This window comes from Rattus rattus, chromosome 4 (genome assembly GCF_011064425.1).
Source record: "Rattus rattus isolate New Zealand chromosome 4, Rrattus_CSIRO_v1, whole genome shotgun sequence".
Taxonomy (NCBI): Eukaryota; Metazoa; Chordata; class Mammalia; order Rodentia; family Muridae; genus Rattus; species Rattus rattus.
In genome coordinates, this window is record NC_046157.1 from 127,419,570 (window position 1) to 127,491,658 (window position 72,089).

General features: G+C 38.9%; 1 pseudogene; it reads left to right on the forward strand.

Annotated features, from left to right (window-relative positions):
• The first annotated feature begins 29,812 nt into the window (after window positions 1-29,812).
• LOC116898175 lies at window positions 29,813-30,200 on the forward strand (annotated as a pseudogene).
• The last annotated feature ends 41,889 nt before the right edge of the window (window positions 30,201-72,089 follow it).

A 72,089-nucleotide genomic window follows, 5' to 3' on the forward strand; every position in this document is an offset into this window, starting at 1 on the left:
TCTCCCAACCAAAAAGAGCCCAGGTCCAGACGGGTTTAGTGCAGAATTCTATCAGACCTTCATAGAAGACCTCGTACCAATATTATCCAAACTATTCCACAAAATTGAAACAGATGGAGCACTACCGAATTCCTTCTATGAAGCCACAATTACTCTTATACCTAAACCACACAAAGACCCAACAAAGAAAGAGAACTTCAGACCAATTTCCCTTATGAATATCGACGCAAAAATACTCAATAAAATCCTGGCAAACCGAATCCAAGAGCACATCAAAACAATCATCCACCATGATCAAGTAGGCTTCATCCCAGGCATGCAGGGATGGTTTAATATACGGAAAACCATCAACGTGATCCATTATATAAACAAACTGAAAGAACAAAACCACATGATCATTTCATTAGATGCTGAGAAAGCATTTGACAAAATTCAACACCCCTTCATGATAAAAGTCCTGGAAAGAATAGGAATTCAAGGCCCATACCTAAACATAGTAAAAGCCATATACAGCAAACCAGTTGCTAACATTAAACTAAATGGAGAGAAACTTGAAGCAATCCCACTAAAATCAGGGACTAGACAAGGCTGCCCACTCTCTCCCTACTTATTCAATATAGTTCTTGAAGTTCTAGCCAGAGCAATCAGACAACAAAAAGGAGGTCAAGGGATACAGATCGGAAAAGAAGAAGTCAAAATATCACTATTTGCAGATGATATGATAGTATATTTAAGTGATCCCAAAAGTTCCACCAGAGAACTACTAAAGCTGATAGACAACTTCAGCAAAGTGGCTGGGTATAAAATTAACTCAAATAAATCAGTAGCCTTCCTCTACACAAAAGAGAAACAGGCCGAGAAAGAAATTAGGGAAATGACACCCTTCATAATAGACCCAAATAATATAAAGTACCTCGGTGTGACTTTAACCAAGCAAGGGAAAGATCTGTACAATAAGAACTTCAAGACTCTGAAGAAAGAAATAGAAGAAGATCTCAGAAGATGGAAAGATCTCCCATGCTCATGGATTGGCAGGATTAATATAGTAAAAATGGCCATTCTACCAAAAGTGATCTACAGATTCAATGCAATCCCCATCAAAATACCAATCCAATTCTTCAAAGAGTTAGACAGAACAATTTGCAAATTCATCTGGAATAACAAAAAACCCAGGATAGCTAAAACTATCCTCAACAATAAAAGGACTTCAGGGGGAATCACTATCCCAGAACTCAAGCAGTATTATAGAGCAATAGTGATAAAAACTGCATGGTATTGGTATAGAGACAGACAGATAGACCAATGGAACAGAATTGAAGACCCAGAAATGAACCCACACACCTATGGGCACTTGATTTTTGACAAAGGAGCCAAAACCATCCAATGGAAAAAAGATAGCATTTTCAGCAAATGGTGCTGGTTCAACTGGAGGTCAACATGTAGAAGAATGCAGATCGATCCATGCTTATCACCCTGTACAAAGCTTAAGTCCAAGTGGATAAAGGACCTCCACATCAAACCAGATACACTCAAACTAATAGAAGAAAAACTAGGGAAGCATTTGGAACACATGGGCACTGGAAAAAATTTCCTGAACAAAACACCAATGGCTTATGCTTTAAGATCAAGAATGGACAAATGGGATCTCATAAAACTGCAAAGCTTCTGTAAGGCAAAGGACACTGTGGTTAGGACAAAACGACAACCAACAGATTGGGAAAAGATCTTTACCAATCCTACAACAGATAGAGGGCTTATATCCAAAATATACAAAGAACTCAAGAAGTTAGACCGCAGGGAGACAAATAACCCTATTAAAAAACGGGGTTCAGAGCTAAACAAAGAATTCACAGCTGAGGAATACCGAATGGCCGAGAAACACCTAAAGAAATGTTCAACATCGTTAGTCATAAGGGAAATGCAAATCAAAACAACCCTGAGATTTCACCTCACACCAGTGAGAATGGCTAAGATCAAAAACTCAGGCGACAGCAAATGCTGGCGAGGATGTGGAGAAAGGGGAACACTCCTCCATTGTTGGTGGGGTTGCAGACTGCTACAACCATTCTGGAAATCAGTCTGGAGGTTCCTCAGAAAATTGGACATTGAACTGCCTGAGGATCCAGCTATTCCTCTCCTGGGCATATACCCAAAAGATGCCCCAACATATAAAAAAGACACGTGCTCCACTATGTTCATCGGCCTTATTTATAATAGCCAGAAGCTGGAAAGAACCCAGATGCCCTTCAACAGAGGAATGGATACAGAAAATGTGGTACATCTACACAATGGAATATTACTCAGCTATCAAAAACAATGACTTTATGAAATTAAGTAGGCAAATGGTTGGAACTGGAAAATATCATCCTGAGTGAGCTAACCCAATCACAGAAAGACATACATGGTATGTACTCATTGATAAGTGGCTATTAGCCCAAATGCTCGAATTACCCTAGATGCCTAGAACAAATGAAACTCAAGACGGATGATCAAACTGTGAATGCATATCTCTCCTGAGAGACACAGCCAGAATACAGCAAATACGGAGGCGTATGCCAGCAGGAAACCACTGAACTGAGAACAGGACCCCCGTTGAAGGAATCAGAGAAAGAACTGGAAGAGCTTGAAGGAGCTCGAGACCCCATATGTACAGCAATGCCAACCAAACAGAGCTTCCAGGGACTAAGCCACTACCCAAAGACTATACATGGACTGACCCTGGACTCTGACCTCATAGGTAGCAATGAATATCCTAGTAAGAGCACCAGTGGAAGGGGAAGCCCTGGGTCCTGCTAAGACTGAACCCCCAGTGAACTAGACTGTTGGGGAGAGGGAAGCAAGGGGGGAGGGTTGGGAGGGGAACACCCATAAGGAAGGGGAGGGGGAGGGGATGTTTGCCGGAAACCGGAAAGGAATAACACTCGAAATGTATATAAGAAATACTCAAGTTAATAAAAAAAAAAAAAAAAAAGTTAAAAAAAAAAAAAGATTCAAACAGTAAAAAAAAAATAAATAAATAAATAAATAAATAAATAAATAAATAAATAAATAAGGCTGCGATGAACATAGTGGAGCACGTGTCTTTTTTATATGTTGGGGCATCTTTTGGGTATATGTCCAAGAGAGGTATAGCTGGATCCTCAGGCAGTTCAATGTCCAATTTTCTGAGGAACCATTCCATTTTTGTTCATTTGCTTTCTGACTTTAAGAACAACAGTTCAGACTGCTGTGGACTTACAAATCTGACCAGGCCTTGAGAAAGTAAAGTAGGAGCATGGGAAAATCCAAACATTAAGTGGTTGTCTTAATGTTTCCTAGTGTAACTACCAGGCCACAAGCTTTGCTCCGGTATTCAAATATCCCCCAGAGTTCTCAAGTAAGTTCTCCAAATGTTTTCTAGCATAAGTTCAACATTAGATTTTATGTTCTTCTATCAATTTTAGTAAGGATCTACATCCTCCAGCTAATATGCTAAACAAATTAATGTAAATTTACTCTCCAGAGGTTCTAAACAGTGTTTAGTTTTAGTCTATATCCAAATCACTTGGAGTAAGCTGTAATGTTATATTTCAGTTAATTTGAGTGATTGCAAATTGTGTGGAGATGGTCTTATAGCTGTCTGTGAAATACAAGGCAATCTAACAACACAATTTGAGTAATGAAAATTGATCTAAAGAACCTACGAGATAGAATTCACTAAAATTGCAAAGTAAGCCTGACTTGATCCCATTTCCAGAGCTGTTTTGAAAAAAATAAATTTGAACAGAAAAGTTCCAGGAGCCTGTCTCCTTAAATGCCCTGCTCTCCCAACTCTAGAAAAGTAAAAGTTACTTCAAGTTACCTACTTATGGTCCCTCCTTACTGCCTCTGTTAGAAACATCACCCCAGATCACATGTGTGTTAGTTTTAGTCCTATAAAACTTCTTTTGTAACTGCCCTTTCCAAACCTTCTTGCTTTTTCTTTTGTAAGGACTGTTAATAAAACCCATTTAATTTTGCTGAGTTTCCCTAGTGATCTTTGTGGGAGAGCCAGTTGTGACCTATCCACAATCCTTACTTTCATGAACCAACACTTTATATTTGAACTATCTCTAGTACTTCAAAACCATTTTTTTTGACCCACTACTATCTGAAGCTTTTCCTAGGGTCTGTGCTGAAAAGCTTTCCAGCAAGAAAGATATGAGCTACAATTTTATGTAGTAATGCTTGTGCCTCCATTCATCTAGCATCCCACACATTGATTCTTCGAGAATATTCTAGGATTTAATTGAAAGTCGATTTGCTTTCTTTGTTGAATTCCACCTACTATGGTCATTTCCCCCTAGCCATTCATGCCTAACAAATACCATTTTTAGTTTCATAGAAATAGAAAAATCAAGGGCTACTGTGGTGGTTTGAATATGCTTGGTCCACGTATGAGGAGGTTTGACCTTGTTGGAATAGGCATGGCCTTGCTGAAAAGTGTGTCACTGTATAGGTGGACTTTGGGAGTTCCTAGTGCTTAAGATGCACCCTGTTTGAAAGAGAGCAAGCCTTCCCTTCCTGGCTGCCTTTGGAGCAAGATGTACAACTCTCAGATCCTTCTCAAGCACCATAACTGCCTGAACAATGCCATGCTTCCCACCATGAGGATAATGGACTCTGAAACTATAAGCAAGCCACAATTAAATGTTGTCCCTTATAAAACTTGTCATGGTCATGGAGTCTTACCTACTAATTGTAAAAATCGGAACTACTAGTGGGCTGATTTATTAACAGAAATATTGAAAGTCCTTAAAAATGTTTTAAAATGTTGAGGAAGAAATTAAAACAAAAATGCACTTTCAATCTATGGCCTAAACATGAACACACACACACACACACACACACACACACGAATGCATGCACCACAAACTAATTCTGTTACCAAACAAGTGGAGAAAGGAATTTTACCATAGTATTGATAATGCAACTGGATATAATGAAGGATAATATAAAATGAACAATGCCTAAAAGAAGAGATCTATATCAAAATTAAAATATAATCACAGAACAACAAATGAAAGAAAACTATAAAAAAACATGTCCACTTAAAAGTAACTTAGAGGATCATATAAACTCTCAAAGACCGAAGCAATAAGAAGAGCTGACACAGTTCTGTACCAAGCCCTCTGCTTGTATATTACAATTTTGTGCTTAGTATTTCTATCGGACTTCTTGGTGTGTGAACGAGTGGGTCTCCAATTCTTGTGCCTATGCTGGGCTCTTTTCCTTCTGTTGCTTTGCCTTGTCCACCTTCAGTGTGATGGTCTTGTTTTATTATCTTTAATTTGTCATGTTTAGTTGTTATCTCCTAGAAGCCTATTCCTTACTAATAAGAGATAGAAAAGAGGTGGTTCTCTGTGGGACAGGAGACAGGGACAGAGAAATTGTAATCAAAATATATTCTATGAGAAAAGGATATATTTTCAATAAACAAAAGAATAAAAATAAAAGTAACTGGAATCCACCATAATCATGAGTACACAAAATGATTCTTCAATCTAACACAGTAGTACAAATAGTGAACAAAAATATCAATACTCTATACTTTATCAAAGTCAAAACTTTAATTTACTATAAAACACTAATAAGGTAAAAGAAAAAGTAAGCTATAGAGTAGGTGAACTACTTTTAAATGTATCTCAGGTAAAACATTTGTTCCAGAAAATCCTTTTTAAAAATATAAGAACATCTCCCATCTCCACACCACTCTCAAATCAATCAATGCCTGGTCATGGTGGCACATGACTGTAATCTCAGCATTGGTCATAGTGGCAACAGAGAATCAACAGTTTAAGGGTATCTCTGGCCACATAGGAAATCTGAGACAGAATGTGGTACATGAGAATCTATCTCAAAGCATAAAACAAAAATACAATAAGATAATAATCATGCAGTATTAAAGATCAAAAGAATTAAATAACAACTTCAAAAAGTTTTATGAATGAGAAACACTTAGAAATATGTCATATCATGAGGTTTTAAGGATGTGCTAGTTAAAACCACCGTTCCATTCCACTATAATAATAAAAATATGAAGAAAATTTTAATTTCTGCATTGAAGCAGAAATTAAATTATTTGGAATTACTGCTATTCATCTACTGTAACACTGATAATAAACATGTAATGTCCTGCCATTTGAGAAAACAATTTTAGCAATTTCTTATTTTAAAAATGTATTTATACTATGAACATACAGTTTCACTCTAGGCTATTTTTTCAGAACATATAAAATCATGAATACAACACTTTATAACAGTGGTTATAGACACAATAACAAAAATTCCTAACTGAACACTTCAGTAAAAATAAAACAATACTGAGCAATTATTTTAATTTTTTTTCTCTTAAAATTCTAAAACTCTGGGCTGGAGAAATGGCTCACCAGTTAAGAGTAATGACTGCTCTTCCAAAGATCCTAAGTTCAATTCCCAGCAGTCACATGGTGGCTCGCAACCATCTCTAATGGGATCTGACACCCTCTTCTGGTATATCTGAAAACAGTGACACTGTACACACACACACACACACACACACACACACACACATGTTTACCCACACAATGCAATTCCTTTCAGAGTAGCCAAATGTATGATTAGTGACTACTGTATGAGACACCAAGTTTCCTAGAAATACCTTGGATAATAGTTATTACAAACCAGCACCTCTCACATAGGTAAATACAAATCTGTCACTCACATTCTCTTCGAGAATCTATTATAAAAGCTTACAATTCAGCTTCATTCTAAGCAATTCATTGCAAATGGTCTTATTCTATAAGCTCTATGCTTAATGATGCTCAAATACTTAAGAATTGACATATGTAAGATACAACAAACATATAACTTTATTCCTCAAAATTCCAACCAGGAAAGGAAAATGCTATTAACATGAAAAAATTCTAGAAATCTGTGAATCAAACATGAGTAACCTAATATATCATGCCCTTGAAACCTCTTCATACCTACTTGTGCAATAGTATAAAAAGCTAATTTATCATATAATGTGTGGCTTTCCCTGCCCTCATGAATTGTCAGCAAATTACCAGATAATTTTGGGCAAATGGAGCAGAGATGACAACCTGGGGTTTCAGAAACCCTGTAAGAAGACACACTAGGGCCAGCTGCAAGGAGATAGATCAACTTTACTTGGAGTGATTCAAGGCTTATATAATTTCAGGGGACATGGGGTAGAAACATCCAGGATGGGCAAAGGTCATTGGCTGAAGCCTTAGGGTACTGACAATGCCTCATTAGCATGGGAAAGAATTTCAGGAATCTCAGGTGCTAGTTGAGTGGGTTTTTATCTGGAGAAAGGAAGTTGAACTTGTAATCTATTGCTAAGTGATAATTGTGCAGGTGGACATATGTGGAAGAGGATTGAATTCCCCAGAGAAGGAAAAGCCTGCCAATGAATGAACTCCTACATATAGCACCAAGTCCCAGAAAGCTATCTGAAAAATTATAGACTTTGACTTTAATTAGCAGAATTTTCCCACATCAATGTTTTTCCTAAGTTAAAGCTATGATCTCACAAACTTTATTGTATAGATACTATCTAATCTTCAACCTTGATGTTTATTGGTTTTGACCATTAACATCGACTTCATGAAAGATCTTTTCAAATGCTGGAAAGTCAATATACAGTCATCAAACCAACAAATTTTACTTTAGCCCAGTCTTTACAATCCCAGCAGAGTCCTTCAAGCAGTCTGTAGATGAGTTCAAAATAAAGATCACTAGTCATTCCCCAGAAGAAAACCACATCCTATGTCAGATAATTTACTCCACATTTTTTTACATTCAAATTACTGTAACAGAGAGTGGAAATAACACTGAGTCCTCTTGAGCCTGGCACTGCCACCTGACATTCATATTTGGAGCCAAGTTGCTGGGTGACTTCTGTATTGGACTGAATAACCATCTTCATCATTCATTTTAAATGAACAATGACACATCATTAATTAGCATTAATCAGAAAATTACCACACGAGCACAGAGAGAATGGTAGCCTATACATGACTCATTAGACTGATGTAGCTTCAGACATGAACTGGAAATTTAGATTCACAATTTTGAGAATTTTACAAAAATGCTCCTCATTAAAAGATATTCCTAATATAATTTGAAGAAAAAATAAATTTTGAAATAAATTCTCTTAAGATAAATGAAATATTAACTTTGCCATAACCTTGAATATTTTTAAAGCTAAGGTATCACATATAAAAAAGATCAGTAACTCAATATCTCATGTACTGTTTTGTTAAGTATGTATGTAGCAAAAGAAAGAAAATACTGGTACATAGTGTTACTTAACATGACAATTTACCCATTAATTTTCTCTTGTAAAAAGATAATGAAAGATAATCTAAATAAATAGAAATAAGCGAAACATGTGACCTCTCCAATATTTTTTTACAACTTACCCTCTTGGCAGACATTATACATTCCCCGAAAAAAGTAAACTTTTGAAAATGTTATTCTACCTACCACTATTTACACAAAAAAGAGAAGTCTGTTACTTAACATCTCTTCAAATGATACCCATGGTAAAATGAAGAAGTGTTTATGCTGTATGAAGAAATACTTGAATATTGGGAATATTTACATAACTTAAAAATGTCTATTCCAAGAACAGGAATGTATTATTTTCAGTGTAAAATTTGTCCCATCATTTATTTATATGTATTTTGGTTAAATATTGCTATTAATTTTTAAGAATTATTAAGTTGAAGTAATCATTTTAACATTAAGAAATTATGTTGAAAAGAATTCTGTTTTCTTCAAATATTCAACATTTCATGTACTTCAATTAAAGTAAGTCAACGATCTAAATAAGATAACTCTTATATAATCTACAGTTTTTTCAGACAATAAAGAAATTTGATAAACTCTAAATTAATAACAATCTTTTGTGGTATACCAGTTTCTCACATGGCTCCTAAGAGCATCAGCATACATAGCTTATTTCCTAGAGTGAAGTTTAGACCAATTAATAGGACAGAATCACACACTTCCTTAGGTTCTTTGGTCTAACAAAGTTGGTAAGATATTCACTGGATTGGCACAGTTACACATGTGGTTCAGTCATGGCAAATTAAAGCCAGCTTTAGATGTGATGCTCCGTGTTTGTAATGGCAGGATGTTCTGACTATTTGATTTCCCTTCTATAAGCTACAGAGTAGTAAAGATAATCTATGCTGTTAGAAATCAAAATAATATCTACCCATAGTCATGACATGGTGGCTCTATTGTCCCTAGGGAAGCATCTGGAAAGTTATAACTCATCTTTGGACTACTCATTATATAAACCTTTAAATTCATAAAGCTTAAACTATCCATAAAATTTTATATTTGTCCTTTGGTGTACAGGTGTCTTATTCTTTTCTTTAAACTCTATATGTTATGCACACCCTGTGTAGTAACTCTACATTGCTGTGCAAAAAGTATTCTACAACTTTGGGTACTTAAAATAACACATTTTTTTTCATTTTTAAGAACTATATATTTTTCTGCCAATCACAAATAGAAAAAGAAATTAGTCCTAAATTCCCTGAGTTTACAAAAATATAAATGATTTTAAATCCTTGCGGATGTTGATTTTATTTTCTGTCACAGGATGGCAGTGGATCATGAGTCTGGGCACAGTTGCACAATATCTACTTGCTACATTACAGGGTAGTGTGGAAAGTTTTGGCTCGGATATCTTATTCTTTGGGGGTCAGTCTCCAAATTCATTAAGTTATTGTTATGATTATTTTTTGTTGTTCTTGAGGACTATGATAACTGCTTCTCCTAAAACCACCTTCAAAACCTGCACCTGGCTATAGTGGTTGGAATAAGAATGACTCCAATAGGCTCATTTATTTGAAGGCTTGTTCTTCACGAAGTGGTAATACAGAGAAAGATTAGAAGGTACAAACTTGTTGGAGAAAGTATGTCACTGGGGGTGGACGTTGAGGCTTCAGAAGCTCAAGGTAGGCCCAATAGCTCTCTCTTCCTCTGCCTGCAGATCGAGGTTTAAAACTCTGAGCTACTTCTACAGCATCATTTCTTCTTTGCAGGTTGTCATGCTTCCCACCATAATGAAAATGAAGTGAACCTCTGAAACAGTAAGCAATTTCAAATTAAATGTTTTTTATGATCATAGTGTCTCTTCAGAGTAATAGAACTAAGAAGTTTGGTATCAGGAGTGAGGTACTGCTGTCACAGGTCTTACCATGTTGCTTATTGGCAAAATATAAAATTTGGGGTTTTAGATTAGAAAAGCAGCTGAATGCATTAAGCTGAGTTTAATGGGCCATCCTAGTAATAGCATGGAAAACAGTGCTAAGGGCTATTAGAATTGTGGGATTCTAGCTCAAGAAGTTTCAGAGGGGAAGAATATCAGGAAGTGGCCTAGAAACCATTTTTCTGATACTTTGCTGAAGAGCAATTGCTTTTGACCATGTCTAAAGTATCTGCCTGAAGCTAGTGTAAAGAGGTTTTGATGAATGGAATTGGCAGAGGAGATTTCGAGACAGTCTAGTATTGACTGAATTGTGTGGATTTAGTAGACACTCTTATGCAGATATATAATGAAAAGGAGCAAGTTGAGCAAGGCAAAAAAGAAAGTGTGTAGTTTGAGATGAAAAGGAACACCATAAAGTGTAATGGAGTTAGGACCAATGCTCAAAGAGATAAAAAGTTTAGAGAAAAGCATGATGCTAAAGGGAATGGTGACATCAGGGCAAGATTCTACCCAGGTAAGCTTGCAAGTTTTGTAATGTAATTTTTAAAAAGTTTAATAAGTGAAGGAAACTATCAGCAACAGAAAGTTGATGCAATCTTTCTGCTGGCCCTCAAGGCTTTAGTCCTGTCTCCCGCCAATACCTTATCATGTTTCCCTCTTCCCCTCCCTGTCCCCTTTCCCAACCAAGTCCCTCCATTCCTCTACTACTCACCTCACCACTTGTGTTTGCAGTCTTCTCTCTCCGAAGTGGGATTTAGGCATCCTCACTTGGGCCCTTCAGCTTGTTAACCTTCCTGAGTTCTGTGGATTGTATCCTGGGTATTCTGTACTTTTTGGCTAATATCCACTTGCTAATGAGTACATGTAATGCATGTCCTTTGGAGTCTGAGTCACTCTAGATGATATTTTCAACTTCCATCTATTTGCCTGCAAAACTCATGATGTCCTCATTCCAGGCAACCTCAGGAGGTAGGAGGTGGGGAGATCCTCTAGAATGTACCACAGACTTGGGAGGTAAAAGACTCTCAGGACCCAAAGGGACTGACCTTAGATGACATGCCCAAGAGTAGGGAGAGAGAACTGGTTGGGTCTACCTCTAGTAGAAAGACAAGGTATCAAATGGAGGGATAGGTTTGCCATCCCACACCAAAAAACTCTGACCCAGAATTGTTCCTTTCTGCAAGAACTACAGGGAAAAATATAGAATGAGCTTGATGGAAAGGAGGTCCAGAGACAGGCCCAAATTGGCATCCAGCTCAAGAGGAGGTCCCAAGGTCTGACATTGTTACTGATACTATGGTGTGCCTACATACAGGAGCCTAGCATGACTGCCCTCCCAGAGGCCCAACAAGCAGCTGAAATAATCAGATGCAGATATTTATACCCAACCAGTGGAGAGAAGCTGATCGCCCCTATAATTGAAGTAGGGAAAAGCTGCAAGAAACTGAGAAGGAGGATGACCCTATAGGAATACCAGCAGTCTCAACTAACCTGGACCCCTGAGATCTCTCAGACACTAAGCCACCAGCCAGGCAACATATACCAGCTGATATGAGGCTCCCAACACATGTACAGCAGAGGACTGCCAGGTTTTGACTCAGTGAGAAGAGGTGCACCTAAACCTCAAGAGATGTAAAATCCCAGGGAAGTCTGGTGGGGTAGGGGTAGGGAGTGGGCATATCCTCTTAGAGACAGAGAGAGGAGGTATGAGACATGGAACAGTCAGAGGGTGGACTGGGATGCGGATAAAGACTAGACTGTAAAAAAGATTGAAAGAAAGAAAGAAAGAAAGAAAGAAAGAAAGGAAGGAAGGAAGGAAGGAAGGAAGGAAGGAAGGAAGGAAGGAAGGAAGGAAGGAAGGAAGGAAAGGAAGCAAGCAAGCAAGCAACCTGAGGCAAATTTAATTGAGTGATGGGGTCTTCTTCCTCACAGCAAACTGAACTTGACAGCTTAAACTCTGTGGTAGAGTCAAGGATAAAAGAAAGGGGTTGTAGAATCTCCCATCACAGCTAAAGAAAGTTTTAGAGGCAAGGCATGTGTCAGGGATGTCCCTGCATGGAGGTCAACGGAGGCCACTTTATGACTCTGTAATGTTGAAACATGGATTGCTTTGGATACAGGAAGATGTTGGAGATACAAGGGTAATGAGATATTTTCCAGTGAAAGATGCATACTGAGTGTAGACTCAACCCAAGAAAGAGAAGTGTGTTGTAGTCAAGAAAGCTTCAAGGAGCTGGAGATCTGTGGTGCACTTTCACACCAGACATGGGACTGTATAGTTTTAAGTTTGCGCAGCTGGCTGATGGTCTTGTTTTGGTCCAGTGTTTCCTCCCTTTCCTCCTTTTCGTCCATTTGTAATGTTAATGTATATTCTTTGCCACTGTATGTTGGAAGTAGGAGGTTTACTTTTTTATTTCGATTACAGGGTTTAAGGTTAAGAGATCACCATGAGACTCAGAAGACTTTGAATTTTGCACTTTTAAACACTGTAGAAAATACTTTGAGCTTTTATTAAACATTCTTGAGATTGAAAAGAGTATGCAAAACTTTTAGATCTCTAAGAATAGTAGAAATATAACATGGTAAATGAAAAGTCTTTCAGAAAAATATTCTTGAAGACAAAATATCTAGTAGTAATACCTTCAAAATTAAGATGCTTAATTATCAGAGTGGCACTACTTAGGATTAGAAAAAAGAATAGCATTGTTAAAGGAAGTGTATCACTGGCGTTGGCTTCAAGGTTTCCAGTCAGGCCTAATGTCCCTCTCTCTTCCTGCTGCTTGTAGACCACATATAAAATTCTGAGCTTCTTCTTCAGCTCCATATCTGTCTGTATACCCCCATGCTTCCTGCCACAAGAATAGACTAAACCTATGAACTGTAAGCAAGCCCAGACTGAATGCTCTTTTTGATAAGAGTTTCTGTGGCCACAGTGCCTTTTAACATATCAATAGAACACTAAGACAGTGGCAGTTCCCCAGGAACTTTGTACATGACCACCAACAGAGAATCCCTCTCCATCCTTCCATGGTAACAACCGACATCCTATAATGACACTGAGTCACAATATGACACATAACACAAAACAACATGGCACAGTGCAATGTAGTAAAACATATCACAACAGCATATGTGTCACAAAACAACAAAGCAAGTCATCTCCCCACTTTGCCCATTCTGTTGAGAAGAAACAAACCACAAGATTTGTCTGTACTCAAGGAAAGTTGACTGTCTTTTCACCATTAAAAAGAATAAATGACTGCTACAGGAGAGAACAAAATAAAAACAATCTGGTATTTTTCATGCGACATTTTTCCAAGATGAGGAAATTCTCCTTTAGAGATTCTTTTACACTCAATTCTGTCTTCAGAAACTCCCCTGGAAAATGTTGCTATAGCTGGGTAAGAGTCACACAATGACTAGTTTTTGCAATAATAAATATTAAAATCAGCATGCCCCTGCTGTGGTAATCAGAGTCTTCTGGATTGTTAAATTAGCATTCATTATGAGAGTAAGTACATTTCCACTCATTCTGATTCTCCACCTCAGGGATCCCATAAGTCATTCTGTAGCAAGAATTAACTGTATGACAGAGTATGACAGGTAAACTTCATATCATAGAAAAGATAATAGCAGCAAGAGTGAAGGATTTCTCAATAGCTTCCATTGTTAGGAAAGTTCTCTCAAAATAAATACCTTTTAATTTCTGATCAGTTAATTGAATGATGAAATCAGTCTGATTTCAAATGTTAAGCATATTTAAGGGATCACATTTGGAAATAAATTAATATTAAATCCACATTTGCCTGTTTTTGCTCAGCTTCTGAAACGTAAGGCAGGCATTCTGACCAGATGCTCCACCTTCAAAGTCTGAAGACTGACAGTGAGGAGTGAAAAGTCCACTGGTTTTGCACAGACCAGCTGCCATTTAAACTGTTCCTTATCTTTTCTCAGAAATCACTCAAAAAAATGTAAAGGTTCAACCTCATTCCTCAAAAGTTGAGTCCCAAACAGGTAATTGGTAGGTGTTGATCTCAAAGACTATTTACTATAGATTGCTTATCCTAAAACACATGATTCAAAATCTGATAATAAATTGTAAGAATGAAACATAAGGAGTCATCCATATCTCCAGATGGTGCTATTTTGTGGTTACTAGAAGCTCCGTCTTCAAATTTGCACGTTCATAGAAAGCACAATTGCTTTAGCATTAATTAAATGTCTTTTTCTTCAATCAATACTTCTTTTTTGGTATGTAATTGAGTGATGGGTATGTGGATTGAAATATTCATTTTTCAGAATGTTTCACATTTTTAATCAGCATTTTATTTAGGACATATTTCCTGTGATTATTTCTTTTGTTTCAACTACATAATCTGCATGGATATGAGATCAGAGGGATGTTTATAAAGGAAAATGTCCCCTCTTGATTTAACATTATAAGTAATGGCTAAAACTAGAATGCAAGAAAGACAAAATGGATCACCAATTAAAGGTAATTTTCACACAAGCATGATGATTGGAGTTTGAACCCTGGAATCCATGTATGAGAGAATCAATCACACAAAGTTGTCCTCCCGTCTGGTCTTCTCAAATATGACAATGACATGCATAGACTCACACATATAATAGTAATAACAATGATGGGTTTTCTTTTGAATGAGAATCAGTAGTAAGGAAACAAGACAAAAAAATCAGTGCTGAAAGAAAGGAAAATGTCATTAATATCACTGCTTTGACAGTTTTTGGACTATAATTCCAGAGACAAGGTGATCATGGTCCCTGGCACACAAAACTGCCTAACTCTGCCTACTGGGTCCTATCTGCTCAAAGGTGCACAACAATACCCCCAAATGACCCCAAATGACCCAACTGAACCTCCAGGCTACTGACCTGCATGCAAATTTGGCAAACAGATTTTTGTGTTGACTTTTGTTTGTATTCATAAGCGATTTTGAGAAACAGAGCTTTGACCTAATGATGCTGCCATGTATCGTAAGCATTCATTAGAGCAATGTTTGTTGAGCACTCGGTGGGAACAGGAAACACAAATTTTGAATTGACAGCCCCTGAAATTTCTCAGCAGCTGAAAATAAAATAATCAGTATTTGAAGCAAAATCACATGGATTGTTAAAACACACACACACACAGACACACACACACACACAGAGACAGAGACAGAGAGACAGACAGAGACAGGGGGTGTTGAATAAAAATATTAAAGAACAGAGAGAAAGTTCCTTAGTCTTATTGTGTGAGGTGGCAGTAGGAAAAACTGAAAGTATCTGGACAGGAAAACATTAAAAGCTCAAGTCCTTGATGCCTTGTAGGAATAAAGGAGTCCTGCTTGTATGTGTATAGTGTGGCACTTTTCACATGACCATGAAATGAAATTAGCCTAACTACCCATCATCAGATGCAGAGCTAAGGAAAATTTGGTGTACACACACGATGGAGCATCATGCAACCAGAAAGAGAAAAATTCAGAACCTTTTCAAGAAATGTGAAGAGTGGAGATCATCATCCTAAGTGAAATAACTTAGAAAATATTATCCCAGATTTGTCTCATATAGAATATAAGAGGAAAAAAGTAAACTGGGAGGCTTAGGAAAGAATGCGGGAATTGGGGCTTATGAATGTGGTCCAAGTACACTATAGGCATCTAATGAAAATGCATACAGGTTCATATGGATGTGTACAATCTCAAAGTAAAACTCACGCCTTGTATAATTTATGTACAGTAATATAAATGTCCATAAAAATAATTAAAGTTTTGCAAAAAACAACCCTAAGAAATATGAGAAGGAATAAATGCAAGCTCTGAATAAATAGTATTTTAATAAGGGGTATAGGAGTAGACAGAAAATTCTAATCTCTCACAAGATGAATTATGGGTAACAATTATTAAGCTATGTTCTTCCTGCTCCTCCAATGGGCTTGCAGAGAATGGATTGGAAATATTTGCATTTGAACAAGACTTAGAAGCAGAGCGTTCTCAGCATGTGTTCACAGGACATTCACAAACACGAACCTCATGGGCCAGGTAACAGGATGACTCTGATGTCATTCCAAATCACTGGGCATGCTCACTCCTTTCTCTTCCAAATGTCTTTGCTAGTCACTGAAATTCACTCCAGCAAGTCAGCCCAGCCTCTGTGTATGAACAGATAGATGAATGGCAGTGTTTGTTGATGAAGACCATGGTGAGAGAAAACATGCAAACCGTTTTGGATTTATATTAGATACATCATAAGTCTCTTAAAAAATTATGTGATTCTCTAAAACACTCTCTTGAAACTATTTAGAGCCAGTCTCCTCTGAGGTTAAAGCAGAAATTTTAATGAATCTACGTTCATTTTCTTTGAGATGCATTACCTCACGCCTTCTTCAAATATTTTGTGACACTGTGCTCAGGCCTTTTCCCTTTCACATATGACATCACCTTTACTCATTCTGTCAGACACTTACAATAAAAACCTGGTGTGCTGTTACCCCTGCTACATTAACCAGATATCTTTTACATCAATCAAAATTGAGACAAACAGTTGTTATCCTAATTTGTCTTCATTTATCCTTTCTCAGACATTTTTCTTTCTATCATGGAGATAAAATTTTGATCTGTGAATTTTTTTCCTCTCTGAAAAATTATTTTACATTCCTTGTAAGGCAAATATGCTGCTGACTAATCCATAACACTTCATGATTTGAGGAAATTTTATATGCAAATATATATCTTGTCATTTTGGTTGCTAAATTCTAGTTGTGGTTCTTGCAATATTTATTTCACTATACCTCATTACCTGTATGGTGTTTGACATGGCTTCCACCGTAATTATTTTTCTTTTTTCTTCTGGAAATTAGGAGACTTTATTCCTCAATAGCTATTATCAAGATTTTTATCTTCTATTTCCTGATTTTTGAATAAGTTATATTCACATCTGTCTCTTACCATATCTCTAGTTCTCTGAACTTTTCTGGATCTGTGACTTACCACCCAGCCGCAGTCGTAGCAAGCTCTCGGCCATTCCTGCTTTAAATATTTCACCTGTGATTTGCCCTCTTTTCCTTCAGACTGTCTAATTATTGTTATGCCCTTCAGATTGTCCTAGAGTTCTTAGATGGTCTGCCTCTCCATGCCTATCTAAACACCTTGAACTACTTCCCCCTGTTCTACAGTGAGAGCTGCCTATGAGACATACCTTCCAATTTACTAGTTCTTTATTTTAAAATGTCCTACAGGTTGGTCCATCAGAATCACCCCACACTCCTCTAATTATTTTTAATTTTTTGTTTTTTCCAGCATTGATTGCCTTCTCTCTCTCTCTCTCTCTCTCTCTCTCTCTCTCTCTCTCTCTCTCTCTCTCTCTCTCTCTCCCATTCATTTATTTAACTCATGGGGAGGGGAGGCCAAGGAACAGCATGCAGATTTCATTAGCTTTTCTAGCAATTATGCTCTAGGAACTGAACAGTGATCTCTCTTACTGGTCTCTGATTCTTTCTGGTTTCCAACTTTTTTAACATTTAAAATCTAGGAGTATCACAGCCAAGAAGCCTTGAACAACTAAAATACCAAGTATTAGCTTCAAAATTAATCCTATGTCCTCCTATGTCCCTTGGGTATGATCTTCTTAAGGATAAATTAGCTCTCTCTGACTTTAAGTAAACCGGGCGGGATCTAAGGCTTCAGATCTCTAAGGAAAACCAGATTTTGGGAAAGTAATTTCTCCTGGATAATGGGCCTTTGTCATTGTTCAGCGTACCTGCTATCAGAAACCAAGACGCACTTTTTTGTCAAATATTCTGGCTTATTGTGGTAGCCCTGATCAAGTACACAGTCACTTACTCCAATATTACTTATTGATGTTCCCTCTAAAGTCAAACACTATACATTACATCATTAGTCTGCATTTATTTATATGTGTATGTTATAAAATAGCTACAAAGGATTGAAATAAATTCATGGTGGTTCAAGGAGCTTCAACTGAAATGCTGACACTGAGGCATGACAAGACTGTAAAAGTCTCAGTACTGATAAGATAATGAACAACACAGGAAAGAAGGTGGAGATTGGCAGTGACCCTAACTGCTGGCCTTAGTTAAAATCAAATGCACAGTGAGCATTGAGCCATTGGAGCAAGATGAAGGAGCTGGGAACAGGTCTAGATGAATAGAAGAAGGATGACGGATCCAGACGGGTAAACAGGAGAATTGACCACCAGCAATGTGAATAGATGATTTCAACCAAGCTGAGTTGAAGCCCTGAGATAGTGAGAAATTTTTTGTCTGTTGGTTCTTGGTGCATCTTTGGTAAGATAATGAGTCAGTGAGAGCTCTTACCATCACAGTGCAAGGTGGTCATCTATGAGATACAACTAGTGAGGGAGCTATACACTGTCCCTTACAAGTGTAAAGGAAAAGTTCCTGGGTTTAGTTTTAGTGATATAACTTTAAAAGCCTTGTGTCCTTACAGTCTCCATTCACCCTAATAAAGTTAGGGTGGTACTCCCTTTTGCTTCAAGGAATAAGTGATTTATTTCTAGGTTATGGGGGCAGATGGTACCCTTCCTTTCACTTAAGTATTAAAAAAATGGAGTCTCTCAGGGCAAAGAACATCATTAAAATATCAGTTTTATATAATATGGCATAACACAACCCAGACTTAAAAGTTAAAAAGAACTCTCATTCTCGGCTGTTCCTTACTCCCGTACCTCACCTAGTGACAAGTATAATTACTTAATATTTACTATGACCATGATAATTAGCAGGTATTGGGAAAGAGAAACTGCAAAGCTGTGGAGAACATTTCTAGCACTTTCAATTAAATGCACACTGCTCCCTGGTTTTGCTCATCCTCCATGTAAGATGCAGAAAACCTTAAAAAAATGTGCTGGCACCAGAGACCGACGTTCGCTGGCTGGCTGATTTTGCCTCCAGACTCCTGAGTTGCTTGTGACATTAGTGCTCTGACATGCTCAAGAAATGTAGTTTTCAGTATGTTCAACTTTTCTCTTATTGTCAGGGATGTAGATGATGACTTCACCCAAAGACTATATAAGACAGCCACATCTGGATGGATTTAAGTTTGGAAAAACACTTGAATATTTAAAAAATCACAAGAAACCTTTAAAATTAATAAAGAATGAATAAAATGAAATTACTTTTCTCCCCTAATGTGGTCAGAAGGTTTCTGACTATTTAAGACATAACAATAGACTACTTTCACAAATCTTCCATCTGCTTCAGAAATCCAAGGAAACAGAACAAAATCACTCGAATATAGCTAGCACCAGCCATGTCTTCTCACTTTCATCAAGTGCACCAAACTAAAGCTAACTGATCTCCAAAACTATCATAGGTAGCTTGTGCTCCCTAATCCATAAATACCTGGGGGATATTTTAACTTTTAGATTCTGTTGACTTGGTCTGACATTCTTCTATCCTTTGATTACATTATACAATAATTGCTCTCACCCTGGCCTTTCAGTTTTAATTTTTTATGTTGCTGTTTGGAACCACTGACAATTAGGAAGACACAGACACATTGACCCTAAATCCTTTAGTGGGATTGGAAATGTGTCTCTTTTTCTAATGATTCTGAGCAATGCAATTGTTCCATATCCACAATTTCCTTGTGGGCCAGCTTGTTTAGTCAATGTACCACAGGATTGACACTCACAGTGAAGTCTGTGAATTTACTGTACTGTGCTGCCTACAGAGGTGACCTTCATTTCCTTGAAAAGCATGAAGGAGAGTGGATTGTGAGGGCATGAGTATGACAAGTCCTTCACAGATTTCTGTTTTTAAGCACCTGATCCACAACTGGTGGTGACATTTTGGAAAACTGTATACTAAGTAGGAGGTGGATCCTTCTTAAAGAAAGTGGGTAACTAGGTCAGGCTTTGAGGTTTTACTTCCTGTCTGCTTCCAACTCCTGAGGAGGTAGGGAATTCCAACTGCACACTCCTACCACTCTGGAATAACCACTTTAATTTCCTCTTGTCATGCCCAGTTCATGGGAAACCCAGGAGACCACAGGAATTGCAAGTCTGCTGTAGAAAAAGTGTCTTTATTATACAAGTCTGATCCAGATCGCAATCCTTCCCTGCTCCACGGGTTAGGCATTCGATGTTCTGGTCCAGGTGACTTGAGATATATATAAGACTATGCATAAGCTGGGATTCTTGAGCTTTGGCATTACATGTCTGGGGAGGGCGTAAAGGAGTGGCATCTTTCAAACCTGATAACGTTTGTTCAGACAGCAGGGCAGAACCACGCAGCTGGAAAAGAACCTTCCTGACCCGGGAAGAAGTAACTCATTCCGTTATCAGAAGCTGGTGTAGTTTACAAACTGGTCACAGCTGTCTGGGAACACTTAATTGCCTCTTTCCTATAGTCGAAGAGTGGGCTTTTTATCCTTCAAGAATATTGGCTCTTGCTTCCCTTCAAGGCAGGAGCCATCTGCACCTAAAATGTTGACTGTTAATCCCAGGGGAGAGAGAACAGATTTCAGCTATGTGAAGGCTAGGGTAGACTGCCTTTCCTCTACTCCCAAGGCCTGCATCTGCCCTGAGGTAGGGGGTGGGGAGAAGGAAGTGCTGGTCCCTTTGGCACAGCACAAGAACAAGGGAATGCGGGCCAAGGATTAATGCAAGATAGGGCAGGATACCTCATGTCTCTTCACTAATAAGTAGATTGTATGTTCTAAAAATTTAAGTTGAAACAATCCTACAGTCTCTTAAGTTTTAGTCCAGTGTTTCAGTATTTGGTGAATGATAACAACCCTGAGATTCCACCTCACACCAGTCAGAATGACTAAGATCAAAAACACAAGTGACAGCAAATGCTGGAGAGGAAGTGGAGGAAAAAAGAACATTCCTCCATTGTTGGTGGGATTACAGGCTGATACAACCACTCTGGAAAGCAGTCTGGCACTTCCTTGGAAAACTGGACATAGTACTACCAGAGGACCCAGATGTACCACTCCTGGGCATATACCCAAAAGATGCCCCAACATATAACAAGGACACATGCTCCACTATGTTCATAGCAGCCATATTTATAATAGCCAGAAGCTGGAAAGAACTCATAAGTCCTTGAACAGAAGAATGGATACAGAAATGTGGTACTTTTACACAATGGAGTAACGGATAGAGCTAGAAATTATCCTGAGTGAGATAACCCAGTCACAAAAGAACACACATGATATGTACCCACTGATAAATGGATATTAGCCCAAAAGCTTGGAATATCCAAGGTACAATTCACAGACCGTATGAAGCTCAAGAAGAAGGAAGACCAAAATGTGGATGCTTGGTCCTTCTTAGAAGAGGGAGCAAAATACTGACGGGAAGAAATACAGGGACAAAGAGTGGAGCAGGGACTAAAGAAAAGATTATCCCAAAACTGCCCCACCTGGGGAATCCATCTCATATGCAGCCACCAAACCCATTCACTATTGCTGATGCCAAAAAGTGCTTGCTGACAGGAGCTAGACATAGATGTCTCCTGAGAGACTCTGCCAGAGCCTTACTGATACAGATGAGGATGCTTGCAGCTAACCATCAGATTGAGCATGGGGTCCCCAATGGAGGAGTTGGAGAAAGGACTGAAGGAGCTGAAGGGGTTTGCAACCCCATAGAAAGAACAACAATATCAACCAACCAGACCCTACTTCCCAGAGCTTCCAGGGATTAAATCACCAAACAAAGAGTTTGCATGGAGTGACCCACGGCTCCAGCTGCATATGTAACAGAGGATGGCCTTGTGGAACATGAATGGGAAGAAAGGTCCTTGGTCCTATGAAGGCTCAATGCCTCAGTGTAGGGTAATGCCAGGGTAAGAAGGCAGGAGTGGGTGAGTGCGTGGGAGGGTGGGTGGGGAGCACCCTCATAGAAGCAGGGGGATGGGGATGGGGTGGGGGATTTTGGAGCAGAAACAGGGAAAGGGGTAACATTTGAAATGTAAATAAAATATCCAATTTTAAAAAAAAAGAAAATTAAATAATGCATGGATTGTGGTTTTTGTTTTCTGTCTTTCTTCTTTTCCTTCCTTGTTTTCTTTCCTCTCTCTCTCTCTCTCTCTCCTCTCTCTCTCTCTCTCTCTCTCTCTCTCTCTCTCTCTCTGTGTGTGTGTGTGTGTGTGTGTGTACAAACACACATGAGTACATTACTTAGAGAGGCCAGAGAGGGAGTTAGATCCTCCATAGCTGGAGTCAGGGCAGTTGTGCTGGAAACTGCACTGGCTTCCTTTGCAGGAGCAGCCAACTGCTGATCCACTGTCCAGGCTCTATCTTCACTATTTTCAATAACCCGTCTTGAATAACCAATGGACCCAATAAACTTGAAATTAATACTTAGTAAGGGGAATCAACATGTGGCTGAATGATATTTTCCCACAGGCCTGAAACTGACTGTTTCTGTTCAGTGGTATAGCTCAGCAGTGGTGGTCTATGATTTATGATTATGACTGTGTTTATCTGCAATTTGTGCAATGCTAGCTTCTTAACGACATACGGAAACAAATTTTTCCAAAATATAACTTGTACATTTTATCTTTGCCAGAGAAAAACAAAAGATGATATCAATTAAGGCTCATTTATTAAGTTTTCCAGATATCCTAAGAAGTAAATTTCAATATTTTCTCACATTTCAAGTTTTTCAGAAAAATTTTAAATTGGGAATATGTGTTCCCCTAAATCTTACATGTCTTTAATGTCTTTAAAGTTTTGAAAGGCTAAATATATCTTTACTTATAATAAAATGGATATACTCTTAACTAAGAATATAAACACAAATAAAGCACACAAGGATAGATGAGTTGGAATTTGCATGTGATTTGATAATTTATGATAATTTTATTAAATTCCAATTTCAACTGTTCATGAATGAGTGAACAATTTACACAATGAGATTAATGTAAAACTCCAATGCACATGGAGAAACGTTAAGAGTGACATAGGTCTGACATGTGATGCTTTAGAACAGTTTATGTAACAATAATAATCCAAGTAAAAGGGGCTATTAATTTGAGGATGCATGGTAGAGTTTGAAAGGAAAGAAGGTGAAAAATTCTATTTTAATTAAAAATAAATTTTAAAATATGTTTAAAACAAAATAAAATAAGGAGCAATAAGAAAAAATAAAAATAATCTAAAATACAATAAATAACATAGTATATAATCTATATTTAAGTCATCTAATTTCGTGTGTGTGTGTGTGTGTGTGTGTGTGTGTGTGTGTGTGTGTGTGAGTGAGTGTTTTAACACTAGGTCTCACTTGTACAGTCTAAGCTGGCCTTGATCTTACCCTTCTGATCATTATTGTTCATCTTCTGGAATGTGAGAATACAGACATACGCCACGTAGTCGGCTTTTTTTTTAACACAGCAATGTATGCATATGCTTTGTGTGTGTGTGTGTGTGTGTGTGTGTGTGTGTGTGTGTGTGTGTGTGTGTGTGTTACTTGAAATTGTTCTCATGGTAAATTTCCTCTGAGCTAAATTGCCAGCTAACTTCGGGTCATTTGTTAGGAAAACCAATTTTGTTTTAACTGTATATTTTTAATTCTATATATACCTAAATGTGTGCCATTCCTTTTTAAGTCGGATGGTATCAGAAGCAGGAACAAAAAGATGTGTCATGTTTTCAATATCGTTTCTTGTTTGCCCACATTACAATTTCACCAGGAGGCTGTGTGTGATGAAATGGTCTCCATGTGAAAGTCATCAAGAAAGCCATGTGTCACTATATCAGTTAAAGAGATGTTTCAAGTAGAACCATTGGCTAAAGAGCTTGTAGGAAAGAAGCCAAATATTATAGAAGATAAGATCGCTGACGTCTTAAACTTTCTTATTTATAACAGAATGATGACTGTTATTTCAGTTAGAAATGAATCCTGTCTTTGCAATTAAAATTAAGTGAAAAATATCTTCAAGATATATTTTAAATTTTTTTGCCATTTTTTTTAAAAAGCAACTAATAAAAGTGATGTAGGAAAAAACATTAATTTCAATGGTTGGTCTATGTCCCTCATTCTATAAATTCATTTTCTATCAAATTACCTGTTGCAGCAATTTTCATATATTTAAAGCAATCTTCCCTCAATTTTTCTGTTTATTCCTGCTAAATGTGTCTTTATACTTATGTCAACATAGTCAAATAAGGGATTTTTTTTGCCCATATCAGTTTCACAGTTTCACTTCTCTACTTCATTCCCATACTGTGCTCAAGGATGCCTCACTACCTTCTGCTGTGCTTAGGAAAATAAAACGTAATTATTCCTTTTAATTTAGAAATGCACAATCAAAATTTTATGGCCCCTACTACCACTTTTGAACCTTGTCCAAATGTAATCAGTCTTTCTCCCAGTAGTTCATCAGGCGATTTGTGGCAAACTGGTTGAGTTAATAACTCTGACTTTTCACACATCCCATATCCAAATTCTCACCATGTGTTAATGACCTGCACATTAATTCTGTATCTGGTTGTTTGATTTGCTTTGACCAATAGGTCAATTGTAAGCTTAATTCCAATTCCAAGTAGAAACTGAGGAAAGTCTTTATTTATGCCTTAGCTGTTTCTGAAGTTGTGATATTTTTTATTTTGGAAAAAAAAAGAATTTAGGGGAAAATGGGTTTATTTGGTTTACAATGCAGGTTCTAATCCATGCTAATCCATGATTGTGGAGGCAGTCACAGCCACAGGAGTCTAATTCGTGTTGTCCATATACTCACTGGAGCATGGTCAAACTCCCAGTGGTCAGTCCCTTAACATTAACTGATTCATTCCCCAGCCACCTATCAGAGACCATCAACTGTGAAGACATTCAAGTCAACATTTTTTATCACAATTTTAAAAAATAGTCTTCAATGGCTTCCTGTCTGGAAGTCATCTTTGTTTAGAGGGAGGGGTTGACACAAAAGGCTTCCTTCTATTTTTAATGTCTGCTGTCTTTACCTACATATGTCTCAGTATAAATACTTTCAATTGGCTGCTAAATTCAGTAGATTTATATTTTTGTAAAAATGAATATGAATTGGGAAATGACAATTTGTGGTTCTCATCCAGTTTTCCACAATATCCTCTCACAATAAATTGATAACATATTTTCAAACACTATCATAACATAGATAACTAATCACAGGCAGTTATTGTAGACATGGAGGCCCATTTCTGTAGTCCTAGCACTCAAGTGTCTGAGGCAAAAGGATTATTAAGAACTTAAGCCTACTATTGGACTATGTAGTCAATTCCAGGCCAGCTACAGATATAGATTAGGCCCTATCTTTAAAGACATAAAGTAAAAATATAGTGACTATATATTAGTTGAATACATTTATAGGGTTCTGTAGAAATCACAGATTTGTCTGCATGAACAGGGTATGCATTTATCAACCTTCATTTTCTCAGTTTTCTTCCCCGACATCCCTCCTGATCCATACTAGTCATGACTCTACTGACATTTTGGCTTTCCTTTAGGTCTAACATGTGGGGGAAATGTGCAGTGCAATTCATTTTTGGTGTGCCTTCCTTATTTCACTTAATACAGTGTCCTCCATTTCCTTCCCAATACCAGTATTTTATTCTTATTGATTATGTTATGAATATGAATATATGTGATATATAGCACATTTTCTTTAACCACTCATATACTGATAATCACTGAAGATGGTTCTGTACAGTAGCTGAACAGTGACAGTAAATGCTGATATGCAAGTACTTGTGGTTTTTTCACACACACACTCAGAAATCATATAGGTGGGTTATATGGTAAATCAATTCTAACTTTGGAAAACACGACCAAGACATCACATAAAACATCTTAAAAGACCCTGTCTGATGACAGACTGTGCCTATGGAATATACACATCTAGGAAGTAGTTGATGAAGCATACCTTTTACTTATAACATCCCTCCTTCTTACTATCCATTTTGCTATCGTAACAGCTTTCCATTCCCAAGAAGCACCATGTCCTTCATTCATGTTGAACATATCAGTCAAGGGCTGAAATACCGCAATCAAGCAACAAATTTTAACCACCTTAAATTTTATTTAAAATAAATGTAAAATTATGAATTAATGCTACCATATTTTATGAGGTTTTAACCTTACGACTGTTCCTCGGTTCTTATGTAAGGTAAGCTGCCATAGAAGAAATCCTAACTGGCGTAAGAACAAGAAGAAGCATGCTATGTCATTATCTCTCATTTGAGGCTAGCTATCCTTCTGTACAGCATTGTAGAAATGAAGCAGGGTGAACGGAGCTCAGTAAATTCATGCTAATGTAGCAAGAGACCAAGAATCCCACAAGTCTTTTCACAAAGTTTTATTTCTCAATGAATTCCATTTGCCATTTTTTCCTACAGAGTGGTAAGAGAGTCCATTTTTATGTTAGGACTAGGGATTAGTGTTTCTCAGTAGGCAAAGTGTATATATAGCAAAGAGAAAATGGAAAACAAAAAACAAAAACAATCTTAGACTCAGCCTGAACAAGAAAAAAATGCCTTATGCTATGAACTCTAAAGACTTTCCTCAAGCGCCCCTCCTCCTACACACAATTTTTCAAGGACCTTTTTTTAAATGTTAACTTACAGATGAGGCAAGAAGACTTCTTTAAAGGCGTAAATGTTCAAGCTACTACCTGAAGCAGCTATTTTTCCTTGGATAAAGTTGTTACTATCTCAGTCCTTTTCAGTGTGAAGTATCTGTCGCCTCTTTAGAATTAGTCTTTAGTCACCACAAAGCTTTTAGCAAGTACAATTTGAAGAACTGAATTTTTTAAAAAAAAAAAAAAAATCAAATTATGTATTCTTTCTACTAAAACCATTGGGAGCAAAAGGGCTCAGAGAACCAAATAAAATGAAACAGTTACAGAAAAATATAAATGATAACAAATAAAGTATTAAAAATTTTTGTATTCTGTTATTGACTAAATTACAAAACATTCCCTAGCTTTTCAGAAAGACACCTGAGCACGTGAGGTTTTGGTTTTGGTTTTTTTTTTTCAATCATTGCTTTGCATCAGGGAGGCAAAGGTGGTCTTTTGACTAAGAGGAAGCTCGCCTGAAAAAGCAAGTTTTATGCAGTTTGGGTTTTCGTTTACCATGTTTATAATTTCTACTGTTCTTCGGGAACTAAAATTTTCACATCCTATCATGTTATAAAACAGTCTCTACTACCTGGGTATTCTGCATTTATATGCTTGAAGAAAAAAAAGAGGAACTTGGATGTTTTGGATAAAAACCATTCATGTGGAGCTGGGTGTTACGGCAATTGCTAGCACTCTGTAGGCAGAGGTAGGCAGATCTGTGAGAGGCTGAGGCCAGTCTGATCTACAGAGCAAATTCATGGAAAGCCAGAACTATAGGGAAACCCTACCTCCAAACAAGAAACCATGTCTTTCTCTTGGTCTAAGGAGAGGATACCTGAAGAAATTCTGCTAGGAAAAGGTATAACTAAATATTAGTTACAAGTTTGCAGAACAACTTATCCAGATAAATGGAATATCATTCTAGAAAACATGTAACAAACTCTGATCTAGTATTAGAAAAGAACATCACCCAAAGAACATCCATGGAAAGTGTCCACTAGAGCATAGCAACCACAAATTCCTTAAACACAACTGCCTTCTTAATTTTGGACGTATTACTACTAGATTTTTTTCTTCATGAATATTTTTCTGAAAGATTTTTCTAATTTGCCACTAAATATGCCCTCCTCATTTTTTTGTAAAATTAGAACAGTATATATTCAGGTTTAAATGTGCTGTATCAGACATGATTATTATACAATTCAGTTTGTAATTTTAATTAGTAATCAGTGAAATATCAAACCACAAGACTATCTGTAAGTTGTATAGGTCATATAGTAATTCAGAAAAGATTGGCAAAATTGAGGAAAAAAAAACAAATCTACATTGGAATCAAGTATTCTGTTTTTTATATATTTAAGCTACAATATGTCACTTCTTGGTTCTGAGAAGTGTTTGTGTTGGAAATGTAAATTCACTCCAACTTGTTAATTGGGCTGAAATGTATCTGAGCTCTCTTCTTTATGTCTCATTCATCTACTTTGAAGTGACTAAATGGGGATTGAAACACTTCCTCTTGATTTCTCTTTCATTATTTTTTTTCTCCTGAATGGCCCTACAAAAGAAGCTTATCTACCATGAAATATATAACCATGTCCTTGTTTCCTTAGCTATAAAATGCTTCAGGCTGACAGACCCCTTGAATGGGCTAGGAACTCCTTTACCCGTTTCTGCCTTGAATCAGAAAGGAGTCACAAATCCTCAAAAAAGACCATTTATGTTGTATCAGACAGGATTGCTACACACGCAACCAGTTTGTATTTCTAATTAGTAAAGGGGGCATTTATTGAACAAATTCCTGCATCCAGGGGCCCAATTCCATCAGGATGGAAAGATCCCAACTGAATTCACAGATTCAGATTTAAAACCAAAAAGAAGAATATTACAGTTGGGTAGGTGATCCATATCCTGATTGGTGGGATCTATCTCTAGGGGTCTGGGTGATGCTATCATTGGTTAGGGTCTTGCTTCAAGCACACTTGACTAACTATTCTTGCTTCATACCAAAGAGGGGTAGCTCTTGACCTCTTGACCGCAAGCTTGGCTAAGTGTTTTACAAGCTGGGGAGGGGTTCCTTTTACATCAGCCTGTGCTTGTTCCTGTAACTGACTTGCCAGTTCTGGGAAGTAGAAACTCAGGCCTGGTCTCCTGAACTGCTACTAGTGTGTGGTCTATCATGGAGTCAGCGTGTCTCGGGCCAATTAACTCCTCTCAATATCAAATCACAGGACTATCTGTGAGTTGCAATAGTCAAATAGTAATTTAAAAAATAAACAAAAATGAGGAATAAACAAATATACATTGAAATTAAGCATTCTTTGTTTCATATATTTAAGTTATATCGCTACTTTGGGTCTGAGGAGTGTTCAGGTTGAAAATGCAAGTTCACTGAAGTTTGTTAATTGGGTTGTGGCCACCTTTTAACCATCTACTCTGTCTCATTTAGAGCTCATTTCTCATGGCTGTTACAAATAACAGTGAAAAGACTGTTGAAGATAATAACTTAATGAACCAAACCATTCTTCTCCATTTGACAGAGTATGGCACGTATATTTCAAATCAGCGCAAAATCATTTCCAGAACTTAGGTCAATTTACAAAGAATGTCAGTTACCCTGTCCAATTCGCCAACGTAAAAATATCTGACTGGGATCTTTAAACTGAGTACAGCTAGCTATATTACCATTCCACATTTGCTTATAGTCCTAAGAAATGCCTAGTACCCTTTGCAAATTCCCTACTTGCAATTCCTCCTTTGAGCTTCTAGTTCCTTCTCAGACGTGATTAACACTTGCTCTTGTATCCAGCAACTTCTCTGACTAAATGCATTTCCACTCTGCTGGTAATGAGCAAGCTCAGGCTAGCTTGATAGACAGTGTGCAAAATTCTAACATAGGGGTTGAGACATAAAATAATTTAGGAGTCTGTCTCAGGTAGGCTGTTGAGTCTCGGTGAGGCCTGCGCTCCGCAGCCATGAAGGAGGCTAATGTGAACCCAAAGGCCTATCACCTCGCAGATGCCCACCTCACTAGGAAGCTGCTGGACCTTGTTCGGCAGACGTATAAACTACAAGCAGCTTTGGAAAAGAGCCAGGGAAGCCACCAAAACCCGCAACAGAAGCATCGCTGAGTTGATTGTGAGGGCAGCAGACGCTGAGTCCTTGGAGATCATCCTGCTCCTCTCTCTGCTGTGTGAAGACAAAAATGACCCCTACGCTTCTGTGTGCTCCAATTAGGCTTTAGGATGGGCCTATGGAGTCTCCAGGCCAGTCGTCGCCTGTTCTGTTACCATCAAGGAAGGCGCTCAACTAAAGCAGCAGATCCAGTCCATTCAGCGCTCTATTGAAAGGCTCTTGGTGTAGGCTGTGGCCTCTGCCCTTCCTTTCTACTCCTACCTCTCCTTGATGAATGGGGATTTCTTGTGGAGCCGTATGACACCCGTGTTGGGAGCCCTTATCCTCTTCCTCCCACAATGTGGGTCAGGTGTATTCTTCACATGAAGAAAGCGATCGCATTTTCACTATTGAGCATCCTAATAAATATGTTCATATTTCGTTTTAAATGGAAAAAAAGGGGATGGTAGTAGTAGTGACTTAAATCGCTCTAAACTCCCTGGAGGATCACACACTTTCTCTACACCTGCCCAAATGTTTTAGATTCACAAATGAAGGACGCCCCCCCTTCTCTCTCTCTCTCTCTCTCTCTCTCTCTCTCTCTCTCTCTCTCTCTCTCTCTCTCTCTCTCTCTCTCTCTCTCTCCTCACACACACACACACACACACACACACACACACTCTTAAACAATGCAACAGCTAAGCATTTTCTCTCCATGGCTAGCACACTCTCTCCAATATTCCTGAATTATTACTCTCTAAAATCCATATTCCACCACTGCTATCCCAGATCCAATTGGGGAAACCCCTATTCTTACATATTATAATGCTTTCTTCCCTGCAACTCTCAAGCTAGATTTTTCTGCTTCCTCATCATGCAGATTCTAAAACCTCCTTTTTCCCCTGGTGCCTTGCCTGGGAAATCTAAAGTCCCACCTCTTTACTAACTCTATTGAGCAATTAAAGCCAACTGTAGCAGAGACCTACAGACTCCCATGTGATTTTCGGAACGTAATTAATACAGAACCAACCCACAATATGGGATTCCTACGTCTTCCCTATAAAGTGTACAAAATTCTGATAATTCCACAATTCAAAACTCTTTAAGAGATCTAGATGGCGTATTCTATTTTTCAGACAAAACTCTTCAGAATGGCTGATCATGGGAACTATTTCAGGCACAAGAGTTCCCAGGAAAAGTAGCTGTCACTTTCTTAAGGGCCTGCTCAGCAGAGGATGTAACAAAAAGTGTCCAATCACAAGCAATGTTCCATTTTTTCTAACAATAATACATATTCACCAAATTGCTAAATGTAACAACTGAAGAACCATAGAAATTTTTAATATTCAGAGGCAAAAATAATGTATTTCCTTTGGTTAAAAGATTATATGTAACTGTGATTAAAAAATCAATAGAAATACCAAGTTAAAAATATATTTGAATTAAAACATGTGAAAGTATAGTATTATATTTAGTCCAACATTTTTTTTTAAAAATGCTCACTATTTTTAAGCAAAAATCCAGACATAAGGTACCAGCAACATACACAGAAAATGAAGCTATATGTTATACACACAAGCACATGCATGTACACATGCACTACATATATATATATATATATGTATACACACACACACACACACACACACACACACACACATGCACGCACGCACACACAGAGTATAAAATCCATGCATCACAATTGCCATGAAGGTTGCCAGGAATATATGATGCAGCCAGAATTTGAGGCTCTTTCGTTGCCTTTTCATGAAGAAAAATAGTGTTTTCAAATTTTCCTAATGAAGTTGCATTTGTCATTCTCCCATTCGGCTTTCTTTCTGTTCTCAGTACACTACTGCCATCTTTGGAGTTGACATCAATGAACTTGATTTTTTTCTTTCGTTAGAGTCCCAACTAAGTGAGATGAATGAAATCAATATTCTTCTCTTCACAGGTGAAATGAGTTCCGTAACATGTGTAGTCTCAGACCTTCCTCTCCTTTCTGCCTTCGTGCCTCAATTCATCAAGGCCTGGCTCTTGACACCTCAATGAACATCTTAATATGAGAGATTTCAAGTGACAATTCTTCCTAAATATAATGAAACATTTCACTCTTTGTTCTTAAAGCCCACACCTAGATTTATGTGTCTTCTTCCTTCATAAGAATTTGCTTCTGTTATCTTTGCAGTCTTTAGCATTTACAAGTGATTAGTCAGGTCCCTGAGTTCATGAAATATTTGATCTCTCTACACAAAAACCTGAATGACATTCAGTTCTGAGAAACTGCTTTGAAAAATGTTCAGATAGGGAATTTTGTATTCAAGGCCACCAGAGTTCAGAGTTCTTCTCTGTGTCACAGAGCCCCCACTTGCCTTTATTCATGAGGCTTCCTCACTGAATTCAAGAATTCCTTGTGCAGTAGTCATTCTCAAAGATAAAGGTGACTTGATCAGATTGGTGGGTAATGAACTTGGACATTAAAATTTTGTGTATTTTTAAATGACTTTCAGTCATATAAATCATTACTAAGCTATTTGGGCAATCATAGTTTATCATGTTAAAAGAATTTAAACAGAAAATAAAATATAGAATCTCACAGAGGAAATACTACTTTATGCTGGCTGGTGAAATGCTATTTCATTTTATTTTCACATATGTCTTTCCCATTTTAAATATTGGTAAAATAAGTTTCATTTAGTATTTATCAAGAGAAATTGAGAGTCATAAGATAGACATTTATACACAGACTAATTAGAGATATTTTCAGGGTTAGGGATCATACCCAGAGTCTTAATCATCTAGGTTGACAAACACTCTATCATTCACAGTATTAATGCAAGTGTTTGGACTATGAATGTGAAAATATTGTGTTAAATTAACAAATGCAAGCAAATGTAAAACATCAAATTCTAGACTATTTCAATTCCTGCTACTAGCACTAAAGGACTGGGGAGGAACACAGATGGTTTTATCCAAGTACAGAAGATCAACCAGTAGAGACAGAACTCAGTTATGATCCTTCCAAGAAACGTAGTCTTCACCCTTGATGTATGCTACTTAGAGAAAGCAAAGGGCTGTTGAAAGAAAGAGTAATTATCATGTAGTTGGCGAAATCCATGGTCAACCTACCTTCGATAAAAATTTCAAATAATTTGAGAAGAGTTTTGAAATGGACACAAGGGCTCAGACATGAAATTGAAGTGGGTTGTTTTGTTTTGTTTTGATTTTGGTTTTTGTTTTTGTTTTGTTTTGTTTTTTGTCCCGTGCTTTTTGGTTTGAAGCATGCTTCAGACTCTAGTATCTGCTGGTAAGGTCAGGATTTGTACACACTGCCTTACCTGTCACTCATTGCAGTCTGGGAAATAAGGGAAATGCAAGATACCAGAGCCCATTTTCAAGATATGGTGTGGAATATATTGTGACATATTTAGAGAAACTAACTTAAAGGATAATTTTTTTGGTCATTGTTGGTCATGGCTTGCTCTCACGATCAACTGATATTATCTATCTTTAAACTGTGGTGACATACAAGATAAACATCATGACAGGGAAAGGGGCAAAAGCGAAGCTGCTCATCTTGCAGCAGCGGGGAAGCAGGAAGGACAGAGAAGATATGCTAGAGTGGGAGGTAGAGGGACGATACAAACTTCAGCTTCCGAGATGTTCTCCAAGGACCTCAACTAGTCTCAACCAATCTAAACTAATCTAAACTAGTCTCAAAACCTGTTATTTCTATCATTTCCCAATCATGCTAGCAGCTTGGGTCTAAGCTTTCAACACATGAATCCTTGGGGCTATTCCAGATCCAAACCATGAGAGATAATCCCAGAAAACTGACCAGGGAAGACAGTGTTGTCTGTTGTGTGTTCTATTCCTCCTGGAACTTTCCATTACTGATCAAGGCAGGATGCACACAGGAAGCAGAACAGGCCAGCAGGGAAATAATATGAGACTGCAACAATTCTCCAGAGATCCTATTTGAAAGGTGCACAATGTAATCAGTGATGATAAAACAGAGAATCCATCACTGCACTTATTTATACAATAAACCAAAAAATTATATCAGAAAGAGAGAAGATATATCACTCACAGAATTAATTTAATTTTAAAACCTGGCTTAGGTCGGCTACTTTAAAAGAGATGTAAAGCATAAATCTTGGCAACCACTTATAAAGATTCGTATACTCATTCGTAACAACAACAACAGAGTGGTGGCTTCTGCCTCTTTTCTGCCTTTTACTCTCTCATAAGTAAGATAGCCTTTTAAAAAAAGTAACTGAAATCAAGAGTTACAGCTAAAATGAAATTCTGAAAAGATAATTCAAGGCTTCCAAATTTCTCTAAGCAAAAAACTAATAGGAGCTAATTAATGTGATCCTAAGAACTCCCGTCTCTCTTCGGAACTGCTTATATTTGTTATTTTTAGTTTTCACTATACAGTTTCAGTTACTTAAATTAGCATCTACATTAATTTTTAAATATGCTAAAGTTTTCAAATAGTATATAATAGATATCTATTAATTTTTTTCATATAATAATGGTAGAAATAGGCATGTAATAAATTTTTTATTGATATGCCTTGATTTTATTTTTATTATACATGAACACTATGCAGGGCCATTTTTCACAAATGTGTATAATGTAGTTTGAAGCATCCAATAAATAATTTCATAATCATTAACTGATAATCATTTGGCTCTCTGAGATATAAGGTAATTTGTCTCAAACTCAGTATATTACGCCTGGTTTTGAACCTGTGATCCCCAGACTGCTACATCTCCAGTACTAAAATTTCAGACATTTGTCACTATTTCAGGCTAAAATGGTTATTTTGTGAAGAAAACAAAGAAAACATTCAGGGCTATTAAAATCTGGAGCTACTAAGAGTTGCTTGAAGATGACAGTGTCTTCACTTTCCCGAGTAGAGGAAGTCTTTGTGTATGCAGAGAAGCACTGGAGAAGCCAGGAACCTTAAACACACAGGCTTGTCTCTTCAAAGGAAGATGTTTGTCTGTCTTCTACCTGGAACAATGTGCAAAAGGATGTAGTTCACAGTCTGGTCATCCTTTGCTGTCTATAGAATCAGGCTTCACCTGAATTCTCTAGAATATTTGTTTATTTCTGATTTTCCCCCAAATACCATTATTTATTATCATCATCGGCATCATCATCGTCATCATCATCGTCATCATCACCACTACCACCACCACCACCATCATCATCATCTTCATCATCATCATTTTACTTATTCACTTTACATCCTGCTCACGGTCCTCGTAGTCACCACCTCCCATAATTCATCCCCTTTCTCCCCTCCTCTTCTCCTCTGAGTGAGTAGAATCTCCATGAGTATCCCCCATGATACATCAATGCTCTGTGAGGCTACACACTTTTTTCCCATTGAAGCCAGAAAAGGCAGCCCAGCTAGAAGAACACATCCTTCTCAGCCCATAAACCCCATCCTTATGAGTACTTTACAACAGCCCAAGTGACTTCCATGTTATCTTAGGGCTAAGACAATTCTAACACCCACAGGCATGAGTTTACCTCAGTCATTCTTCCTGAACCACTATCTCGACTATTGTTTCTAAGTCAACAGAACCCATCTTTATGAAAGAAGCCATATGTACTTTGAAAAGAGTTTTGATGTATACATGTCTTAAGTTTTGTTGTGCACATGGGACTAACTTGTCATCAGTAAACTTTTTTTCCAAAATCATGCTGTGCCTAAATATGTCTAAAATAAACCACAAATGTTAGATTCCAGAAGTTTGAATGGATGGCTAAGGTGGTAATGAAATTTAATTCTTGCCTCTTCTAAAATTGTTCTGCCAGTGCTCTAGCTTGCCAGGAACCCCAAATTGCCACAGTAGAGATGGCAATGTGTTCACTATGCCCTGTATCATGTAAAGTCTGTTTAATAGTCAAACAGTTCATGTAGCAGTATGTGATACTAGAAGATGGTATAATACTAATATCCACTTATTAGTGAGAACATACCATGCATGTCTTTTGGGGTCTGAGTTACATCACACAGGATGATATTTTCTAGTTCCATCAATTTGCCTGAAAAACTCAGGATGTCCTCATTCTTAATAGCTGAGTAGTATTCCATTGTGCAAATGAACCACATTTTCTATATCCATTTTTCTGTTGTGGGAAATCTGGGTTGTTTCCTGCTTCTGGCTAACACACACACACACACACACACACACACACACACACACACACACACACACACACCCCCCTCTATGAACATAGGGAGAACATGTGCCCCTGTGGCATGGTGGAACATCTATTGGATATATGCTCAAGAGTGCTATAGCTGGGTCTTTAGGTAGATCTATTTTCAATTTTCTGAGGAACCTCCAGATTGATTTCCAGAATGATTGTACCAGTTTGCAATCCCACTAGCAATGGAAGAGTGTTCCTCTTTTTCCACATCCTGCCAACATGTGCTATCACCTGAGGTTTTGATCTTACCCATTCTGATTCATGTAAGGTAGAATCTCACAGTCATTTTAATTTGCAGTTCCCTGATCACTAAATATTTGAACATTTTTTAAGTGCTTCTCAGCCATTCAAGATTCCTCTGTTGTAAATTCTCTGTTTAATTCTATACCCCATTTTTTTGATTGGGTTGTTTGGTTTTTTTGGTGGTTAACTTCTTGAGTTCTTTATATATTTTGGATAGTAGTTCTCTTTTGGATGTGGGTTTAGTAAAGACTTTTTCTCAATCTGTTGGTTGCTGATTTTTCCTATTGACTATGTCATTTGCCTTATAGAAGCTTTTCAGTTTCATGTGGTCCCATTTATCAATTCTTGATCTTAGAGCCTGAACCATTGTAGTTCGGTTTATGAATTTTCCCCCTATGCCAATGAATTTGATGCTCTTTCCCACTTTCTCTTCTGTTAGATTCAGTGTATTTGGTTTTAATTTGAGGTCCTTCATCTACTTGGACTTGAGCTTTGTGCAAGGTGACAAATAGGGATCTATAGCCGAAGGGCCCAAGTGAGGATGCCTCAATCCCACTTGGGAGGGAGAAGAAAGCAAACAAGCACTGGGCGGGGTGGGAGGGAGACTTGGTTGGAAAGAGGTCAGGGAGGGGAAAAGGGGGACATGATCAGTTACTTGTGGGGGGAACAGGACTGAAGCCCTTAGGGCCAGCAGAAAGAATGGAAACAGGCAACCATGGAAGGTAGGAGGTAGGGGGACCTCTAGAATGTACCACAGACCTGAGAGGGAAGAGAATCTCAGGAATCAAAGGGAGGGAACTTAGTGGGGTGAGGAAACTTGTAGAGTCCACCTCCAATAGAAAGGCAGGATGGAGGGATGGGGTTGCCATCCCACACTCAAAAACTCTGACCCAAAATTTGTCCCTGTCTGAAAGAACTGCAGGGTCAAAAATGGAAAGAACCTGAGAGAAAAGAGGTCCAGTGACAGGCCTAAATTGGAATCCAGCTCATGGGGAGGCCCAGGTCCTGACACTATTACAGATGTGTGCTTAAAGATAGCAGCCTAGCATTACTGCCGTCTGAGAGGCCAACAAACAGCTGAAAGAGTCAGATGCAGACACTGGACAGAAGCCAGGGACTCCTGTGGTTGAATTAGGAAAAAGCTGAAAGGAGGAGACTGACCCCAATAGAAAGACCAGCAGTCCTAGTTAACCTGGATCCCCAAGATCTCTCAGACACTAAGCCACCAACCAGGCAGCATACCCTAGCTGAAATGGGGCCCCGACACATATACAGCCTTTTCTGGCTTCAGTTCAAGATGATGTACCTAACCCTTGAGAGACTTGAGGTCCCAAGGAGTGGGGATGTTTGGTAGAGTGAGGACATCTTCTTGAAGACAAGGTTGGGGGATGTATGGGATGACGAACAGTCAAAGGGTAAACTAAGAGGGTGATAATGACTGAACCATAAAAAAAGATTAAAGAACAATAATAAAAAAAAGGTGGTGTAACACAAACGCTAAGGAGATGCATGTAGTTATACAATTGCCTAGTGGATCTTCACAGTGCACATTAATGCTATATTACTAGTTACTTTGTACTAGTGGAAGAGAATAGAAACACGTTCTCTTTCATTCATGGCTTAGTTAAATAACCACTAAAAGTACACATTTCGATGTATTTAAACTTCACAGTCCTTATATAATCTTTTTATCATTAATCAGAGCTCAGGAGTACAATAATAAAATTTTAAGATAAAATTACTTTACAAAGTTAAATGATTTATTTATGCCGAGAATGTAGCTGCATTGATCTGTACTACTGTTTTCAGAGGACTCAAAAGCAATACTTTAATTAGAGTATTATAGAAAAATCCAACTAGTACATTAATTTCATGACCAATTTCACTTTTTAACAATTTTACAATGTGTTAATGTATTGTTTTGCCCACCCTAATTTCACTGTTTTGTTGCCTTTCTGCAACTATCCCAGCTTTCTAACCATAACTTGATTCCAGTTCCTGCTATGGACTTTGTAGCCCAGGTATCAATAATGATGGGTGACATCATAGCACTTGCTAAATGCATTTTAGCAACTCTCCTTTAGGCACTTAGCAATCCAATAATTGGGTGTTTGGGGGATGTTGTTATATGTTTGTTTTGGTTGGTTGGTTGGTTTTGTTTTGTTCATCCCTAGCTGCCAGCCTGGAGCAATAGCAACTGATTAAGGATGAGGGGGTGAGAATCTCCGCTGATTTCCTGAAGGAAGCCGTCCAACATTCTTCAGCATGAAAGTGGAAGACAATGAAATGTAGATATTTTTTCCCAACTACTAACTTCCTTCTACTGCTACATGACATTAATGCCTCTATTTGGATGACTGCCAAATTTCATCTAAAGAGCACTCTAGCACTTGGATAACTTGTTCCCCATTTCTGCTGCTACCATATATATATATATATATATATATATATATATATATATTCTCACCTATGGTTACTCATAACTAAAAGTCTCTTCCCTGTAGGAAGAGAGGTGCCACATAAAAGCTATGAATAGTTCCTGCACAGGAGGCCCACACATCACTGCTGTTGCTATATTTCTAGTGATCCCTTAGAAATTCCAGCATATAGCATAAATTATCAAAAGCAAGATTAATATGCAGCAGAAAGTAGCCTTTGTCAGAACCACCAAAAATGTTTTAGGGCAAAGAAAACAAACATTACTCTTATTGGAAATATGGTAAAGACATGATTATCAATATGAAAACCCACATTGGAACAAGGTTACACTATAATTCTTAAACACACAGAAGATTGGAAAGAATGGAAAACACAGGCAAGCACTGCCCAATAGCCTAGTTCCACAAAGGCCTGGAGTAAACAGAAAATAATTGAGAGTCATGGTGAACTATACCACTTACTGGACCTTCGTGTCATTGACCAACACACCGAGACCATGGTTCCAAACAAATAACGTGGGTATAGCCAAAGACAGAAAAGCCCATCAGTATTTTCTATTAATAAACAGCTCACATGCCTTTTAAAATTCATAATGAATAGCAACGAGATTTGGAGTAAGATAGGTATAGAATGGGAAAAAGGTGTTTAATGCTAAAGGGCACATGCATGCTCTCTTTTGTTGTGTGTCTCTGGATGCTAACAGAACAGACTGGAAACTGAAAACTCACTAGAATATCCCAGTAAGCAATTTCCCCACGTAAATGAATGAAGGGAACACTTGTCAGCCTCTGAGTTGCCTTGATTCATTCACCAAATGAGATGTAGGCTGGAAATGTTAGTGTTTGGGGAAGATTAATTACCTTGTGTGATGGGTCATTTATCTTGTAGCACTTATTGACCTTCATATACCAAATAATTGCTAAGAATATTCAATAGTTTCTATAACACCAATCAGACAACACACATTTGTCAATGGAATTTATTCTTATAAGATGACCTCACACATTATTATCTCAGTTTTTAAAAGTCTAACTAAACTGCTATGTATATATATATATATATATATATATGATATATGATATATGTATATATCAACCCAGGTTTGTTAATTCTTTCTTCTCTGGACCATCATTATCCTTTTCAGTCCCAACTGCTCTCTATAGAGTATTTGATATATATTATCCTAGATACCTCTCTCTCTCTTCAACATGCAATAATCCATTTTCTGTTCTCAATTATCCTGTCACTGGTATCTGTAACATTCATTCTACCAGAAAATACAAATTATCATTTTATTTAACTTTTCCACAGCATTTAACACCATTCCTCCCTGCTATATCATTAAAGCCCAATATCTTTATCTATGCCCATAACAACTCATTCTTGATATAGACCATCATATCTCTTGCTATCTAAAGTCAAAATCTATCTGGATCTAAAGTACTTTTATATTCTCTTTCTAACCATTTTGTCTGGGCAAGCTAACCTTCCCTCTTTGTTAATATCACTACTCAAATTGTCATGTTACATAAATCAGTTAAATGGAAAAGCCTTTTCATATATTGGGCTCACTAAATAATACTTACTTTTTCAATTATTCCTATATCCCTTATAATAGTTGTATACCTTGTTTAGAAAAAAGCCTATATCGACCAAAACATGAAGAAATACAAATGCAAAACAATTTTTCCACTTGGAGTAGAAAAATGAAGATATTTTCAACTACATGTTTTCATATTGAACTAAAACTCCTGTGTCACTCCTCAGTTTAGATCCATCTGTAGTTTTGGAGACAGGGTCTCTCACTGCCCTAGACCTAACCAAGCTAGCCCTGGGGATTCACTGTTTTCTCCTTTCCCAGTGCTGGGTTTGCAATAGCATGCCAACACACCCAGCTTCTGTTCATGAGTTCTGGGGGTTGAAAACAGGTCCTCATGCCTACATGGCAAGCATTTTACCCATTAAGCTACCACCCACGAGTAAAAACAACAGCAGGAAAAGGATAATGATTGGAAAGGAAAAAACACAATTGGTATAATTCAGTAGTAATATGTGGTAAGATATGAACATGGAAAACTGTATCTAGAGTTGAGCCTCAAAGTTTTTATTCAGTATTCTTACTTTACAAAGCGAAATTTGGCTGCTTTAATCTCTGTGAGCTTATACGTGACCTGCTTAGTTGATTTAGGATGCTGTGTTCTCCTAGTGCCCTCCATCCCCTCTGACTCCTTTCTGAATTTCTGAATCTTTCTGAGGATTCCTCATCTGTGGAATTCCCAAAGCTCTGAGGGATTTCCTTGAAACAGCAAGCATAGGAGTACATGGGTCTTTACCGGGTCCTCTGCATATATATTATAGTTTTAGCTTAGTATTTTCATGGGACTCCAGACTGTGAAAACAAATAGGTCCCTACTTCTTGAGCACGGGATTCTTGGGACTTTTTTCCTCCTGTTGGGTTGCCATGTCTAACTTCAATATAAAAGTTTTTGCTTTGTCTTATTATATTTAATTTGTCATATTTGACTGTTATCTTCTAGCAGCCTGTTCTTTTCTAATAAGATTTAGAAAAGGTGTGAATTTGGAGTGGAAGAGAGGCAGTGAAGAACTGGGATGAGTGGAGGACAGGGAAAATATAATCAGGATACATTGTATATGAAAACAATCTATTTCAATTTTAAGAAAAAAAATGTCATGGCTATACTTTAAATTATTTTCTTAACCTGTAAAAAAAAACCTCAGAACTCATGACAAAATCACTACAACAGTTTTAAAGTACTATCGTAAACTCACTACTACAGGTTTTAAAAATAACCCCCAAAAGAGTATCACTTGGTATTATAAGGCATACCAAAGAACATGCAGAGAACATGGCATCAGTGGAATGGCTCCAGAAATAGCGAGTACAGTCAATATGAGACGGGCAAATTGGTCAGGATTAGTAAGGAAAATATGTGTTTATTAATATGGATATTAAATGGAAAAACTCAGATAGAGGGAAGTAATGTCTGACTTACTCTAGGAATGAAGAAAAGTGAATAATAACTTAAGAAAACAATGCTTCCACCTGAGTAGACTATAATGAAAAGCATTTAGGTATAGTAACTATGTTTCGATACTGTGATCATAGGTCCTTTTTCTTTTCATTTCTTTTATATTTTCTGTCTTAAATGTGTTTTGTCTGGTCTCAGGGGAAAAGAATGTACCTAGTTGGGCAGTGACTTGAGGTATTCAGGAGGGACCCTTCCCTTCTCCAAGATGAAGGGGAGGGAGAATGGTGGAGGGGCCATGTAAAGGGCCTACTGGGAGAAGGGAGAGGGGCTGTGAAGAGGATGTAAAGTGAATAAATAAATAAATAAATAAGAAGTGTAAACAATGGAATCATATAACAAAACACAAAATAAAGTCTTCCTCAGTGTAAAAAAATTATCATTTTACTCAATATGTAATTTAATATAAAACTTGTAAACAAGAATTTTGAATTTCAGATTAAAATTTGATTTAAATTCTCTAACATCAAATATTTATTTCTCCATTATGCGATGTGAGTGTTCTACTTTCATGCCAACAGCACTAAAACATTTTTTCAATTAAGCTAAAAAACAAAAGTCTTATGATAATGTTCACACTTACTCACCTTGCTTTTTTTCTGAAAATAGAGATTATTAGCCCACAGTGTTCAATTTTAGAATGAACAGATGGGGCTGAACTGTGTGGAATTTTTTCTCAAAATAACCTCCCCACATTATGAGAAACATATTGTACATTCTTTTAAGGATTACTTTTTAACTAGCAAGAATTATAATATTGAATGAGAATCATATCTGTGTAATGACTGTCACAAAAAGGCAGAAAAAGAATAGGGGGCGATCCATGTTTCTCTTTCAGAGTAGATCATCTTTTTAAAAGAAACACCTTTTTGCATGTGTAGTGGAATTTAGCAAATGATCAACATTTGTTTTTAGAGTTAAAACATATTATGAAATACATAATGTATAATCAAAATCATGTAATAACCACATGCTCTGTTAATATGGGTAGAGAGGGAATAACTATTCTCTTGTTAAATATTAGAATGACATAAAAAGTTGAAAAATATTTAAAAGTGTATTACAGTTTTACAAAATTTAAGTATGCCTTGAAAATGATATACAGTTAAATTCATCACTATTCAGCAATGTTTGTGAATTATCATTGATAAATATTCATAGTATATAACCTGGAGAACAGTAAAGTGAATGCATATGTAAAAGTTCCTGGAAACCAGAAGGAATGCCAAAGTGTTCATCTCCGAAGTATTTATCATAATAATCTGTGCTTTTGGAAAAATGTCCCTTCATTTCCCAGTGCAGTGATGATCCTGAATCTTCTGAGGCTCCTTCTCCACAACCCATAAACAAATGGACTCATTAAAAAAAAAAAAATCAGTTCCCATTGTTTCAGTATCAGGGGCAGAAGACTAAGCAAGTGTCAGAATGCTTCGACACTAACAAATCCTACTCAGAAAATAAACAAACAAATAAATGTGAGAGTACAGAGGTGGAGAGAGAAGTTTTGGGTTGAACAGAAAGTTCACATACAGAATTGAGAATTTACATATTGGTTAACATCTCAGCATAGATAATTCAATACAGCACAGCAGAAATTCATATAAGAAAAGAATTTCCTTGTGAAGATTTTGTGGGAAGAAAGGACTAACAAGATTTTAGAAAACACAGATGTGATAATGAAGATTTTCCTTAGAGATTTCTGAAAGAATAGTAGGGTCCACTATGAAAGCGAACTCTAGAATATGACAGAGAACATCCTATTTTATTTGACAAATTAAGACGGTGTCTTAGTCACTGTTCTATTGCTGGGATGAGACACCATGGCCATGGCAACCCTTATAAAAGGAAAGCACTTTATTGGGGCTGGCTTATAGTTTCATTCCATTATCCTCATAGCAGCCAGCATGGCAGAGCACAGGCAGACTCCTGGTAGCAAGGAGTTCTATATCCAGATCTGCAGGTAGCAGGAAGAGAGAGCCACTGGGCCTGGCTTGGGCTTTTGAAAACCCAAAGCTCATTCACAATGACACACTTCCTCCAAGAAGGCCACACCTACTCTATCAAGTGCATACCTAAGTAGTGACACTCCCTATGACCAAGTATTCAGATATGTAGGCTATGGAGTGGTACATGAATACATATACCTTTTTAACAGCTACTAACAACATTAGTTAGCCATAATAAAGGGAACAGATTCTATGATAGCCAGAACTGTGAGGAATTAGGAAATAATTATCTGTGAGTGAGCCCAGAATGAGATGATATTCCAGTGAGTGGGGAACTCAAGCCTGCAGATGGTTCTCTTATACTAGTCTGTCAGTATTTAAGACTACCCTGCAATTGCAATCTTTCTGGTAGAAGTCTCCTGGTTGCTTAGCAACCGATAGCATGCCTTCTTGTCAAAGAACAGTGTTGGAAATGGAATGTCTGATTCTTAAGAGCTGAGAAATGGCAGTCTTTGGGCAGAGGTAAGAAGTGACCTTATCTTTTTTTCCCGTATTTTGAGAATGTAAGCTGGTATACTTCATGTAGGATTTCTTTCATTCTTTCCATTGGGCTTAAATTTATCCTGGAGCCAAGAGGAAATTTTTCTTTCTTTTTTTCTTTTCTATTACTATTGCTTTTAATCATCAAACCAAAACTCTTAGCTTGAGAAACACTGTGCTTTGAAGTATACTGCTGGCAACACCTCATCTCTGACTGAAAAAGTCAGTCCCGCGCCCTCCCATCTTTTTTTTTTTTTTTTTTTTTTTTTTTTTTTTTTTTTTTTTCCGGAGCTGGGGACCTAACCTTGCCTTGCGCTTCCTAGGCAAGCAGCGCTCTACCACTGAGCTAAATCCCCAACCCCCACTCCCATCTTAATGAAGTTATTTCCTCTTAACTCAGCCCCACTCACAGTGGACATGAATCGTAAAAGCATACTTTGTCTCCTCTTCCTAATGAAGCACTAGAGGAAGATGAATAAACTCTTCAAGCACCTGCCTTCTTGACTCTATAAGACCCCAATCCTTAGTCAGTGGTACTTACTTCGAGGCGCCCCCAAGTGAGACACTGAGATACAGATCTATGCAAAAGCAAGTTTATTCCCTGGCACGTAGGGGTTGACCTTCAATTAGTCATTCAAGGATACTGACTAGAAGGTGACCCCCAAATGGCTATTACAAGCAGTTTTTATACATTTTAGGGGTACAGGTTACCTCAGCAAAGTTACAGTTCAAACTTATTGGCTAAGCATATTGACCTTTAAATCTATTGGCTAGCAAGCACCAGTCAGTACATTCTGAAATTTTTCTACTCAATAATATTCCTGTGGATAAAGAATGGAACTGGCCTAGCCTTGCCCTAGAGATGGGTGGGGGTGGATGTAAAACTGGCAAAAGCACCTAGGCTCTCTATGCTAGACTTTGCTTAGCAAACCCATGTGACTACAATGCCATGAAAATTGTCCTTACTTCTGACTTTAAGGCATACCAACTTTTCTATAAGGCTCTTTGCTTATTATGAGTTGTATTAACAATTTTTTCCATTCAAGGTAACTTTCTGAAGCAATGGCCAACCCTTCCTGTCCAATTGGCTGCTAAGAGGGAAAGCTGAGGTCACAGCCAGTTCACAATAAGGATTCTGGTCACTGTAGTCCCACTTCATCATAATTGTCAACCCTGAACCCTTTTTCCTTCCCTGGAGGAAACCTATGTATGACGAAGTGATTCCCGTTCAAAGATTTGGATGCCAGCAGGAAAATTGCTGTCAGCTGTGTGCTGCAGTATTGAAACATACCTTTGATATATAGTTTCTAAGCAGCTGATTAAGATAAAGGATATGGTGGCTATCTCAGAGCCCAGGCCCACAACAAAAGGGTCTTATCAGAGTGAATATCATAGATGTCTGACTGGATGGAGGGTTTTGCCCTGTGGATTCAATGACAATACCTATCCTGTTGCCCATGCACCTTTCACTTCACTGGCAAGTTTCAGTGGGTTCTCATTGGCCATCTAGTGGATAAAATGAGCCCCAACCTCTTTTTTGGCCAATGGAGAGGAAGATAGACTAGTTAACACCATTTGAGTTTCTTCCATTGCCTTGGCCACAGACTAACCCAACTGACAGAGCTCCAAACACAAAGACCCTGTCTCTCAGAAAAATTCCACTCTAACAGCAGACGTAGATCCCACAGAAAGTGGATACATCAGGGCATCTTCCTTAAATGTGAAGCTTTTAGCAGAAATCAACATGGCACTTGTAGGACCAACAGAGATTCTTATCATCTGGGGATATTATACAGAAGATGGGTGGCTACAGATTGGATTGGATTGAAAGGACAATATAAACTTCATTTGTTTCCATTTAATCTAGTTAAGGATCAGACATGATTTTAAAAAAATACCTAAAGGCATCAACTCCAGGATTAGAGCATTAGTCCCAGAAACTAGGTTATAAGACACCAACTCTTAGGAACAGATCATAAAATCCAGAACAAGATTATAAAGCCCCCTCCCAAAGAACAGCCTGGGGCTAACCACAAAAATGGCAAAATATCTTATTTCAGAAGGGCTCATCTGCACTGGGCAGCCTTATTTCTTCACATGGCTGAAAGTTCATGACATAGAATTTCAGACCACTAATCACCTGTGACCCCCCAACACCCATCAATGAAATTTTAAATTACCTAATCCTTCTAGAGTGTTCTTCCCTTGTTCTTCATAAAAAGGCTTGCAAGCCTTTGTCTAGGATCTCCATTTTGGAGAATGGTTGACCCCTACATGCTGAGTGTTTCTGCAGAGTAAACACTATGTTTCTGCATAACTATCTGAGTCTGGGGTCTTCCTTCAGCAATTTCTGACCTTAACAGGATGATCTCGCAGAATTAATCTGTTCTTAGAGAAGACTGGTCTCTCTGGTGATACGGTCACTACCTGAGCCTGCTGCACAGATTGTGTAGTTCTCCAGGTGAAGGTCCATGGCCATGTGCACCACAAGACATATGTTCTAGAGTCTAGTTGAGGCTACCTTGCTCTTCTACTTTGGTGTGTTGGCTAGAGTTGATAGGGGTTCTATAGCTGTTTATAACTTAATTAGCATATTTTGATTATTATTTAAAAACTAAATCCCAGGCTGGAGAAATGGCTCAGTGGTTAAGAGCACTGACTGCTCTTCCAGTTGTCCTGAGTTTAAATCCCAGAAACCACATGGTGGCTCACAACCATCTCTAATGAGATCTGATGCCCTCTGCTGGTGCTTCTGAAGACATCTATAGCGTACTTATATATAATAAATAAATAAATCTTAAAGAAAAAAAAATCCCAATTTGATCATTTAAGCTGGGAAAGACTCCCCAAACCCCTTCTTTAAAATAAACCACAGTCTGTGAAAGATCCCCGAAGAGAGACCCTTACTCAAGTCTCGGGAAGTCACAGACCCCAGACCCAGAGAGACCATTTTGGATGTAATATGCGAAGGTGAGGTTTATTACGGAGATCTATTACGGAGATCTCCAGACCGACATGTATCCCACGCAGGAGACAGAGGTATCGACCCAGAGTGGCTGGGAGAAGGGCTTTTTAAAGGAAGAAGTCACAAGTTCCAGGAGAGGAGGGGATGTCAAAAGGAAATACCAAAAATGTCACAAGGGGAAACTCTCAAAGTCACGGGATTGTTCTTAAGACTCTAGGGTTTGAATGAGGGGAAAGGTCAAGCATTCTCCTGAGAACAGATCCTGATTGTCCTTTAGGGTAAATGTTTGTCAGAGTTGATGAGGCATCTGCATCTGAAACACATCTAATTAGGCTTGGCAGGCGGTTTCCTGGAATACTCTGCAGGACACACTGGCTGGAGGGCACAAAGGGGACTTGAACAAACATCACAGGAGCAGAACAAAACCCATTACTCATTTACTCAGTCCGGGATAAGCGGGAGGGTCAGTGAGTCTGAACCAGTTCTCCTGCATTTTTAACAATCTGTCTTCCTGAGTCAGATCCTGTTGCTGAGTTTTGAGCTAATTTAAAACTCTATCTTTCATCTGCTTTTGTGTGAGGGAATGAAAGCATAGAAGTTAATGGTAGCAAGCTAAAAATACATTGACAATTTACAAATGACTTGATTGTACATAAGGTTTATATCAAAGTTGAACATGAGAATGTAATAAAAGATCTAGAGTGAGGTTACTCCTAATATATTTGCATAAAATACTGCAAGCATTGAATGCAAGAAATGCAAGCTTAAAGTGATAAATGATGGGTGCTGGAAGTAGGGGAAACATTGTAGACAGACTGCACAGTCCTGAGTGGGTGACTCAGGAATGTTTTATAGGTCAAAAAGCAGCCTCTGTGAGGAAGCTTGATTAGATGAATGCTAGCTGGTCTCATCTTCCAGAAACATTGCTACTGGTGAATACAGAAGGGGCAGAGAAAATAAAACGGAAGACTCTGCTATTGGAGTGATGAATATGCCTACCCAATGCTGGGTCCTGATTGACCTTGGTGGGGACAGAATGGCAGAGTTCTTGCCCCTAGGTGGTCTTGCCTCCATAGTGTTGAGGGCTGCCATGGGCATAAGGCTTGTTTATATAATAATGTACATATTTTACATTCCTCCTTTAAGGAATGTCCTCCTGGCTAACATTAATGACTCCATGATAATCAGAGAGCAGAGTCTAGAGGTGAGGGTATATCTAATGTCATAACAAAATGCTGGGCGGTGGAAAAGAAATCTAGAAACATGAGTTCAAAAATATATAATTTCTTAACTATGCAAGAAATAAGGATATAATATAAATGATATGAGCTTCACAAGTCTAAAAGAACAAAGGCAACTGCATTGAGCGAACTTGCAAAAAATAAGGATATAATATAAACTATATGAGCTTCACAAAGCTAAAAGAACAAGGCAACTGCATTGAACCAACCTGTCAGAAAGATGCTAAAGAAGGAGATAAAAAGATTAACAGAGAAGTGATCAAAGAGATCTCACCTAGCTAAATTTTTTGTTTATGCTTTCAAAGGCAGACAAATTCCTGAATTCAGGATCAGCCCTGGACAGAGCAAGATTAGGCCCTGATGAGATAGAAATGGTAATTTTGTTCCCACCCAGTCAGCTTAGCATCTGAGCTTAACAGAGGCAGGCAGATCTCTGAATTCTTGTGAAATGTTAAAAGAAAATGTGTGCTTGCTTTTTTCCAAAGAATTAAAGGGATGCTGACTCACAGGATAATAAAAAGGAAACCTGAAGGAAATGACTGGATTGATATGTAAAATAAAAGACTGGGTTTAGGATCTGCAGGAGATGAGGTATCCAGGGAATTTTTTTTTTTTTATTAACTTGAGTATTTCTTATGTACATTTTGAGAGTTATTCCCTTTCCCGGTTTCCAGGCAAACATCCCCTTCCCTCCCCCCTTCCTTATGGGTGTTCCCCTCATTGCTGCCCTCCCCCCGACAGTCTAGTTCACTGGGGGTTCAGTCTTAGCAGGACCCAGGGCTTCCCCTTCCACTGGTGCTCTTACTAGGATATTCATTGCTACCTATGAGGTCAGAGTCCAGGGTCAGTCCATGTATAGTCTTTAGGTAGTGGCTTAGTCCCTGGAAGCTCTGGTTGCTTGGCATTGTTGTACATATGGGGTCTCAAGCCCCTTCAAGCTCTTCCAGTTCTTTCTCTGATTCCTTCAATGGGGGTCCTGTTCTCAGTTCAGTGGTTTGCTGCTGGCATTCGACTCTGTATTTGCTGTATTCTGGCTGTGTCTCTCAGGAGAGATCTACATCCGGCTCCTGTCGGTCTGCACTTCTTTGCTTCATCCATCTTGTCTAATTGGGTGGCTGTATATGTATGGGCCACATGTGGGGCAGGCTCTGAATGGGTGTTCCTTCAGTCTCTGTTTTAATCTTTGCCTCTCTCTTCCCTGCCAAGGGTATTCTTGTTCCCCTTTTAAAGAAGGAGTGAAGCATTCACATTTTGATCATCCGTCTTGAGTTTCATTTGTTCTAGGCATCTAGGGTAATTCAAGCATTTGGGCTAATAGCCACTTATCAGTGAGTGCATACCATGTATGTCTTTCTGTGATTGGGTTAGCTCACTCAGGATGATATTTTCCAGTTCCAACCATTTGCCTACGAATTTCATAAAGTCGTTGTTTTTGATGGCTGAGTAATATTCCATTGTGTATATGTACCACATTTTCTGTATCCATTCCTCTGTTGAAAGGCATCTGGGTTCTTTCCAGCTTCTGGCTATTATAAATAAGGCTGCGATGAACATAGTGGAGCACGTGTCTTTTTTATATGTTGGGGCATCTTTTGGGTATATGCCCAGGAGAGGTATACCTGGATCCTCAGGCAGTTCAATGTCCAATTTTCTGAGGAACCTCCAGACTGATTTCCAGAATGGTTGTACCAGTCTGCAACCCCACCAACAATGGAGGAGTGTTCCTCTTTCTCCACATCCTCGCCAGCATTTGCTGTCACCTGAGTTTTTGATCTTAGCCATTCTCACTGGTGTGAGGTGAAATCTCAGGGTTGTTTTGATTTGCATTTCCCTGATGACTAAAGATGTTGAACATTTCTTTAGGTGTTTCTCAGCCATTCGGCATTCCTCAGCTGTGAATTCTTTGTTTAGCTCTGAACCCCATTTTTAATAGGGTTATTTGTCTCCCTCTTGGTCTAACTTTTTTGAGTTCTTTGTATATTTTGGATATAAGGCCTCTACCTGTTGTAGGATTGGTAAAGATCTTTTCCCAATCTGTTGGTTGCCGTTTTGTCCTAACCACAGTGTCCTTTGCCTTACAGAAGCTTTGCAGTTTTATGAGATCCCATTTGTCAATTCTTGATCTTAGAGCATAAGCCATTGGTGTTTTGTTCAGGAAATTTTTCCAGTGCCCATGTGTTCCAGATGCTTCCCTAGTTTTTCTTCTATTAGTTTGAGTGTGTCTGGTTTGATGTGGAGGTCCTTGATCCACTTGGACTTAAGCTTTGTACAGGGTGATAAGCATGGATCGATCTGCATTCTTCTACATGTTGACCTCCAGTTGAACCAGCACCATTTGCTGAAAATGCTATCTTTTTCCATTGGATGGTTTTGGCTCCTTTGTCAAAAAATCAAGGACCATAGGTGTGGGGTTCATTTCTGGGTCTTCAATTCTATTCCATTGGTCTATCTGTCTGTCTCTGTACCAATACCATGCAGTTTTTATCACTATTGCTCTGTAATACTGCTTGAGTTCAGGGATAGCGATTCCCCCTGAAGTCCTTTTATTGTTGAGGATAGTTTTAGCTATCCTGGGTTTTTTGTTATTCCAGATGAATTTGCAAATTGTTCTGTCTAACTCTTTGAAGAATTGGATTGGTATTTGGATGGGGATTGCATTGAATCTGTAGATCGCTTTTAGTAAAATGGCCATTTTTACTATATTAGTCCTGCCAATCCATGAGCATGGGAGATCTTTCCATCTTCTGAGGTCTTCTTCAATTTCTTTCTTCAGAGTCTTGAAGTTCTTGTTGTACAAATCTTTTACTTGCTTGGTTAAAGTCACACCGAGGTACTTTATATTATTTGGGTCTATTATGAAGGGTGTTGTTTCCCTAATTTCTTTCTCGGCTTGTTTCTCTTTTTTGTAGAGGAAGGCTACTGATTTATTTGAATTAATTTTATGCCCACCCGCTTTGCTGTCGTTGTTTATCAGCTTTAGTAGTTCTCTTTTGGAACTTTTGGGTCATTTAAATATACTATCATATCATCTGCAAATAGTGATATTTTGACTTCTTCTTTTCCGATCTGTATCCCTTGACCTCCTTTTGTTGTCTGATTGCTCTGGCTAGAACTTCAAGAACTATATTGAATAAGTAGGGAGAGAGTGGGCAGCCTTGTCTAGTCCCTGATTTTAGTGGGATTGCTTCAAGTTTCTCTCCATTTAGTTTAATGTTAGCAACTGGTTTGCTGTATATGGCTTTTACTATGTTTAGGTATGGGCCTTGAATTCCTATTCTTTCCAGGACTTTTTATCATGAAGGGGTGTTGAATTTTGTCAAATGCTTTCTCAGCATCTAATGAAATGATCATGTGGTTTTGTTCTTTCAGTTTGTTTATATAATGGATCAAGTTGATGGTTTTCCGTATATTAAACCATCCCTGCATGCCTGGGATGAAGCCTACTTGATCATGGTGGATGATTGTTTTGATGTGCTCTTGGATTCGGTATGCCAGAATTTTGTTGAGTATTTTTGCATCGATGTTCATAAGGGAAATTGGTCTGAAGTTCTCTTTCTTTGTTGGGTCTTTGTGTGGTGTAGGTATAACAGTAATTGTGGCTTCATAGAAGGAATTCGGTAGTGCTCCATCTGTTTCAATTTTGTGGAATAGTTTGGATAATATTGGTATGAGGTCTTCTATGAAGGTCTGATAGAATTCTGCACTAAACCCGTCTGGACCTGGGCTCTTTTTGGTTGGGAGACCTTTAATGATTGCTTCTATTTCCTTAGGAGTTATGGGGTTGTTTAACTGGTTTATCTGTTCCTGATTTAACTTCGGTACCTGGTATCAGTCTAGGAAATTGTCCATTTCCTGCAGATTTTCAAGTTTTGTTGAATATAGGCTTTTATAGTAAGATCTGATGATTTTTGAATTTCCTCTGAATCTGTAGTTATGTCTCCCTTTTCATTTCTGATTTTGTTAATTTGGATACACTCTCTGTGTCCTCTTGTTAGTCTGGCTAAGGGTTTATCTATCTTGTTGATTTTCTCAAAGAACCAACTTTTGGTTCTGTTGATTCTTTCTATGGTCTTTTTTCTTTCTACTTGGTTGATTTCAGCTCTGAGTTTGATTATTTCCTGCCTTCTACTCCTCCTGGGTGTATTTGCTTCTTTTTTGTTCTAGAGCTTTTAGGTGTGCTGTCAAGCTGCTGACATATGCTCTTCCCTGTTTCTTTCTACAGGCACTCAGCGCTATGAGTTTTCCTCTTAGCACAGCTTTCATTGTGTCCCATAAGTTTGGGTATGTTGTACCTTCATTTTCATTAAATTCTAAAAAGTTTTTAATTTCTTTCTTTATTTCTTCCTTGACCAGGTTATCATTGAGTAGAGCATTGTTCAACTTCCACGTATATGTGGGCATTCTTCCCTTATTGTTATTGAAGACCAGTTTTAGGCCGTGGTGGTCTGATAGCACGCATGGGATTATTTCTATCTTTCTGTACCTGTTGAGGCCCATTTTTTGACCAATTATATGTTCAATTTTGGAGAAAGTGCCATGAGGAGCTGAGAAGAAGGTATATCCTTTTACTTTAGGATAGAATGTTCTATAAATATCTGTTAAGTCCATTTGGCTCATGACTTCTCTTAGTCTGTCTACGTCTCTGTTTAATTTCTGTTTCCATGATCTGTCCATTGATGAGAGTGGCGTGTTGAAATCTCCTACTATTATTGTGTGAGGTGCAATGTGTGTTTTGAGCTTTAGTAAGGTTTCTTTTACGTATGTAGGTGCCCTTGTATTTGGGGCATAGATATTTAGGATTGAGAGTTCATCTTGGTGTATTTTTCCTTTAATGAATATGAAGTGTCCTTCCTTATCTTTTTTGATGACTTTTAGTTGAAAATTGATTTTATTTGATATTAGAATGGCTACTCCAGCTTGCTTCTTCCGACCATTTGCTTGGAAAGTTGTTTTCCAGCCTTTTACTCTGAGGTAGTGTCTGTCTTTGTCTCTGAGGTGTGTTTCCTGTAGGCAGCAGAATGCAGGGTCCTCGTTGCGTATCCAGTTTGTTAATCTATGTCTTTTTACTGGAGAGTTGAGGCCATTGATGTTGAGAGATATTAAGGAATAGTGATTATTGCTTCCGGTTGTATTCATATTTGGATGTGAGGTTATGTTTGTGTGCTTTTCTTCTCTTTGTTTTGTTGCCAAGACGATTAGTTTCTTGCTTCTTCTAGGGTATAGCTTGCCTCCTTATGTTGTGCTTTACCATTTATTATCCTTTGTAGTGCTGGATTTGTAGAAAGATATTGTGTAAATTTGGTTTTGTCATGGAATATCTTGGTTTCTCCATCTATGTTGATTGAGAGTTTTGCAGGATACAGTAACCTGGGCTGGCATTTGTGTTCTCTTAGGGTCTGTATGACATCAGTCCAGGATCTTCTGGCCTTCATAGTTTCTGGCGAAAAGTCTGGTGTGATTCTGATAGGTCTGCCTTTATATGTTACTTGACCTTTTTCCCTTACTGCTTTTAATATACTTTCTTTATTTTGTGCGTTTGGTGTTTTGACTATTATGTGACGGGAGGTGTTTCTTTTCTGGTCCAATCTATTTGGAGTTCTGTAGGCTTCTTGTATGCCTATGGGTATCTCTTTTTTTAGGTTAGGGACGTTTTCTTCTATGATTTTGTTGAACATATTTACTGGTCCTTTGAGCTGGGAGTCTTCACTCTCTTCTATACCTATTATCCTTAGGTTTGATCTTCTCATTGAGTCCTGGATTTCCCGTATGTTTTGGACCAGTAGCTTTTTCCGCTTTACATTATCTTTGACAGTTGAGTCAATGATTTCTATGGAATCTTCTGCTCCTGAGATTCTCTCTTCCATCTCTTGTATTCTGTTGGTGAAGCTTGTATCTACAGCTCCTTGTCTCTTCTTTTGGTTTTCTATATCCAGGGTTGTTTCCATGTGTTCTTTCTTGATTGCTTCTATTTCCATTTTAATTCCTTCCACTGTTTGATTGTGTTTTCCTGGAATTCTTTCAGGGATTTTTGTGTCTCCTCTCTATGGGCTTCTACTTGTTTATTTATGTTTTCCTGGAATTCTTTCAGGCATTTTTGTGATTCCTCTCTGTAGGCTTCTACTTGTTCTCTAAGGGAGTTCATCATGTCTTTCTTGAAGTTCTCCAGCATCATGGTCAAATATGATTTTGAATCTAGATCTTGCTTTTCTGGTGTGTTTGGATATTCCATGTTTGTTTTGATGGGAGAATTGGGCTCCGATGGTGCCATGTAGTCTTGGTTTCTGTTGCTTGGGTTCCTACGCTTGCCTATCACCATCAAATTATCTCTAGTGTTACTTTGTTCTGCTATTTCTGACAGTGGCTAAACTGTCCTATAGGCCTATGTGTCAGGAGTGCTGTAGACCTGTTTTCCTCTCTGTCAGTCAGTTATGGGGACAGAGTGTTCTGCTTTCGGGCGTGCAGTTTTTCCTTTCTACAGGTCTTCAGCTGTTCCTGTGGACCTGTGCCTTGAGTTCACCAGGCAGGTCACTTGCAGCAGAAAAGTTGGTCTTACCTGTGGTCCCGAGGCTCAAGTTCGCTCGCGGGGTGCTGCCCACGGGCTCTCCGCGGTGGTAGCAACCAGGAAGATCTGCGCCGCCCCTTCCGGGAGCCTCCGTGCACCAGGGTTTCAGATAGATTCTGGTGCTTTCCTCTGGAATCAGTAATGTGTGCAGAGAGCAGTCTCTTCTGGTTTCGCAGGTGTGTCTGCCTCTCTGAAGGTTTAGCTCTCCCTCCCACGGGATTTGGGTGCAGAGAACTGTTTATCCAGTCTGTTTCCTTCAGGTTCCGGCGGTGTCTCAGGCAGGGCTCCTGCCGCTCCTGGGCCCTCCCCCACAGGAACCCAGAGGCCTTGTACAGTTTCCTCTTGGGTCAGGGATGTGGGCAGGGGTGGGCAGTGTTGGTGGTCTCTTCCGCTCTGCAGCCTCAGGAGTGCCCACCTGACCAGGCGGTGAGGTCTCTCTCCCACGGGTTTTGGGAGCAGAGAGCTGCTGCAGGCAGGGATCCGCGGAGCTGTAGAGAACTGCTTGGAGAACTATCTCAAGCAGAATACACAGAGAGCTGCCTAGAGATCTTTGAATGAAGCAGAACAGAAAACAGGCTAGAAAGCTTTCTCCAGCAGAACATAGGCTGCAGGTGAGTTGTTTGTTTCATTGCTACCAGACACCCCTCTAAGACAAGGCTAATCCTTGGCAGCCCAACCTCAAATATTGAGTTTCCTGATGTATAATATAATGAAAAATATGAAGAAAAATTCTATGGAATGGTTGATATGATACTATCAATGATACGGTTGTGTGGAGAGATTTAGGCAATCTAGGAAATGTATACACAGAAAAAATATTTCAAATGAAAAATGGTAAGAGTTTTAGACAGGAGAGAGTAGGAAAGAAAGAAGAGAGAAACTTCATGAAAAAGAAAAGAGAAAAATGGTTGCAATTTTGCAGTATTGGTTGCAGAAAAAGCTAATATTTGAGGTAGTGAAAGACCCACCCCATGAGTCTTAACTCAGAGCTGCAACAGGCTTGAACGAGCCCAGGCACGCCCAGATACCTAGGGCCAAGTCACCGTTAAAACTAACAGACCATAAAAGGAAAGGAATACAGAACAGACTAGGAGTACCGGATCTGGCAGGAAAGGATAAGTCCCTAGCCCCCCGACATTCAGGACGTCCCAGCCCGCACGTACTCTTTTACCATGTTATAACCTCATTCGAATATGATTCAAACTTGCCAATGTGTGTAGCAATACCTTATTACCTCATCTTGTGAAATAACCAATCATATGTGAACATGTCTATATGCCTCGTTTAAATCCACCAATCCCCGTAACTATGCATCTGCTTCTGTCGCCCTTCTGCTTCCCCAAACCCTATAAAAGCCCCATGCTGGAGCTGCTGGGCCAAGTCCTCGAAGAGACTGTGTGCCCAAGAGGTACCTGTGTTTTCCAATAAACCCTCTTGCTGATTGCATCCGAGTGGACTCGGCTCGGTCATTGGGCGCTTGGGACTCCTCCTGAGGGAAAGGTCCTCTCCGGGGGTCTTTCATTATGGGGTCTCGCCCGGGATTTGGAGACCCTCCGCCCAGAGATCACCGACCACCCACCGGGAGGTAAGCCGGCCGGCGTTTGTCTTGTCTGTTGTGTCTTGTCCTGTGAACGATCGATCAATAGGCTCAGATCTGGGGACTATCTGGGCGGGCCAGAGAAGGAGCTGACGAGCTCGGACTTCTCCCCCGCAGCCCTGGAAGACGTTCCAAGGGTGGTTGGAGGAGAGGGAGATCCGGATCCGTGGCACCTCCGTCCGTTTTCGGAGGGATCCGCACCCTTGATGACTCCGTCTGAATTTTATTGGAGTAGAGGATCCAAGACCCTCGCTGACTCCGTCTGAATTTTTGGTTTCAGTTTGGTACCGAAGCCGCGCGGCGCGTCTGTTTGTTACTTGTTTGACTGTTGGAATTGTTTGTCTTCTTTGTGACCTGACTGTGGTTTTCTGGACGTGTTGGTGTCTGTTAGTGTCTTTTTGACTTTTGTTTCGTGTTTGAATTTGGACTGACAACTGTGTTTAAAATCTTGGACCGACGACTGTGTTTGAAATCATGAAACTGTTTGCTTTGTTCTTCGAAGAGTTTTACTTGGTCCCCTTAACGCTTGGTGAGTGAGAAACTTAGTTTTGTGGACCCCGCTCTAGTGACGGTGTGTTGGTTGATAGCCAAAGTTAATTTTTAATACCAGCACCTGTGGGGTTTGGGGATTTAGCTCAGTGGTAGAGCTCTTGCCTAGCAAGCGCAAAGCCCTGGGTTCGGTCCCCAGCTCTGAAAAAAGGAAAGAAAAAACAAAACAAAAACATAGTGTTTTATCTGTGCTTGTGCTCGCAGCACACAGTAGAGGGGAGCGAAACTAGCTGCGAAGCTGCTACAGCGAGCATGAGGACTTCTCAAGTCTCACCCAATTTTTCTGGCTCTTCAGGAGCTGTTTAAAAGGAAAAGGCTTAAGATAAAAAGAAACACTACACAGAGATTTCTTAGTAAATTGCTACACCTTGGTTCGCTATCTCTTGTAATCTCACGGTGGACAGCTGAGATAAACTGAGAAAAGGATTTAAAGTTTGCTTGAGAACAAGGAATCTTAAAGGCGGAGTTTCAGCTGGTATGGCACTTAGTGCGTAGCTGCCTAAAAGATCAGAAATGCTGTCAACAGGCTATAAAAAAAGGGACAGGCGGTGTTAGAAATGCTACGGAAGAACTATCTAAAAAGACTGAGAGCAGGTGGGAGAGGACTATAAGGAAAACAAGAAAGGAATTTCTGACATTTGCTCACAGAAGGAGAGCGCTCATTAAGAGAAGTTCTTTAAGGAAGCCTGCCTTATCTGCTGTCCTTATTCCAAGGGAGGAGTCAGTCTCCAACATTAAATTACTTTTCTCGCTGATCATCATTAACATGGAGAGTGCCTTTGGTCCTATCCCCACAGCAGCCAGTTCCTGCCCCTATGGTTAAAATGCCCCAGGTTGGGGGACAAAAAGAGCCCCTAAAATAGTTTCAAAGAATCTACAACAAGCTGTAAAGAACTTTGTTTTGTTTTGCCAGTCAAAATTTAGAATTCAGGCTTTGGCGGTGGCCAAGGTCAGGATTAATGTTTTCTTTTCCATGGGCCTTTAAACCCAGTGAGACAGTTTGGTAAAGGGCTGCTACTGAGGTCCTGATAGCCCCAGGTGGACTGGTTACAATTCTTTTGTCAGCTGCTTAGTATCTAGCACCCAGGTTCTAACCATCTCTCCATCCTTTTGTTATTAGTTGTTACTAGAAGCCTAGTGTCATTTGGAGGCTGGTTCTCTTGAGAGGCAAAGCCACCAAGCTGACACTGAAGGGAGGTACTCCTTAAGGGAAAATCTAAGTCTAGAGAGACAGCTGGTAACAGATAGGCTGCCCCTCTGCTTGCCTTTCTGTTTCATAGACAAAGTTGTGCTTATATTTACAATGGCCTTTTGTCCCAAGAGAGCCTCCTGGTTTAGCTGTGTGACTAAATGCTGTTTGCCCTCTTCAGTAGACCTCTATTCTCAAGATTCTCTTGTTTTCTCACCATCCCATTTGAGATGCTTGTTAGTAGCTGTTACAGGTCTTCTTTACCACTGAGGAAAGACAGAATCCTACTAGAGGCCAGAAAAAAGGTTCCAACATGGATGGAAGGCCCTCACTTCTGCCTGTTGGATTCAATATGCCTGAAGGTAGGGAGTGCTCCGGGTCTGCCCCAGGCTCCAAGGATGGGTCTCCGAGGGGCTAGAAAATGCCCCACCAATCTGGCTAAGATAAGGAAAAGATATGAAGAGAAAGTTACAGAAATTTGAAGGGTTAAGCTAAGTCACTGAGAGAGTTATTGTAAGTTGAGAGAAAATAAGTTGATGTAGGGTTACAGAGAAAAAGGACAGCACCTAAAGCTGTAAAAGAAGATGCAGAGACTGAAAAAAAAAAAAAAAGAAAGTAAAAAAAACAGGAAGCTAGAAAGAAAAGAGACAAAAAGAAGAGGAAGTTAGAGAGCTAAAGAGAGATAAAAGATGAGAGAGAAACATATACTGGCCACAGTAGTTAGGGAACCTAGGAAGATAGTACCTGGCAACAGAAGAGAATTCCTGGCTAAAGATCAGTGTGCCTAATGCAAAGAAAAAGGACACTGGGTCAGGGACTGCCCAAGAAAGAACAAGAGGGGCCACTGGAGAGCTTCTTGGTCCTAGAGTGCTGGCTATGTACAGAGATAGAAGGGAAGTGTGGATACAGGGACCCAATGCTCTGTGCTCCTATGCCCCCCAGTGGGCCAATATCCAAAGACCTTGAGTGCAAGGGGCTACTGGCAACGAACAATACTTATGGACTGCCCGAAGAACAGTGGACCTTGGCGTGGGCCGGGTAACCCACTAGTTCATAGTCATCCCTGACTGCCCCCATCCCTTGCTCATGAGAAAATTGCTCCCCAAAATGGCTTGCGTGGGCTGAAATGGCTGGGTGAGGCCATGTGTATGCATATCTACAGACTGTGTATGTGGAGCTTAAGACCTGTCTCAGTGCACCAGTACCTGATGCTGGGAGATGAATGGCTTAGCGTTGTTCTGCTTGGAACATATCCTCCTGCCAGCCAGGCACTAACAATTATCACCCAATCCAGGACTTAAACTGTGATAGAGTGGCTGATGTTTGCCTTTGAATAGAGTGTCCCAAAAGATGGGACCACTGGTCAGCTGCCATGGACTAGATTCTCCACCGGGTGGGGACAATCTGGTCACCTTGCTGCCCAGTCCGGACCTGGAGCCACCACAGCACGAGTGTCAAGCACTGGCAGAAGCCCATGGGTGGAGGAAAGACCTCTGCGACTGGCTGATTGACCGCTGCTGAAAGCCGAGGACCTTGTCACAGACGGGAACAGTTCTCTTCATGAATGAAGGTCAGAGATAAGTGGGTGCTGCCATGGTGGACAAAAACGATGTCATCTGGGATGGCTGAACTTCACGCCCCAGCACATCAGCACTGCAGATGCCTTTGCCATCTCTTGGATGCCCTGGTGAAGCCAACAACTGTGAGTACTATTCATTGCCCAGGAAAACAGGAGGGAAGAGAGTGACAAAACAAAAGCAGATAAAGTGGCTCGGGAAATGGCTATGCAGGAGCCTATCCTGGTTACAGGCCTGCAAGAGACAGCCACTGGGAACTGGGATTGGACTAAGGGATGGCCTCACTTAGAATGTAAAACAGAAGAAAAGGCCCAAATTGCTTAAACGAAAAAAAAAGACAATGACGCACTTGAGGGGAAAGCTATACTCCCCAGAGAACAAAGAAAAGACTCACTTTGCCAAATACAGAAATGGACTCATATAGGAGATAAAACATTTGTCCAAGTAGTTAAGTGTATGTAATATAGACTTTAAGATTTTGGCCAGAGAGGCAGTAGGAAGTATAAGGTATGTCAATAAGTGAATGCTTAGCAAGCAAACAGGGCAAAGAGACCTAGAGAGTTTAGTGAAAAGTCGAAGTGAACTTCACTGAGATAAAACCAGAAAAATATAATCACAAGTATCTCCTAGTGCTTGTAGATACTTTTTCAGGAATAGATAGAAGCTTTCCTCACCAAACGAGAGACGGCCTCTGCAATCATCAAGAAGATACTGGAAGAAATCTTCCCCCGATTTGGAATGCCCAAGGTAATCTGGTCAGACAACAGCCCTACTTTCGTTGCCAAGGTAAGCCAGGGTGTGGCCAAGTATTTAGAGGTCGATTGGAAATTACATTGTATTTACAGACCTCAAAGTTCAGGACAGGTAGAGTAAATAAATAAAACTCTAAGAGAGACCCTGACCAAATTAAATTGACCATGGAGACTGGCACAGACTGGGTGATACTCCTTCCATCTTGCTCTCTTCAGAGCAAGAAATACCCCTTCCAGATTCAGCCTTACCCCTTTGAGATCTTAAATGGGGCCTCAGCCCCCCCAGCTGACTGTATTAGATGATGTTACTGAACCAACATGTCATAGTGCCATAGTAATAATGATTTGTGTGCCAGGCTAAAAGACCTACAGGTGATACAGAAAGAAATCTGCTCACAGCTGACAGCAGCCTATGCCCCGGAGACCCTGAGTTCCAGGTGGGAGACTGCAGCTACACTGAGCCCAGACATTCGAGCCTCGCTGGAAAGGACTGTACCTGGTGCTGCTGACCACCCTGACAGCTGTCAATTCTCAGCCCTCATCAGCCATGTACTAGCTGTTGGGGCTGAGAGCTGGGACCTAAAGGGAAACTCAGATCTTCAAAAAGCTCCCTAGACTTAATTTCATGTTTGCCCTGGGTTCTATCAAGATAGGTGTGGGATAGGCTTGATTTCCATTACAAATGATGTAACATTGCATATGCTAGTACTCCTAACACTTCTTGGGACTGTGCCTCAGGGATCAAAATCTGTATAAGTTTAGAAGTTCTAAAAGCTAGTCATGACCTTGGTGTGTAGGTTAAGATAGTGTCCAGATTGGAATCCTGATGCTAAAGACTTAGTAAGACACAAAAAAGGAGTTGAGAATTACTTAGGGCTAAGGCTATCTAGGTGCTGCAAGGGCAGCACAAGGATATCTGCTGTTGCAATGCAAGGCTTATAGAGAATTCAGAACTGCCATTCAGGAATAATTAAAGACTCCATGAATAAACTTAGAGAAAGGTTAGACAAAAGGCAGACAGAGAAGCGCATCAGGGATGGTTCGAGAGCTGGTTTAGTAGATCCCCTTGGTTTGCTACCCTGGTGTCCACCTTGATGGGACCCTTAATCATCCTCCTCCTAATCCTCCTCTTTGGCCCCTGCATTCTAAACAGATTGATGCAGTTCATAAAGAACAGACTCTCAGTCATTCAGACGCTTGTTCTCACCCAACAATACCAGAGGGTAAGACAACAGGAAGAGATTCCTTAGAATTCGATTTGAGTAAAGGATTTTACTCAAGTCTAAAAGAAAATGGGGGAAAATGAAAGACCCACCCCATGAGTCTTAACTCATAGCTGCAACAGGCTTGAACGAGCCCAGGCACGCCCAGATACCTAGGGCCAAGTCACCGTTAAAACTAACAGACCATAAAAGGAAAGGAATACAGAACAGACTAGCAGTACCGGATCTGGCAGGAAGGATAAGTCCCTAGCCCCCCCCCCCCCCCCGACATTCAGGACGTCCCAGCCCGCACGTACTCTTTTTACCATGTTATAACCTCATTCAATATGATTCAAACCTGCCAATGTGTGTAGCAATACCTTATTACCTCATCTTGTGAAATAACCAATCATATGTGAACATGTCTATATGCCTCGTTTAAATCCACCAATCCCGTAACTATGCATCTGCTTCTGTACGCCCGCTTCTGCTTCCCCAAACCCTATAAAAGCCCCATGCTGGAGCTGCTGGGCGCGCAAGTCCTCCGAAGAGACTGTGTGCCCGCAGGTACCTGTGTTTTCCAATAAACCCTCTTGCTGATTGCATCCGAGTGGACTCGGCTCGGTCATTGGGCGCTTGGGACTCCTCCTGAGGGAAAGGTCCTCTCCAGGGGTCTTTCAGTAGTGACTAAAAGAAACATATCTGAGGTATAAAGTTTGATCCTAGCAAATTTTCCCCAAAATGAAAGCCTCAGTGGAGCTCGGAAATGTAGGCAGAAAAATCTTAAGAGGAGAAGTAATAGCCATCTCAGATTGATTGAACAGCATAGCCAAGAGCAGGAGTCAGCAAGCACTCAGCAGGCCCATCCCCAGGGGTCCTTCAGCAGTGTGCCCATGGTTCAAAACGGAGGTCACACAAGAGTTGTTCTCCAGATGGTCTCTCTGTCATCATGAACCTGAATTAGAGCAGCTTCAAATATGGTAGAATTGCAGTAAAGTAAATTTTTTATTTGGAATTACACTTTATCTTTTTAAAAAGTTATACTTGAGGAAAAAAGAAAACATCTGAATATGAAAAATCCTACTAATCACGTGAAGAACTTAAAGATAGTTAATTTCTTGTTTTCTGAAACCAAATGTGAATAATCCCAAAGTCAGCAAACTATACTTATCTCTAATAAAAGTAAAAGTGTTCTTAATATTACATTAAATAACAAACTAATGTCAATCTTGAAATATTAATGGATATATATATATAATCTTATTAAATATTACAACTAAAAGTATATGGATCACCAAGGCCATTTTAACTTACTAACTCTGCAGAGAGACATGAGGATCATCTCTATTATAAAAGTCACACAGTGGATGTCAATTTAAATTAAGGATGGAATGCATTTACGTATTATTCTAAAAGTGTGAAAAATTCTGGTGAAAAGTAATTACATTCTAAGTGCATTTGAATTAACCCTCTAAATTTAACTTGGAACAAAAATAATGAAAGCTTATTATATGCTCTAATGAATACAGTTTTACTCCCTGCTGTTTGGAAAAGGATCTTAGTTCATGCCAAAAAAGTAGATTTTCTGCTGTCCTGCCTCTAGAAGAACAGACTAAATGCCCCGTGTTCTCTTGAAGATAACAGAGATTCCCCTACCATAAACAATTCTCTACCAGTGCTGACTAGCAGTTAGTCATGTGTTAATAAATACGTCTCCCCATCCCAATAATCCTCTCTGTCCCTTCTCTTTCTTCAGTCATTTCAAGTAATGATGACTTTCTCAGCTAGTTATATCATTGAGACTTGAACAATACTATGCAAAAGCTCTGGTATCTCAGCAACTTTTACATGGTTCTTAAAGGAAACATAACCTTTTCCTTTTTCTTCTAGATGGATACTTTACAAAAATGGTAGTGAGCCAATTTGGAAGACACAGGCAAAAGCAAAGATTCAAGTACTGGAGAGAAACAACTCAAACAATTGCCTATGTCTCTGATCCTCAAGTAGCATGATCTGCCACACCCATATCTTCTACTTATGGACTCTTAAGAAACAAACCTCTGTATTTGTTTTATACATACTCTCTGTGAACTGAAACATTCCTTCCTGGAAGAAAGGGAGAGATTTCTGGGACTCAGGAGGCTAAGAAAACAGTATTAGGAAGTTCACAAAACTTATAAGACTCAGGAAGTCCAGTAGTTACAAGGCATAAGTATGGATAATTAACAATTTAAAGGGGTAGAATTATGATAGAAATTTGGTCTGGGAGTTCTAAGTATTCAGATGTCATGATTCATTACAAATGCTATGGTGGGCTTTTCAATGATGAACAGAATTGAGTCAAACATACTCCAGTAACCCCTCACCATGCTCTAGAACTCCAATAAAAGCCATGCTACATGTGTGTCAGACAGTTGTTTCCAACTGCCCTGAGTGTTCTATCCAGAATAAATAGACATTTCTTCACAATTCCCAAAGGGAAATTACTTGACACAATTGCAAATAGAATTTTATCATCCCCAAACTTGCTCTAAATCTTTAAATTCACTGTTATATAATGCTAATTACATGTACTTGGTACAATCAGTAATTTAATGACAAGAGATATATTTTTTTGCTTTTCTAGATGGTATGAAACCTTTTTTGAAATCAATAACAATGAAATATATAACTTATTCATCATCTTACACAGAACAACTCTAGAATAGAAAAATATCCAAAGAAATAGCTCTGTATGCAACCAAATTCTGGACAATTTTGCTCATATAATAAATAAAACCAAGTTCTCTCTGGTGTCAGAAAAAACCCTCAAGTAATTAAGGCCATAGCACACCAGAGACTATTAATGTTCTGGGAATACATATGTGTTTTTCTTTCATCCAGTAGTCATGCTAAAGTCATGTCAGTAGATGTTAGCAAAAAGAAGTCCCCCTTTCTCTGTCTCAGCAGGTTTTGAGAATGCAAATGCCCCGTAGGCCATCTGTGACATGGAGAACCCTCATAGTGACCACTGTGGTATAACATTAAGATTTCTTGTGGGTTGGGGATTTAGCTCAGTGGTAGAGCGCTTGCCTAGGAAGCGCGAGGCCCTGGGTTCGGTCCCCAGCTCCGAAAAAAAAAAAAGAAAAAAGGAAAGATTTCTTGTAAGTACTGATAACAGCGCTTAGCAGAACAAACTTTAAGCATGTGACTTGTTCTTCCTCAGGAATAGCTTGCACCTAATAACTGTTCAGAGCATTTGTGTAAAACCCAGCACTCCATTCCCAGTATAATAGAACTAACATCAGGCAGAAAGAAAGGACTTACTTTTCCTCACTTGTGTCACAGTGGCAATACATGCATTCTCCACTGTGCTCTTGAACAGAACCACATCAGCGCTGAAGATGCTAAATGCATCAAGAATATTGTATTTGAGCTCTAATATCCCACATATGCCAGAGAAAATTTTTTGAAACTGGTAGAGAATTATCAGGCATTTCAATAACATCTATTTCAAATTGGCATACAAATATCAGAAACCTTAAAACTTTCCATTGATGATCTTTACCCACAGTTCTACTGTTTCCATGGCAATGCAAGCTTGTTGCAGTAGTCATAATTTTTGAGTTATTATAAAGAAAATGTTAATGCCACTTCGGCAAATTTTTAAAAAGTTAGTTTCCTCATACATCCTTGCAATATCGTTTTCTCTAACCAAGAGGTTGGAACAGAGATCGAGGGAAAGAGCATTTTAGGAAAACATAGACTTCACAGAAACGTGGTAGAAGCAAGTGCTTGAGAAAATTGAAAAATGGGTTTTCTAGCAGGTAAATACATCTCCATGAGAACGTCTTATGGAGCCAAAATAAATTGCAAATCATTAGCATTAAACATCAGTCAGGATTACAGTGGCCATCAGTCATCATTGATGGCTTCCTGCAGTCAGCCTCCTTGCCAGCTATATAAAGCTCCTTTGTTGTTAGGTTTTAGAACAGCTCACAGGCATTCCTCAGTTGAAATGTGGGTGTTTATGTTGAAATAGTCAAGGTGCCTTTAAGTTTTGTTCAGTTTCAGTTTTTGGTTGTTGTTTGCACTTCTCTGTACTTACCTTATATTCCATGTTTGTAATTTTTATTTCATATTTCTTGAAAGATGGAACCAAAGTTATGAACGGCAACCGGTGAACTATAGGACAATGCATGTTCGTACAGTACCTGTCAGAGACATTTTTTCACACAGTGTAGTAGTGTGTGAATTCTGCACCAGTCCTCTTTTCATCAAAAGTATATAACTGTTTCTTCTGAGAACAGCAATATAACTCATATTTTGATACTAAGGCAGTGAATATCTGAAATGACTGAAATAAATGTTTCAGCAAAAAAAAAAGAGTTAGAGTCATTCATTTATTCAACTATACCAAAACAGTTTGAGTGATGACTAAGATTCGGAGGGATTGACATTTTTGTATGCTATACATGATTGATTCAGTGATTCTGACATCCAGGACTTTGGGTGAATTGCAAGTCCCAGGGGAGCAGCCTCAGTTGTTTAAACTGGGTGCTTAAATGAAAGTGATGTGTTTATAACCCCATAAATTTCTTTTATAAGGAGTGACTGTGGTGGGGCTTACTCAAAGCAATCATATTTCATGTGGAACAATGGAGAGCACTAGAAATGAGTCAAGATCAAAAACGAGCCAAAGCACTTTCTTTTGAATTGTCACTTGTGAAAAGACAAGGATATGAAAATGTAAAAGAAAGTAGAAATTAAAATGAGAGAAAGAGGAAGAGAACAAAAGATGAAAGGTTTTATGTGTAAGAGTAACTTGATAACTCTCAAGGGGACTAAGAGCTGAGCAAACAGGGGAGCTCCCTCAGAGTTTGCATGGAGTCAGTGTATAAAATGACCTCCCTCAGCTCATGAAGCCCTGCTCCCTACCATCCTCCCTGTGTGCAAATATTTAATTATATTGGTAGGCATTACCCAAACACCTAACATTTCTTCAATATGTCCCTTCTAAAGCTTACATCTGATTCTAGAACACCACAGACTTAGAAACATAAAGCAGCATCAAAACTCTATTTCCATGAATGGAATCACACAATAAGGACTATGTAGGGTTTTTTTTTTTTTTCTGCCAACACTGTAATTTCTAATTAATCTATATGTGAGACTTGACAGTGCTCCAACATTTAACAATTTTTTTTCCTGCTTTCTGTAGCACTGGCTGCTAACAACTACTCTTTATGTAGAAGTTGTATATTTGGGACAACATGAGACTAAATATTGAGGGTACACTTTTGGACTTAACTAGGGAGTGACTCTATGATATGATCCCACCATGAATGAAACCTGGAGTAGTTTTTATTTCAGCTCACTCTTTCATTGTTACTCTTTTGTAATCTTACACCTTGTAGGGAGCCGTATTAGATTTGGGCCTGGCCGCTTTGTGACTGTATAGCTCAAGGTGGCTACGTGACTCTGGGCTGTATGGCCACAGATGCTCACCCCTATGATGGTTGCTGTAAGATTATGAGATTGTTGGACAAAAGCCTCTCCTAGGAAGATTCAGGGAACAATCACAGGATGTTTCAGCCTGAGCAAAGCTAGTGCCCTGCCCTGAGCAGATTCCTGAGAAGCGCTCAGCCTTTTCAAAGAACATGTCCCCGGAAGACTGTTGCCTCTTTGTTTAAGGAGGATATCTTGCAGTTTAGAGATTCACCTTATATCCTTGGGCACTTCTCAGTACTCCCCCACCCTAAGCTTCAGTTCCTGCTTCAATTCCTGCCTCAGAGCTTTAACTGCTGTACGTTCCTCTCAATAAACGAGACCTTGACAACAGAACCTTGCTTGGTCTCCTTCTTTTCTCCCCCCCTTGACCCTCAGGTAGCGCCTCTTCAGGACCCTGAATAACTGGACCTGCTGGACGGGTCAACACCTTACTCTTCACTTTAAGAAAATATCCTCTCTGAAAAATCACATTGGAATCACCCTCTCAGGTTAAGCTTCTAAGATCACATTGCTAAACGTGTCACTTTTGGATTCTGCACACATCCCAGGTAATGTCATAGCATAAATACCTGTGGCATGTCATGGAAGTACGAGCATGCATACTTGCCCCTGAACACAAGACGTATGTTGGAGGGAATGTGGTGGCTTATACCACATCTCAGGTCTCGGGATCATAGAGAGGAAATTGTTCTTATAAGAATTATGGAAAATCTGGCTAATGCTGAGTATCACAGAAGCCTTGAAGGAAGAAAATGACACAGCCAGGGAAACTCAGAACCAATTTAAGTCAAGGAGAAAAGCCAGAGAAGGGTTTTAAAGACTCGTTTACCCACTGTGACTGGGGGGCTGATGGTACTTCAACCAAAATTAGGACCTCATCTAAACAGCAACAGAATTTCAGAGAAGGTTGAATTATTAGTTTTACAAAAGTGTTAGGCTATATTCACGGTTGTCATAAAGATTAAGTGAGTACCAAAAATCTGAGCTGGGCTTATTGAAACATATAGGAGAGCAGATATTTGTAATGATTAAAATGAGAGACAAAGAAATTATCAACCTGTTGCTCTGGATTTGAGAAACAACTAGATGACGTTGAAGAGCATGGCATTGTAATAGTCACAATCATCTCACCTGTTCTAGAATATAAGGACTAAGAAATGGATAATTGGATTGCATCAGTGCAGGAGTATTGCTAGGTAGATGAAGTAGAGAGTATTGTCAAGAATATTTTTGGGTACAATAAGCCATAGGTCTAAAGAATCTAAAGAAAAAGAAGATAGCAGGGAAGAGATGGATGGAAGATTTAAAATTACATTCATGATAATCAGAAGGATTACTTGAATCTATCAATAATTATAAAACTTTTCAGATAAAGATTTAAGGAATAGTCCATTAGCATGATAAATGAAATTCTATTTGACTCTAAATTATGTGTGCACAAAATGGGTTACCTAAACATTCTCAAGGTTAAGACATTATAATTTCCAGATTGAAAATAGCACCATGACTATTTAATTTCTTCTTCTATGTGAGATTCAAGCATCCTGCTTCTGCCTTCATTCTTGTTTAGCTTTCTTGGGTCTATGGAGTATACCATGTGTATCCTCAATAGTCATAAGAGGTAGATGAAGAAAGGGAACTGGGTAGGAGAAGAGATGGGGAGGCATGGAGGGGTTCAAGATCAGCTGTGGGAGGGATGGCTATGAGAATGAATGGAAATCTGCAACTGTCACTGATAGAGGTGGTGGGGCACCTCCAGGAAAAGACAGAGACTTGGGATAAGGGGAGCACCCAGGAATCAATGAGTGTGTGTGTGGGGGGTTCCTTACCTGTGACTTATAGCATTGGGGATATGGAACCTGAAGAGACCACCTCCCATAGACAGGCAGGAACCCTAATGGAGCGATAAGAACACCAACCCACCCACAAAACTTTCAGCCCAAAATTTATCCTGTCTTTAAGAAATGCAGGCATGGGGGAAGGATCAGAGACTGAGGGAATGGCCAACCAATAATCCGGCCAACTTGAGACCCATCTCATGGGCAAGCACCAATCCCTGACACTATTACTGATATTCTGTTATGCTTGTTATGACATGTATGACAGGAGTCAGACATGTCTGTCCTCTGAGAGGCTACATCCACCAGCTGACTCAGACAGATACAGACAACCACAACCAGACAGTGCATAGAGTTGGGGACTCTTGTGGAAGAATAGAAGGGAGAATTGTAAACCAGAAGGGGACAGGAATTCCACAAGAAATCAAACAGAATCAACTAACTTGGAACTTTGGGGGCTCTCAGAAACTGAACCACCAATCAAGGGACAAACACCACTGGGTCTAGGCCAACTTACACACATGTAGTAGATGTGCAGCTTGGTCTTCATGTGGGTCCTGAACAACTGGAGCAAGGGGCTATCCCAAAAGCTGTTGCCTGTGTGTGTGATGTGGTCTTCTTGCTGGACTGCCTTGTCTAGACTCAGTGGGAAAGGATGGGGCTAGCATCTCAGAGACTTGATGTGCCACGGTGGGAGAATCACACAGGAAGGCTCCACCCACTCAAAGAAGAAAGGGAGAGGGGAGGGGAAAGGATTGTAGAGGGAGGTTGCTGGGAGTTGCGGCAGTGTGCTGAGTGTAAGTTAATAGTACATCAAAATAAATATAGTAGAATAAGATTCTGCACCATTTAATCATTTTAACTCTGCCATATATCCTTTATTGCTGTAGAAGTTTTACAATTAATCACAAATTCTATTCTATTTGTTAAGACAGAGCCCCATAGAGCCCACAGTAGCCTTGACCTTGCCATGTAGCCAATGATGATGTGGCAGTTTAAATAGTTATAGTTCCCATAGACTCATGTGTTTGATTGCTTGGCCCATAGGGAGTAGCACTATTAGGAGATGTAACATTGTTAGAGTACAGTGGCCATTTGGAGGAAGTGTGTCACTATAGGAGTGAGCTTGGAGGTCTCCTATGCTAAAGCTATGCCCAGTGTGGCATATCTGTGGATCAGATGTAGAATTCTCAGCTCCTCAAGCACTATGTCTGCCTGAATACTGCCATGCTTCCCACCATGATAATAATAGACTGAATCTCTGAAACTGTAAGCCTGCCCCAATTAAATGCTTTTCTTTACAAGAGTTGCTGAGATCATGGTGTCTCTTCACAGCAATAAAATCCTAAGATAACGACCTTGAGCTCCTAATTTTTCTAACTACTTCCAGACTGCTGAAAGCAGGAATTACAGTTATGTACCACCACACACAGTTTTATGATGTACTGGGGGTCAAGCCTAAGTCTTTGTGCTTACTAGTCAAGCACTACACAACTTAATTAAATTCCCATCCCACAACTCATGTATTTCTCTTCAGTGTATGTTTATAAATCTATCTATATACATATAGATATATACAAGTCAAAAGCAAAATTTCTGCAAATTTATTCAGAAACACTTCAGAATTAAACAGAGGCAACAATAATTTAAGAATCAGTAGATATTATTAAAGGTAAGTGTGGGTTTTATTTTCAAAGTTTCCTGAAAGTTTGAAATTATGTCTAAGTAATTACTTTGAGAGTACATCTAAAATACCACTTACGGTGTTGGAAAGTATAAAATGCACTTTATAGCATCATTATGTAGCATATATGCACTCAATGAAATTTCATCTGTAAATGAATAATTTATAGCATTAACACAAGAAACAGTTTAATGATATTTTTCTGCTACCTAACAAAAAAAATCTAAAGACCAGTTGCTTCAACTACAACAAACAGCCAAATCTACTCCCTGAATGAAATGTCTCGTTATGATTATGCTTCATAACGGATGTAAAGAACTTTAAGGAGATAGATAGATAGATAGATAGATAGATAGATAGATAGATAGATAGATAGATGATAGGTAGATGATAGATTGATAGATATAGGGTGTATGCCCGATAGATAGAAGATAGATAGATAGATAGATAGATAGATAGATAGATAGATAGATAGATAGATAGATGATACATAGGTTAGTGTATATGTTTCTCCTCTCTTTCTCTCTCTCTCTCTCTCTCTCTCTCTTCTCTCTCTTTCTTTCTCTCTCTCTCTCTCTCTGTGTGTGTATGTGTGTGTGTGTTAAGGTGTAGCTAACTGCATATCTACCTTGAATTTACTCTAATGATGTAGTTGTCAAATTCAGTCTTCCAGCCTGGTCTCTTTGGTTCTCATATTACCATTACATTACATTACATTGTCCTGTCCTATCATACCTAAACAAGCTCCTAAAATTATTTAACTTAAATTAAGCTGCTTATTTCCTCTGGTGCCACTGTAGCTTTGAATGGTATAACTATTATTTCCCTTAAATTATATATTTGATATATCTCCTTAACCAGATATACTGAGAAAAAATTCTTTCAAAAAGTGTCACTGACATTGATCAAGCAATTTTCTTTAAGTATATATTCAAAACTTTTAGAGATAGTAAAATAATCGGTTAGATTAATCATACACATATAGATTTAATTCTAGAACTTCTCAGAATATGTTATGTAAATTTGACAAATCCCCAACCATT